Here is a 71634-nt window from a genome sequence, read left to right as displayed (position 1 = left end):
CGTGCTAAATGTTTCACACTCAGCAAAACAACTCACCTCTGATATTGGAGCACGGAGGCTGTCAATCAGCTGATCTGCGGCGGCGACTTCATACGCGTCTGGCGATGGGCAGATCGTACTGTTCTGCACTCAACATTACTTGGCGTGGTGGTATTACTTTGCGTTCAGTGAGCAACAGTTTGTAAATGATACAGTTCCTGCTCTCAAACAGACCACTGCGCTCACAATGCAACATTTGCGGGACGAACTAGCACTCGCTCGTAGGTGTGCGCAGAGACTGGGGTTGAATTGCAGATACGGTTGTCCCACTCGTGAGCGGAGCCATGATATTTCGCGCAACTAACGCTATCGTGGTACAACTGATTATCAAATCACTCGCACACGCCTTACACGAAAATACCAGCTTATGTCGCGGTCCGCGGCCTGCCTGGCCGCCATGAAGGCATGGAGGAGAAGAGGGGTGCCTGATCTGCGGGCCGTGCGCACAACGTCACCTTAACAACAGACGCTTGGCCACGGTTATGGCGGCGCACACACATGGTTGACTGCATGCATACCACACCAATTAATACCTCCTATATATTCCACTTATTTTAGTTTGAATGGGCAGTTGTATACAAACAGCAATGAGACACAAACACTCCCAGTTCTCAAAATTAACGTCACTTTTTCTTGTATACAGTGCCGTTGTGTCGTTTGGTTACTGCTCTAAAAGAACATGATATAAAAAAATGGGGGATCCGAATTTCCACTTTTAATGTATATTTGATAGCATTTTTATGTTATCTTGAATCTGCTTAACCTTACACTTAAAGGAGCCATGAAGAGAAAATACAACTTCATTTAATTTGAAAGAACTAGGATTCAGTATCTCACTCAGCTCCATTAGAGCCACAAAAGATGTTTTTTAACGAAAAAAAAGCAAGAAGTATTTAAAAAACTTTCAAATTTTGCGCCACAGTGACGTGTTACGAGCAAGAATGACGTCATACGGGCCAACAATAAAACATGATTTTCAGTGCGTTAACTGCACGTTAGCATTCAAGTGATGCGGTCAAGTGGAACTAGAGGCCCCATTACAGACGCCCAGTCATGTGTCGTCGCGACAGGTCAGTTAGGCGGCCGCCAATCGCACAAACAAGGTTCCGTGACGTCATAGAAAAGTTGCGGGAAATTGGCTAGGGGGTCGCGACTGCTCCAAACGTTTTCTTTAATATCTCCGTTATTTGTTCGAAGATTGCGATGATATTGGTATCATTGTCATCGGGACTAAGCAGTCTTTCTAATAAACGCAACTTGTATTTTGTCATCATGGCTCCTTTAAGAGGCGAATGGATTAAAGTCGATTAATTCGGGTTATCGGGTTGACTGGGGGTGGATTAGTTAGGTGAGTGAATGAGCAAATGTGAATTAGTGGGACTGGTGTGTTGATTAATTTGGATTACAGGAATTAGCGGGTCAGTTAAGGCGGATTATGGTCGGACCAAACATGATATCTTGGGGGTCCTGGAATTTGGAAATTTCGCAGCGTTCTCCTTCTCGACCAATTAGGAAATTTCGTCACGCACAAAGTAGCCGCAAAATTATGTGATAACCACGTAAATGCTATAAAATGTCTTTATTTATGCCCGGAAAATGTCTTTATTTATGCCAGCTCATACTGCCATCGCCGGCAAACAAGGTCACCAACCTCGTTGCTCGAGATTTGACCCGCTTAGCCCGCGCTGAAGAAGCCGGGCCCGAGTGCATGCATCCTGCAGTCACAGAACAGGAAGTTACTCAGCCCTATAGCCTCTTCCGTAGAACGTATTCCTCTCCGCAGAAATCACTACCGATTAACCAGGAAAGATTACTCCGCGCCCTGAGGGCCTACACGTTCCCACACACCACCAGACTTCACCTCTTTGACGGGACACAACTCTCTCCATTTCGCCGTTTCTGTGGAGAGCCTGGGAGCCTCATACACACTGTAGGCGGCTACGACAAGTGTGCCGTAGATCCATCCAACCTCCACGTTTCCATAGAGAATTGGGAGACAGCCATGGCCAGCTCCGGCCTGGAAGATCAGTTGCTCTTGATGGAAACGGCTGTCGATTCGGCCCCCTCGAATGAGGACGCCTCTCTGAAACATTGCCTCGATTTAATTAAACTTCATTTTCTCTCTCTCTCTCTACAAGTTATCATTACTGCTGCTTGTGACTTCACTTGGCTATCATCTTTCCTAGAGCCCAATCGCTGTCACCGGTCGCTGGAGGGCCATTAGCAAGTTCCTATCTGCGGTGGTTCCCTATCCAATACACGCCGTCCAATGAGCATTTATAGCCGTTCTTTCGTTCTAACAGCTCTGTTAGCAGATAAAAGATGACCAGAAGGAAATTGCTCTAAATGCCACCTGCCACGCTTGGCAGTCGGCAATTGACGCCGACACGGGACTATTTTCTACTTCTAGCACTGCTAATGATTTCGTGTTAAAGCTAAAGCGCCGTTGAAACTTGAGGTAGATGAAAAACGTGCAGACCAACCGATTTATTTACAATGCAAATTTTTTGCCTCATTGTGCGAAAATAGGGGTGCGTGCGTGCATGCGTGCGTGCGTAACATTTGATGGATCCAAAAAAAGATGGCGGGCGCGTAGGCTCTCCTGCCCGCCAAAGAGACCGCCCGCTTGCCAGTAAACTACCTGCCCGCCTACCTGCCTGCCTGTCTGCCAGGCAGAACATTCTGCTGAGGATGCATGATTTGGGGACGAGGGGCGGCCCATCACGAGCCGCCCGGCGGGGGGGGGGGGGGGGGGGGCGGGAGGGGAGACGCAAAATGTACCACTACGGCGACACTCAAGGGTACCAAAAACGATTGTGGCCGGACGGGTCGTCTGCTCAGTAGGACGAGGCAAAATGCAGTCTGCAGGAAGGCTGCCCGTTGCCAGAAGATTCTGGTTAGGATGCACCGATGGGGGAGGCGCCGGAGGCACCGGGGCGCTGCCCGCTGGCCAGGAGGGTACATGTTTGCTTTCTAGAAGACTGTGGCGAGGAGGCATTATTTGGAGACGATGTCACTGGTCGGCGAAGGGAGTGGACCACAGGGCGGCACAGCGGTGGTTATGAAGAGCCTTGCGTTAGAGCGCAGCCCTTAAGCGCCCGCTCTTGTGGTTTCGCGTAGTTTCTCAGCGTCGGCCTCGTTGTAACCGAGAGAACGAAGACGCCACCGAAGACTGAGCGAGCAGGAAATTGCAGGACAAAAGTATGGCGAAAGTGGGAGGGGAGGGCGAAATTTCCAGACAGCGCGAGACGTGCCCCACGGCAGCAACGCCTTACGAGATAATGACAGGGTATACCGCATGCCGTCGTGCATTTGTTGAGGACGCGATCACTTCCTAAGACACAGTAGCTATGCGCCGTAGCAAGAAGACTACAGTTCGCGCCGCACTCAAATTTCGCATTAGCGACTATCGTAATCGTCTCCCATATTTTTTGGTTCTTCAAGAAAACAACTGTGGTGTATACAACTACAGTGGTATACGAGACAAGAGTAAAATAAAATTAAATCATGAATATAAACGAACTTAAATTAATAAAGGTAAACTTGAGGCCATAAAGAGTAATGCTTTCACATTCATACAAATAGGCAGCCTTAAGTGTCCCAACGAACCTTTTGTTTAGCTTCAGTTATTGTTGTAATCGTTGACCTACCTCTAACGATTGGGCCCGCATTCGTGAACGTGGGAGGATCGTAGTACCCTTCACCCGAGTGACGACCCGGAGCGTGCTGGTGGTGACGGTGACTGACCGCGAGCGGCTGTGCTCGTCGGTGTTTATTCGCCAGCCGTGCACAACGTTTCCCACTAAGCCTGGAAGGGCCCCCGAACGCCCGAACTTAGCGGCCAACGAAGATTGGGGAGGAGGGGGGAGGGGCACCACATACTCGTCCCACTACCATAGAAAACATTTTCCAGTAGCTTGTACAGTTAAATGTGCTCTTGAACACTTTAGATAAACCCGCCGCGGTGGCTCAGTGGCTAAGGCGTTGCGCTGCTGAGCACGAGGTCGCGGGTTCGATTCCCGGCCGCGGCGGCCGCTTTTCTGATGGAGGCGAAAAGCAAAAACGCCCGTGTGTACGAGATTTCGGCGCACGTTAAAGATCCCCAGGTGGTCAAAATTAATCCGGAGCCCTCCACTACGGCGCGCCTCATCGCCTGCGTTGCGTCGGCGCGTTAAACCCTACAATCAATCAGCTTTCTTTTTAAAGTGGCTATCGAATGCGTTCTATTCTGCAACTTAAGGAAAGCCGGCAAATAGCCGCAACACCGCTGTAATGACGTCGTTCAGCGGTCGAAGAACGCCAAGACCGGAAGGAGAGAAAAATATTTTAAGCAAGTTTATAAGTTATCTGATGATGAGAGAGCAGTAATTTTTGGCTGAGGCACTTTGCGACCCCCTAATCTAAGTACAGGATGTATTGGTTGACTACTTTCTGCAAGCACTCAAGATTTAGAAAAAAAGTTGAAGAAAGTGTTGCAGGGTCGCTTTAGTTTGGCCAAGACAAAATATTTGCACAAAGAAACCTTCATTATGACTTTTTTTTATGCCTACTTGATAAGGAAACGAAAAACGAGCACAAAAAATTAACAAAAAGAAACACGCCTGCTTTTTTTTTCTTCTCACCCGCTTGAACCCATTTGAACCGGTTCGAACCGGAACAGAATGGTGCTCTGGAACCGAACCCGAACCGAACCCGAAAGGCTTGAACCCGAACCCGAACCGAACCCGAAAAAATTCCGGTTCGACACCCTGGGTTGAAGCGAGGTCGGAAGAGATTGCGCAAGCAGCCGGCCTTGCGGGGACAGCCACACCCCGAGCCCCTTCATGGCTAGGAGCCGCCGCACACTGCCCCTGGTGCCTACAGTGCTGCAGTGCAACGTCAACTCTCTGCGACCGCGTCGTGAGGAGCTGAGTGCGTTTCTGCTGCAGCACGAGCCCCACGTCGTTCGTGGCTCTACAGGAGAGCTATGTGCGGTGGGAAGGGACGGCTCGGGGGGGGGGGGGGGGGGATTCGCCTGCCGGGCTACATCGGCTATCACAGCCCCACGGCGTGTGACAGTGCCCAGTGCTCGGCGGTGGTGTGTGGCGACCCGCCCCACCCCCCAGGAACCTCGCGTGCCTCACTGTTTGTGCGGAACGATGTGCAGCACGCAGAGTTGGATACCAGTGCGGTGACGACAGTGGTGCAGGAGTTCGCGGCAGTGACGTTGCGGCTCAGTGCGGCTGGAGCAGACATTACAGTGTGCAGTGTGTACGTGCGCCCTGGTCAGCCCTGGGACGTTTGCCTCCTGGATCGGCTGGTGTCCCTGTGCGGAGCCCACCATCTCATCTGTGGTGACTTCAACGCATACCACACTGCGTGGGGAGATGGCCGGATGGACGCTGGCGGAGGGCATCTGTGGGACGCCATGCTGCGCCTCAACCTGTCTGCGCTGAACACTGGTGAGAGCACCTTCCGGTGTGGCAATGGCGCAGCCACCGCCATTGATCTCACCCTAGTGTCAGCCGGGGTTGAGGCCACCTGGAGGAGGGAGCCCAGCTCGGGGGGCTCCGACCACTACCCACTGCACATCGCACCACCTGACAGGACAGCCAAGTGAGCCGCACGGCACCACGTCACCCACTGGGACCGGTTCCGGCGCTGTGTTGCCGAGCAGGACATGGGGGAAGGAGCCGAACTGTTCCTGGGCCTGGTTTGCTGCGCGAGGCAAGCCACGTAGAGCTGCACTGTAGCCGAGGGGGCCACCACGCCGAACCTGAAGCTGCTGCAGCTGCGGGCGGTGCGCAGCCGTGCGGAGAGGAAGGCCCAGCGCTCGGGGGAGCGGGCGGACTGGACGGCGTACCGGCGCGTGAACGCAGCTTGCCGCCGTCACGCCAAACGCCTGAGCCGGCAGCGTTGGGCCGAGCTGTGCATCAGCTCGGAGGCCGACTCACGCTGCCGCCGCCTCTGGGGCATCTTCAACTCCATCCTGAAGCCCCAGAGGAACCGCAACCCCCTAGCTGCCATGGCCATCCGCAAGCAGGCCAGCTTTGCGGAGTTGGCCGACCTCTTCGCGGCACACTTCCTGTCGCCACACCAGGCGGAACCAGGGCCCTCTGCTGCTGTTCCTGGGACGGGGGAGGTGCATCACCCACTCAACAACGCCCGCATCACGGAGACAGCTCCGCAGTGCCCTCCGCAGCTGCAAGCGTAAGTCGGCGCCAGGAGCACACGGCCTCACCTACCAGATGATGCGCAATCTGGATGAGGTGGGGTTTGGCCGGCTCCTGGCCGCCTACAAAGTCATATGGGACACGGGCCGGCTGCCACCTGAGTGGCTGCTAGCCATCTTGCGGCCCATCCCAAAGCCAGGCAAGGGCCTTGTGGCAGTGACGGCGTACCGGTCCGTGGCCCTCATATCCTGCGGCTGCAAGCTGCTCGAACGGGTGGCACTGCGGAGGATGGAGGCCATCGCAGCGGACGAAGAGGCCATCCCCGAGCAGCTAACGGGCTTCCGGAGGCACCGAGCAGCCACCGACTCCATCGCCGACGTCGTGGCGGCCCTTGAACACGCCAGGGCCTCCAAGCAGGTGGCGGCCCTGGTGCTGCTGTACGTGAAGGGCGACGTCGACAACCCGCAGCATCATGCCATCTCCCTGGCCATGGAGGAGGCTGGCATTGCGGGCAAGCTGCGGGGCTTCGTCGAGGCGTTCCTGACGGGCCGCACGGCGCAGGAGCAGGTGGGGGACGCATTGTCGACCCCCCGGCCGGTGGACTAGGCACCCCACAGGGCTCCGTCATCAGCCCCTTCCTCTTCAACCTGGTGATGGCAGCCCTGCCAGGCTGCCTGCCCAGAGGAGGGGGCGACCGAGTGTACATTTCGGTGTACGCCGACGAAATCGCCCTGTGGGTGCTGGAGCCCAAGTTAGGGTTTGGTAGGGATTTGAGGATAGCATCGGTGCAGGCCCATGTCTTGGCCCGATCTATTGGTGAGAAGGTTTAGAATACCATAAACTATAACTAACTATGGCTCCGTGTTTTCGGAGCTGATTTTTTGGGAAATTGGAAGGGTGTTTTTCGGAGTTTGTGTTTTAGTCTAAATTAGGTGTTAATCGGAGTTTTTTTTTTCGTAAATCCACAATTCTCCAAAATTGGGAGTTTAGTTTGCTGTATTCTCAATACTGTAAAATCCTAGATAAAATGATCTTGACACCAACATGCCAGAACATTCGAAGCGCATTTTAATTGTCTGGAGCAGGGGTCGGCAACCTGCGGCCCGCGGGGTAGTATTATGCCGCCCCCAGCATGTCGCCAGAACCCACCCCCCTCAACGTGTCAATCCCTGTCGCTTCTGGTCAAGAGGTCCAATGAGTCAAGAGGTCCAACGAGCCAAGATGTCCAATAGTCACGTGACAGCCGAGTCAAGAGGTACAACGAGTGAAAAGGTCCAATTTGGATCAAGAGGTACAACGTGTCAAGAGGTTCAATGCGTCAAGAGGTCCAATTTGTGTCAAAAGGTACAACGCGTCAAGAGGTCCAGCGCATCGAAAGGTCTAACGAGCCTTGCTTTCTTTGTCTTTTGAATTTATAATTTATTTGTCAGCCGTTGGTAATACATAAACCCCTTCTTCCGTTTGGGTTGTCTCGACCCCAGTCAACTTTACGTGGTAGACTGTGGTTGGGAGTGGCCTTCACGAAAGCCTACTCCTTCCTTATCGGGATGGCCAGCAGCGCCCACTGTGACACCTGGGGGCGGAAGAGACTATAGAACTTGTGCTGTGTCGCTGCCCCGAATACTCGTCGGAGAGGAGCGTGCTTGCCACCGCGCTCAGCCGATTGGACATTTGGCCATTTACAGTGGAAACTATTCTAAGTCATCGGTCTTTACCATCGACCTCGCAGAAGGCGACGAAAGCCCTTTTACGTTTCCTGAGTGAAACGAACTTGCGTGAAAGACTATAGTGCCCGAAACGGGGCTAGAGAGCGCGCTTTCCCACTCCTATCTCTTCCTCTTCTCCCGCACTTTTATTCCCTGAGCCCCATTCCCCCAGTGCCCGGTAGCAAACCGGGCTCTACACCTGGTTAACCTCCCGGCCTTTCCTTTCTTTCTTCTTCTCCTTCTTCTTCTTCAGCTCATTTTATAAAATGGCCTAGTAATATTTGGTCGTTTAAGTTATACGGGTCTACATTGCGATTAATGGCTGCTAGTGATGGTTACTGATTGTTCTAGCTTCCGTCTCCCCTTGACCGCCAGACTTTCCGCACGAAAAGCGACCGTGGGGTTGACTTCAGCTACCGCAAAGAGTAACAAAGTGACATGAAAATTCCTCCCACTGTAACTGTAGCGCTGCCTGTCCTTAGGTGTGCTTTCAAAGCTTGTGTTATCGGTTCCTTTGACTGAATTACATAAAACAACGACGTCGGCACGACAGTACGGGGATACATATCAGGAAAAAAACTATTATTTTAACACGTACAGAAACACCACGTCTTCTTCGTCGAGGTCATACGGCAGAGTGTTTCACGGGTGAGGGCGAAACTCTCTCCCGTCTGGGCCGACCCCCGCAGGAGCTCCGCGGTGCGTCTCTGGTTTCGAATTTTTTGGAAATCTTGGTTGCCTGTTCTTGGTTCTTTTACTTTACCCGTGAGGCTTGCGGTGATTTGTTACAGCTTGGACCTCTCGACTAATTGGGCCTTTTGACTCACCTCAGCCGCGTCAAGAGGTTCACGGCGAGTCTAGAGCAGTGTTGCGGAATGGGCGTCCCCATTCCATTCCAATTCCATTCCGGGGAATGACAAGTCGCCTAAATTCCATTCCTTTCCATTCCTCGGAATGCCAAAAGATCGCCCATTCCGGGAATGGCCGCCCAGTTCAATTCCATTCCTCTAATTCCTCCCCGTTTTATCGGGTGATTATCAAGTTACCAATGAACACACCATTAAGCTGATGTTATTACACTCGTTAAGAACTGCTAAAACACGCAAAACACGTCCCCAAGGTCAAGGGATAGGGGCTTTGTGGCTGATCTCGTGCAGTGCGATCACCCCACTAATTCCCACAAGGGCAGTTCCGACAGGGGCTGTCCCGACAGGGGCGGTTAGTTATTATTAGTTATTATAGCTATTATAGTATTATAGTTATTATAGTATTCCCATGGTCAGCATGTCTTTACGAGTTGTGGTGTTTTCATATTGTTTAAGCCTGAATGTGTTAATGCTGAAGTGACGACATGTTCTTTTTGTACTGACAAAAGTATGGTTGAAGAAGACATATTCCTGAAACGCGTATTACACGCGTAGTAGTTTACACTAGTATGGAGCGGTCGTGAGTATGGTTAGAACTATAGTTTTGTTAACGGGGAACAGAACCTCTGGATCTGGTGGTATCAGTTGGAAGAGTTACCGCTCCAGCACCTTGTCCTGCCTTTGCACCAAATACGGATCACGGGCCGCAGAGGTCGTCAGCTCTCACGGATGTCAAGCGCGCGTTGAAAGCATGGATAGGTTGAGAACTTTCTGTGTTTGCGTGTGTGCAGGCTTGCAATGTCGCCCTTGCTGAAAAGCTTAGTTACGTGCGTCAGGTATCATCCACTGCACACGATCGAAAGTTCAGGCTGTGCTTAGAGTATGCGCGACCTTCGTATGGGTGTCTCGGTGGGAACCAATGCGCCGGGACAATTCTATTCTCTCGTTAGTGTATACTGGGATAGTGCACTTGTTCGTATACTAATTTGCGTCTTGTTTTTTTTCTTTTACAACTTGGGAGACTGTTCACACTTTTACACCACGCAACCTTTGAATCTAGCTAAATAAAGAAGGACTTAGAGAATGCGTTGCGACCTTGGGCTCAGCAAAAACTGAGTCCAAGGCCTGTATAACTCATTGTGTAACTGAGGCCTGTATAACTAATTTGATGAGTTGCATGCAGTGGAGTAGCAATGTAGGTTCCCCCAACTGTCCTCTGGTCTGGGCGATCAACAAAAAAAAAGTAAAGAAAAATGATAACTATAATAATAGAAGGACACGTTCGGCAGTCGGCCAGTCTAGTGTTGCGGAAATCCCTACACCAGAAAAAGTGCTTAGGTGCCCTCGTTGATTGATTGTAGGGTTTAACGCACCGACGCAACGCAGGCGATGAGGCGAGCTGTAGTGGAGCGCTCCGTATTAATTTTGACCACCTGGGGATCTTCAACGTGCGGCGAAATCTCGTACACACAGGCGTTTTTGCTTTTCTGCTCCATCATAAAAGCGGCCACCGCGGCCGGGAATCAAACCCGTGACCTCGTGCTCAGCATCACAATTAGATGTCCTCGTGAACTTTATATGCTGCAATAAAGGTCTCAAGCTGCAGTGAAAGGTCGAAAAAAAGCTTTATTTTGGTTTCATTCATCAAATTACGTAACAAAATGGTATGAGCTAAATGGGTGCTTCGCCGTACAGTTCTCAAAACACGAAGTGTAAAAGACGGCTGCTTCAACGATCAGTTCTAAAAACAAAAAAAGCAAAATAAAACAGTTGCCTTCTGCCTATACGTGGCGCTTGACAAACATGAGCTGCTCGAAAGACGTGTTTGAGAGCCAGTTTCGCTTAGCTGTCTTTGTCAGGGATGCCGTAGAAAACACGCGTTCCACGTCAGCTGACGTCGCATTTACACTGAAAACTGCCATTGAGAGTCGGGAAAGCCAGGGAAAGCGGCTAGCGTTCGCTTTCCAATAGGTCGGAACCGTTTCGGAACAAAGCTTGCAGCGTGCAGCTTGTTTTTTAGATGCAACGCATCTCTTGCTCTCGGGTATGTCCCTCCAGCGTCGTCGCGGCGTCCGCAAACCACCTGCGCATGCGCAAACTCTCCTCCGTACTTCTCGCCAACAGCTGTGTGCAACGCGCTCTCTCTGTCTCATTATCATAACAGCTGCGCGCGCTTCGCTGACGCTTCTCTCTCGCATTTGCTCTCGCTGCGCATGCGCAACTCTCCTCCGTTCGTCTCCTCTCCTTCAAGTGCTGAATATAAAGCGGTGAGAGCGCTGCGCCGGTTCAGTCAAGTGCGTTCGCTTGACTGCGCTTGACTTTGCTTGTGCTTCGCTTGACGACGACGACTCCGTTGCTTCTTCCGATATAGTGCGGTGGAAGCAACAGTCCCGTCAGCGAGTGGTTTGACACAATCGAGTACCAGCGTCAATCCAAACGCTGATGGCAACGTTACTTCAACTGAAGACAAGGCTGCGAAGCGGCGGGCACGTGACGCTGAACGTTTCACGCGATTTAGAGAATCAACGCAACGGAAACGCCAATTGAACCCCCCGGTGCGTCGCATCACATCAGGGTTCCCTCGCGGGAAGATGGGCGTAATTTTTCTTCACGGGTAATATAAAAAAAACTGTTTCTAATGTACCATGTTGGCGGACGTATTGTGCGTACGTGAGCCGCTAGGCGCAGGAGCAAGTGTGCGGCAGTGCGCTATGAAATCGGTGTTTATTTCCCATGAAAAGCTAGCAGGAAGAGGGGGGGGGGGGGTATCACAGAAAGTGAAGGGAGAAGCATCGCCCAGCTTGTACAGTATGAGCGTGCTCCTAAATCAATCATCGGGCTTCTTTTGTCTCCCATAGGTGCCAGCGCGATGGCAGTGCCAACAAGAGCCCCCCCCCCCCCCCCCCCCCCCCCCCCCTCCTTCCTTCCTTTCAGGCGCCAGGTGTGCGGTTACTTAAGTCTTACACCCAGCATGGGGAAGCAGAAGTCGTCATCAAAGCTCTACTTGCTGTCTCGAGAATTATTTATTATATTTTTTTCGGTTAATTTCAGTAGCGACTGTTAGTGACGGAGAGCTTCTTCTTTTTAGCTTTCCTCTGTAGCCGTATGGCTGCATTCAGGGGGATGTCAAACTTTCCTTCATAGAAACTTACTCCACCTTGGGCATTTCCCCTAAATCTGGTCGATTAACACCTGTTCTTCACTTCGAGTTGTTGATCAATTCGCTCTCGCGCTACAAACTGCTAGCCTCCTGGTTAGCTCAGTTGGTAGAGCGACTGGTCCGGTTAAGCGGTGGTCCCGGGTACGAATCCTGGACCATTACGAATTTTTCTTCAACTGCGAAGTTTCTGAGAAAGCTGTATAGCTTTCCTTTGATAGCCGTATTGCTGCATTCAGGTGGATATCAAAGTTTCCTTCATAGAAACTTACTCCACCTTGAGGATTTCCCCTAAATCTGGTCGATTAAGAGCTTATTCTATCTGGTGAGAGGTTCGTTTGTGCAACGAGCTGTTCGCTGATTTTACAGACGCTCCCTAGAACAGAGCGAACGCGGCCTTTATTCGGCCGCTAATTGCCGCGTCGGAGCTGGGAGGCGCAGCCGTGGCCGCAGTTCCTATTTCATGGGCTCTCCTGTTTCGGGTGGATCCCCGTACCAATATTTTAGGCCTTCGTCGACGCTTATTCGGGCAAAGGCGTCCAAGTGTCTAGACAGGAGGGACAGTATTGCAAACGTTTCTGGGGGAGAACTGGGGAGCGCGAGGTCAGATGCGGCGTAAGCTGATATGTGGAAGTTTGCAGTGAACGCAAGCACCGCGCCAGCGTCCCGCTGACGGGAAGGTTGGATGCGAGTCGCCGAAGGTTCCACAAGCAAAAAAACAAAAGTCGAGGGGGTGGGGGAGCGGAGACAGCTCACAGCCGGGGCGGATGCGCCGCCAAGGTAAAAAATCACAAGGCCCAGTTAGTGGGAGAGAAGGGGGGAGGGGGGATGCCTCCGCGGTAGTTCCCCACCACGCATACCAACGGCTTAGAGCCGCGGTTATTACGCGGAGAATCGCGACGAATGTCGTAGCAGCGCTGTATATAAGGGCAGAATTGTAGTAGGGTCTCTGCTTATACATATACCGTGCTTGAAACCAGCCAATCGATTTTAACAGGACTGTGTTGTTGTTAAATTCAAGGCTCCGGCTTGCTGATGTTTGAACTTGGGCTGGTGGGTTCTTTTGCGTGTTTATGCATATTTTGACAAAAACCGCGCGTAGAAGGAAAAAGTACATGTGCTTTATTTTGCGAAAATACATTTAATTCCCTTCCCATTCCATTCCTTTAAGTATTGTCGCCATTCCATTCCCATTCCATTCCGGGGTCGCGAAAATGTGGAATGATTCCGAATTCATTCCGATTCCGGACTGGTAACTCCGCAACACTGGTACAACGAGTCAAGAGATCCAACGAGTCAAAAGGAAGGTCCACGTTGAGTCAAGAGGTCCAACGAGACAAGAGATCCCATATTGGACCTTTTGACGCGTTGGATCTTCTGACTCGTTGGACCTCTTGACTCGGAATCGTCTTGACGCACTCCGGCTTGTGCTGTCGCCTCAGAAGCGCCGCATCTTTCTTCTTTTCTCCACGTTCTTAGAAACACAAAAATGACAGAAAATGTCTCTCCCTGTTTAGGCTCCAGCAAGTTCCCATTCAACAACCTTGTTCCTCCCTCTGTCTTTTTTAACACAAAAGTGTTTTATTCCGGGATTCACGAAGATTTCACTTACATAATATCCGTCACGGAAGTGACGCCAGTACAATGAAGCAAGCGGCCTGTAAAGGGTGCACTCCTGCACAGAGGGTCTTCTTGCGGAGAAGCAACTTTTAGTACTAAAGAGTACGTTATACCAGAGTCCTTCAATGCTTTACTGGTCACGAAACTGCTCCGTAACTCAATGGGAGAGCTTCATATGCTGCGTTTGGCCGCCACGTGGTGGCGCCACCATCTCACTGAGGTCACTCTTCGGGTGGCGTTGCATGGCTCGAACGGCGGAGACGCGGCGAGTTGTGTCTGTTTTGTGCGTGAAAAAAAAATGTAACGTGCATCTCGCGCTGTTGTGATGCGACTTAAGTAGTGCGACGACGATGCCGAACACGTGTTGCTTCCCGGGATGTCGTTCCTTGTACAGCGATACAACAGAAAATGTTTTCTTGTTCTGTTTACCGAGCGACGGGGAGCTGCGTGAGAAATGGAGGCGCGCCATTCCAAGGCAAGAAACGGGAGGTTTCAGCTTCGATTATGAGTGTCTGACAGTGTGTGGGAATGCACTGTGTGTGAGAATGAAAAAGCAATGTACCCTTTTGAGAGCATCCCAGACCTAGAATTGTACAAGGCCAACTTAAAGCCGAATTTTCGTCAGATCAGTGAGGTAGTAGCGGTGGTTCATTACCTGTTTGCACACTTGTATTCCTTGCGCCCAGGCTCGCATGTAAAAAAAGCTTTGGGGCGTCCTTGTGCTTTTACTTTTCATATTTCCACGAATTTTCCCTCAGGATCTGTTTTGTTTGTTTTGTAACCGCGCGTGGCCGCTTCCGGTTTTCTTATCTGGCGTTTCAACTGGAGCGCCCGTTTGCTCTTTTTGTCGTACGTCCCGTCGGGCAATATTGTTTGATATGGGAAGGGTGTCACCTTGTCGCTAACTTGATTTTTTGTTTCTTCGACAATGTTCTCGATCCTAATTCTATGGATCTGAAATCAATTTCGTTCGGAGAGTAATGCTTAGCAAACGCCGTGCAACTCACTTTATCGACGTTCATCTGTTCACGTCACACTGCGGACTGCTTCTTCGACGTTTGTGTTTCATTCTAGTCTTTTGTAGAGCAGGAGGTAGCTTTAATAAACTTCATTCAGAAAAGGTTTGCGTCGTTCTTGGCTACGTGGCAATATTCTGTTTCCTCCGTGTGCTGCACATCGCAGCGCAAAAAAATAAATTGTTGTACGCTGGACCGCGCTGTTTTGTCTCCCTTCGTAATATTGAAATTTTTTGTTGCGTGTCATAAAATCAGTTTTATTTTTCTTTTTTCGCATCCTTTTTTTTTTTTGCAAGGATTGCAAAGCGTGGAAGGGCAAAAACAGACTGTGCAACATATATCTCTTCGTGTTTTAAATCCTTCGCGTTTCTGCCGCGTTTTTAGATGTTCTTAAGTATGTACCCACTCATCGAAACGACAATACTATTGGGCGATCTCTTTTAGCGTTCTGTGCATTCAAGAGCAATCAACGGATTCATTAAGCGTAGTCTGAACGACGCGGGTTTCTTTCAGTTTTTTTTTATTGTATTATCGATAGGCCCGCAGCAGTCCGTGACTACGGAGCTACCGTATGTGTGGTATTTACAACTTTTGCTTTAAGAAAAAAAGCAATAGAGATTTAAAAATCCGTGAACACGACGGCGCAGCGCTTGTGCCAGATTACGCAGAAGCCGTTGCCCTTCGCGGTCGAAGTCTACGGTAATTTACTTGTAAAAATAAAACCCCATTTAAGGCGCGTGATATACACAGTGACTGGACTATTCATCGCTAACTACTACGAAAAAAAGCACACTTAATAAGCGCGCAGACACCAAAAGCAGCGAGCGTTTGCACGCCAAGAGCTGGCCAATATGCCGCACGCGCGGCGGCTGGATGCCCTTCGTGCGGCGGTGGCGCCTGTAGAGGCGCCCGCGGCCCCTATATGAAACGAGCGCCGAAGTTTCGTGACCAGTAAAGCATTGAAGGACTCTGGTTATACTTTGGGTTGTTCGTTGTCAGGTTTTATATTTTAACAAGAAAGTGTTTTATGCCGGGATACACCAAGATTTCACTGACGTCATATCCGTCACGGAAATGACGCCAGTACACCTTTGCCGAAGTGACCCGCCAGCAGGACGTCGCTCGCCGAGCACACCCACAAGACAGCCGCCGAATCGCAAATCCTTCTCAGCTGCAGATTTCGCTGCACATTTCCCTTTCGTGTTTTACCAACTCCTGTGACAGAGGAATCAACCACAGTTTTTTTTTTTTTTTCTGAGGGGCGTGGTGATGAGGGCTTTCACGTGAGATGGAAATGGCGGGTCCGTTCGCCATCTGTAAACTTTCTGCCAATTTTGTATACACCTCCTCTTGCACAGGAAAAAAGAAAAATCTAAAGTGACTTTGCAGAATACAGATTTTTCCTTTGGGCCGGTCTTCACTGTCTAGTATGCGCAATCATGCGAACGGCAATAATTTCGCAGTTTGATATCTCGGAGTGCGGAGGCGCTAGAAGAATTCTGCCAAATGAAACAGCGTGGAAACATGATTGCGTCCAACTTTTCAATACAAACATGCCTGCTTACGTCCCACTTTTCAATACAAACATGCCTGCTGCCGCCACTAAAAAGTAATTATCCAATTTTAGTTAATTAAGCCACCGACATCAATATTTACCACCTAATTCTGTGTCCCCCTGGGCGCAAAGCCGCACTGTAGCGGTGGTCTTCACGTAAATCTAAGCACCTAATTTTAAAAAGACCCGTCGACTTAATTTTGATTACCCTGAATTTCGGCCAAGTTTAGCATAGAAAATGTGAGCGCGTCCGGTACCACTGCCCGTCAGTGAACATATAGTGCTGACTTGGTACATCGTGTTCGCCGATTTGTTGTTATTTGAAAATAAAATATTTGCCTGATGAACGGTTTATTTCTTTAGCTAAGCTGCATTACTGTACTCACCTCAAATGCTCCGATATCTGCGGCTCGGATCCAGCGAAGCAGCACTAATCAATATTTTGAACCTCAATAATTTTGCAGCTCGAATTGGACGCGTTTCGTCCACAGCCGAATAAATCCCATCCACCCAACGTCATCTACCGCACATTTTTATTACATGGACACCAGCTCATTCATTTCTGGAAGGGAACGAGGCGGCTAACGGTGCAGCCCGAGCTCACACACACTGGGAATCTTCTGGGACGGCAGCCAGTCCTTCCATGAGTCCAACACGAGAAATTACCCCCAAAAGTTACGCTGACGTCCTGGCACATTACCGCTTGGGATGAAGAACCTTTCCGCCTCCACATATCAACATGTCTCGCGAAGACACGGTCATCTACAGAGAGCTCCAGACGGACACATTTCCACATGGCACATTACTATACTCGATACATCCGACATTATACACATACATTTGTCAATTCTCCGCAGAGCCACGCTCTTTCTACCGCATGGTGTTGGAGTGCCGCCACACACCATCCCTTGCCCCAAGTTTCAACCGCTCATTTGAGCAGTGGCAGGCACGGATGACCAGCTCAAACTCGGATCACCAACGTCTGGTAGACCAAGCGAGACAGGACTCCCAGGCCCAGGTTTTCCTGTTATAAGGGGCTCCCTCACCTGAAAATCAACCAAGCAACTCTGACTGCTGCATTAAACATCGATTCCTCCTCCTGCTCCTCAATAACTCTTGTTTTTCTCCGACATAAGCAATCTTATATTACGCGTCTTCTTTTTCTCTAAGGTTTAGGACTGCCGGTTAACACGTCTTGTAGATGTTGCCGTCGTATTGCGGGAGCGTTAACCCATTCTGAGGGCAGCAGGTGCACGTGAGTTAACGTCGTTGCACGTGAGGTGCACGTCATTTTTGCGCTTAGCGTACGTTCGTGATACGTACGCTCTTTCCGCAAAATAGCGAGCGTACGTTGAGGCGATTGCGTGTCCCGGTGTTTACAACATTGCGGCAGGTACAGCGGAGCACCTCAACGCTTTCGTTACGTCTTTATATAGGTCCCGTGCTTTGCCCTTTGCTCTCGCGGTAAGCGAAACTAACGTGGCATCGCTGACTGCCCGAACAAGGCTCCTGCAGGCTGGCGTCCGATGCCATGTGTGTGCTGTTGACGCGTTCGCCTCACGGGGGAAGTCAACGTGTGCTCCTGCGAGTTCGGAATTAGTTATCACTAGAGACTACTCAACCCAGTGGGCGGTTAAATGCCTTGTCGGCTGCGCCAGAGTGAAGTGACTTGCTATTTGACCCCGCAAATCGCGTGAAGAGAGTGCGATGTTTACGACGAGCAGAAGGCAAGAGATCGCGTTTTTTTTTTTTTACTGTGCTCCCCACTCGCAGTGCAAGCAGTTACGTCGTCACGTCGCGTTTGTTCGAAACATACCGTGAACTCCCGTTAAGACTAACTCGAAGGGACCATGATTGATGATTTGTTCGTCTCTTATGAGAACTTCGTCTTGTCAGAAGTTCTCCCAAAAAAAGAATCGGCAACACACACAGGTGCATGCAAATATCTTGCTTCAAGACGCTGGATGAAGTATATTTACAACGGGGGGAAAAGGTAATAATAAAATTTTTTTGGGTGCGCAATTTTATAGACGGCTGTCTTCAAGTGCTCTTGCCCGGTTTTCAAGTTTCAAGTTTAATTATTTCGAAAAAGTAGTAGCTACAAAATCAAGGGTTTACACTAGGGTCCCAGAACAAAGACTTTAGTGGGACCCTCGGTTCGTAGATACAATTTGACGGTAAAATTTCTTTATTTGACGCTAAAAAATTTGACGGTAAGAAATATAATTTATATAAACTGCGTGCATATTTAAATGTATTTTGTGTGAACAGGGCTTATACAGTCAAAAGTTAAAAAAATGAAATAGAAAATACGGATGACCAATCGCCGCTGGTGCTCCTAGTGCGCTTGTCCTCCTGTGGTAAGGATTTGAAGGAATAAATGGAAAATGTGAAAATAAGCCGTGCACGTCTGCGCGAACACTGATACAGTTAGCCTTTAGCCGCCATAAAATTTTTAAGTTAAAAGGTAGAGGCAATTGAAAAGAATCCTCAACTGGTTATGACACTGGTAATGACACTTTGGCGAGTAGGGGAGCAGGGGTAAGCATCGCCAGAGGGCGGAGGAGGGCGGGGCCCCTGAGAAACACCAAAGGGGGCTTGCGCACCCCAGCCCCCCGTGGTCGGCGCCCATGGCCCACCCCGTTGTCGCAATCTCGCCAAGGCATGCTCCCTTCCTGCGGCTTCGCAACTCATGCGACTCCGTGCTTGCACAGTTCAGCGGAAACGTGCTGCGTCTGGGACCGTTATCTCCCGTCGCAGTGTCGCAACGCTTCTTCGCAGGTGTGCACGAGCGACCCAACTGTCGGAAGTTTTGCCCTATGACTCACGCCGTCTGACTGGCGACCGGCATTGCGGGGTATGCAAAACAAGTGTAAGGCCATCTAGCAGCGATGCTCCACCCGACTTTTGCCGGCGTTGCGGTGCCCTTGAGTGCGAGCGGTAGCACGTCTCCTTGAGAGAGGGCGCCACAAGCGTGCGCGATTTGCTCCAAAATGCGGCGCGCTTAGAACGAAAAAGAGAGGGCATTAAAAAAACAGCGAGAAAGAAGGAGAAGGGAGTGTCCCTGGGCGCTCGGAAACGGCGAACGAAGCGAAGATCATCCCGACAGCAAACGCGGAAAACCATTCGCCGGCCGGCGCGGATTTCTGTGCGGCACGTTGCCAGGAATCGACCGGGGAGTTCCGAACTGACGCCCAACGCTTGGCCTAGCCTTGCCCCAGTAACGTAGACGTTGGTCGTTGGCTCTGGTTTAAATATATTTCGCCTCGTTTCGAGATAAAGATGTCGCACACCGTGACGGTGACGAGAATGACAACCTCGAGCAGCTCGCCCATGGTGATCAACACGGGGTACGCCTGCAATATACAAGGGGCTCTCAAGGTCCTCGAAACCGTGAGTGCTAGAACCTTTTTTAGTTCGCAATTTCCAATGCATCAGTAAGCGGACATGGTGTTTTTCCTGACACACAGCACTTGAACGATAATAGAAACGTTCAACAAACGGTTGAAAGTGTGCGCTTATTGATTGATTCGTTCATTCGTTCTTTTTTGTGTGTTTTTCTGCCCCAATTCCGCTTGTAGTCTTTATTTATGTCAAAATGGATTAATATGGACGGCTGCTAGGGTGACTGAGGCGCTTTTCCGACATGGAAGTTAAGAAAAATATGCGCCGGGGAAGCGTCTGGGTCACGTGTTGGGGCGTGATCCAAGCGCCCCGTCGTCTGCTCGTCAAAGTCGTGTTTGGCGCTGTGTTTGATGGGTTATTTGATGAGCTGACGTGATCAGTTGCTAACATGCTGTAAGCGTATCGCGACAGGACTGCGTGGTCTTCGGCTGCTCAGGGTGGGGCGTAGTACAGATGGAAGACGACAAGCAAATGCTTTGGCATCGCCGGGTGCTCGTCTGCTTCCATTTTTAGCAGACGAAAACTGGACCGCGCAACCTGCGCGCACTCTTCTGGTCTAGACACATTCGGAAAAAGGGACGCCAGCCTCGGACTCAGTGCTGGCGTTGCTTCGGCGGCAGGCACGCGGCTGACCCGGCGCCAGTGCGCTCCGTACTCCTACCTTATTTTTTCTAAATACGTTGCGTTTGTAGCCGTCTTTTTTTTTTTTTGCGATACATTTGATTTGTGACAAGTCTCCCTTGCAGTTGTGAACAGGTATTGCCAAGGACGGGAACTTAAAACATTGTGATATTACCGGTTTGGCTTTCGGTCATGGCGCGAAAATTTGATGATGGCGTTACACAGCAATAATATTAGTCCCGAATAAAGTTGCGTTGTCCGGTAAGGTGGGTTTTGCTTATTCGTTGTTAATCTTTGGGTCCTCGATGAATCTTACTGCTCGATGCACATATGCGTGTTTTTCAGCTACAGTTGTTCTATTGTTCCTGTGTGTGATGATCGGAGTGTTTGAATTACTGAACGAAGTCGAGAGTTATTGGTCGCAAGCCCGTACGGTCGGGAATATACATGATAACGATTGAAATGAACACCGACCATGAAAATTTAATACAATGAATATGTTGTCTAGTGGTCGATAAAAAAACGCTGCGCCCCGCCTCGCTCATTACTTTTCTGTTTCCAACACCGGTGGAGGCAAGCATTTGGTTTGGGCGTGTTTTTTTATCATTTCGTGGAGGTGTGGTGGCGAATTGAGTATGAGTTGGCGGCAGCAAGGCAGGGCAGTTAAAATGCCCGAGGTGTTCGCGCCAAACAGCCCATTCAGCACCTCCTGTATACACAGACTTCACACATTCGCAAGGGGTGGAATTTTTCTAGACCAGTTAATGATGCACTAGCCGAACTCAGTAAACATCATTTTATCTTTATCCTTATATTCATCTTAACCCCGGTTGTGTCCACTCCAGGACGAAGGCCTCTCCCAAAGATCACCAACCACGCCTATCGAATGCCTGGAGGCCGATAGTGTGACTGTATAATCATTGTATAAACATCATTTTAGCCGCGAGTAATTTTGCAGAATAGAAACAATAGAGGCACGTATTGCACAACCGTGCGGTACTTCACCCTTGTGAGACGGTTCTGGTCGCGTGCACTCCCAGTGGTTTTTTTGTTGTTGTTGTTGCTGTTTTTTGCCATTGGCCCAAATTAACCCCGATCCATTCACCGCAGCCCTGTAGAGTACTGCGGAAATTCCTTTGGGGCGTTGTCATTATTGTCTTCACCAGTACCATCATGAATCATTCGCTGTAATTGTCATGTGAGGCCCTCTCACTCTCCCCCCTCTACAAAGGGGCCCATCCAATGTTTCGGAAGCCTCAATTCGTCGCCATTGGAATCCCAATCGCGGCCGCTTCTTTCCCGCGAATCGTTGGCACCCGGCGTGGGCGCGAGCAGCAACCGAAGCGCGGCTCGGCCTCCTTTCGGGACCGACGTCTTCGCGAGCAGCGTCCGGGGCCTCCCACGCGTATTCTCGGCGCGGAGCGAGCGTGGGTGAGGGGCCATCCCTTGCTAAACTCACTTGGGTGCGGCTCCTTCCGCCGCGATTGCACTGCGGCGCGAAGTTCGTCGAGTAAAGCATACACACACTGCAAGAGCTGCATTGCCGCACATTCAGATATGCAAATACAACAGTAACGACAAACACCAAGAGGCCCCGAAAACGGAAGAGCATCACGGCTGAAACGGACGCGACAGGGACATTTTTGAAACGAGCACAACTCAGAATTCCGCCCCTGGGCACCACAGTCGTTCGGAACTATGAACCAACTAACCCAGTAACGCGCTTTGTTTACAAGTTTAAACGATTGCAGTAAGAGAGAGAGAGAGAGAGAGAGAGAGAGAGAGAGAGAGAGAGAGAGAGAGAGAGAGAGAGAGAGAGAGAGAGAGAGAGAGAGAGAGAGAGAGAGAGAGAGAGGTAAAAGACGAGGACAGAAGTAAACAGGCATAAGAGTTACGAAAATTCTACACAAAAAGAAAATATTCCTGGCCATTCGACACAACGCCCGTTAATTAATGTCGAATTGCTACAGTCAAGGGAGAAAATTTGAACCCGCCGCGGTGGCTCAGTGGCTAAGGCGTTGCGCTGCTGAGCACAAGGTCGCGGGTTCGATTCCCGGCCGCGGCGGCCGCTTTTCTGATGGAGGCGAAAAGCAAAAACGCCCGTGTGTACGAGATTTCGGCGCACGATAAAGATCCCCAGGTGGTCAAAATTAATCCGGAGCCCTCCACCACGCGCGCCTCATCGCCTGCGTTGCGTCGGCGCGTTAAAACCCTACAATCAATCAATCAATCAAGAAAATTTGACGAGTAACGAGAACAGACGCACGTTTTGACCATATAATTTGACCGGCGCCCTGTGACATCATGCAATGACATGCTTGCATTCTATGATGTTGCACCTAGCGCAGATTTTACTCTTTTTTTGTCGTTGGGCTCGTGTGCTGGAAATTGAAGGGCACAACGAGAAGTGTTTTTTTGGCAAAGAATGGTGCTTTTTGGAGTGTGCCCACGCGCGCACGCACACACAAATATTGCAGGAACTCCAAAGTGAGAGTTTGGGAATAACGGCTTAAGCCGCTCCGCTACTGACTGGGCCCCTTTACAGTCGGCTTCACTACTATACACTGGTGCATTGCTAAGGAGGCGTCCTCTCGTTGGTCATGTAAGCGCCTTCAGGGGGGCTTCCCTCCGAACGGGGGCTTCCCTACAACGCTCCAGAGCGACAACCACTGTGTCACAAAGCCTGTGCGTGAACTTGGCGAATGAAGAGGCCCAGCATGCCATTAGAGATAGAATCTACGCAGGGACAACAGCACATTCTATGTTTTGCTCCGATCACATGCTGGGCCTCTTCATTCGCCAAGTTCACACATTCTAACACGCTGATTGATCGTTTTGGAGTGCTGTGGGGAAGCCCACTGGGCGATTTCTTAGAATTCCCTTATATTAAATACCTCCATACAACCCCATGTTTTCATACAGAGCGGTATATATCGAGTTTCTTTAGAGTCGTCTTCACTACTATACACAAATACATTGGTGTGAAGGCATTTTTAGGTCCAATATAAGAAGTCTGATATCAGTGTACACATAAAAATGCTGAAGCAGTACTGTGTGGACTGTCGCAAGAAGCGTATCCCACACGCGTAACTGAAGTGTTGCTAACGCTTGCGCTTCTTTTTTCTTTTTTTTTTCCGGTGGTACGCCTCGAAAAGTTGTCGCGCATGCCATGTTCTTGCTTCAGTTCAAAGAACATTTCTTTCAACCGTGATTCCCAACTGCAAACAAAGCAGGGAGCAATGTGCCCACCTGTCTGTTTCTTATTGACAGAAGTGTGTTTCAGCAATACAACGGCTCCGTGGTACATACTTTTTTTTATAGAAGATGTCTTCTCAAGGCTCTGCCTTCTTCGACTTGCATATACCACCCGAACAGAAAACTGTTAGGGCCGGGCTTGTATCACGGTGGGAATTGGTCGCGCCAAACTTTTCTCCAATTCGTGGCATCTTTTTTTCTCAACACATCTGGCTAATGCTCCTTCCATTTTTTTTTTTTGTGTGTAAAAGGTGTATCCTACATTTCGTCTTTGCAGCAGCCCCTGTTGCGGCGTCCTTACGAAGTCTGCGCGCTCCCCCCTCATCCTTCAATCGTATCTTGCTCTGCTGGCATCTCCCTTAGCAGTGGCACGGGCACACGGACACGAGTGCGCATGCATATACCGGCTTTCACTTTCGCGGCAGCGCGCAGCTTCTGGCAGACGCTACCGCGGCCGTCCGTTGTGGGTCGGATCACATACAGCTACTGCTGGTCATTTTAAGCTCGCCCTGTGCGCCGTTTTTAGAAGTCGATGCCACCAACGTTCAGGGCTCGGCTAAACAAACTCCAAGCGCACTGTAAATGGCACCGCTAAACGACGCCTGAAACGGCCAAACCTCGTTTACGATCGCATGAACCTGAACGCAAAAAAAGGAAAAAAAAAAAAAAAAAAAACAAGAACAAGCTCATGAGTTCGTTCGCGTCATCTGCTGACCCAGAGCAACTGATTCAGGATCATCTGTCGAAGACAACAAAGACGGCACGGCAGCGTCAAGCAATAGCGAGTAAATAGAAAAATAAGTGTGTATTGAGCCTATTGAGCAGGGCCGGACGGAACGGCATTTTTATTGTAAAAATAGGCTTCTACCAGTTCCGCAGGAAATCAGAATACCAGGTTATAAATTCACCCTGAAGTTTGGTTTTGAGACGCTTAGCGGCGTGTCATTTGCAATAAGAAAGAAAGGACTGTAATAAGTACCTGTCTAGAATCTCTTGAGGTAACAGGTCAATTAATCGGGCATGTTGGGTTTTTCAGGAGTAAAATTTGTAAAGTCTCTTTAGAGTAAGCGCGCCTGTGTCACAGAGTCATAAGAAATGAATAAGTTGCGCGTTGCTGCCTCTCCGGCAGTGTGCGTGTGCGTGTGTGTGTGTACACAGGCACGCACGCACTTGCATGTACTGTTGGTTCAGCAGTGTTAGCTTAGAAGCCACTGGCCACACATTCGATACTTTTTAATCACATTACCAATTGAGCGCATGCTCACGTACCCTTATTTAACAATTTCTTTAGGAGTGTTTTGCAGGTAATTAAAACCTTTGCTGTTAGCTGAAACGGCTCTTTTTTGTGCTTTTTGTAAGCACGAGCTTTTTTGGGGCCAGGAAGTCCTGCAATGCGTCAGTGTCTGGATACGCCTCATACACACAGAAAAATCTGGGGTGAAATGCTTCACTGTGCTTCAACAAAGTCGCTGGGCAATGTTCGTCAAATGAACGAATAGTTGTTATTGATGCGGAGCAGTATATGTCTAACCCCCTGGTTTTCATTCCGGTGAAGCCACTTTACTCGACGCCGCTCCGGAGCTCCTCCTCACCACCGCTGACCCCTTTATCACAGCTGTTATTCACCGCGCCAACACCCATGTCTATTTCTCAAATTGCGCAATCGGTCGACAACGGCGAAAGCGCCGTTATCAGGTGACTGCGGATATACACAGACGCGCGAATGGGCGTAAAAACTATACCGAAAGACGGCGTCGCCGCAGCCGCCTGGAATTCCACCTCGCACAGTAGGTGCAAATACGTCCCGCATGAAGAGCCACTTGCCCGGTTGGAATGCCGGCGTGACTTCAGCTTGAAAGGCTTTCCGAGCGACATTTTCGCCGGTGTATTTTACGGCTAAGTGCGCGCCCATCACTGGTTGTGGGTTTATGCGTGCACGGGTTGGGGGTGGAAGGAGTGCAGCGTGAACGCACAGCTGCGCTTCACGTCACTACCGATGACATGCCCGTTGTGTTGGTGGGGGATTTAAACGTGGAAGACAAATAACTGCATGCGCCTGTCAGATGTCCTCCGTAATTGAGCGGTTTGGGTCTGAGTTGGTGTGTTACGCAGACAGTAAGGAGGAGGAGGAGGAGAAAAGCGAAAGGAAAGGCCGAGAGGTTATCCAGGCTGAGAGCCCGGATTGCTACTCGGCACTGGGGAAGGGGTGTTCAGGGGATAAAAGAGATGGCAGGCGAAAAGGGGGGGATAGGAGAAGGGTCGCGCACACACTTTAGTCCCTTCGTGGGCACTAGAGCCTCTCAGCTAAACCTGTGTCCTTCATAAAACGCAGAAGGGCTTTTGTTGCCTTCTGCGAAGTCGATTGTAGGGATCTTTGTCCTAGAATAGTCTCTAGCTTGAACTCTTGATTGTCCAATCTTCTGAGCTCGGCTGCCAAAACGCGTCTTTCCGATGAATACTCGGGGCAACAACAAAGCACATGGTCGATTGTCTCTTCAACCTCGCAGGCGTCGCAGTGAGCACTACTGGCCATCCCGATGAGGAAGGAGTAGGCTTTCGTGAAGGCCACTCCCAACCACAGCCTACAAAGTAAAGTAGACTGTGATCGAGACAGCCCACACGGAAGACGACGCTGGAGTAGAGGGTCCTGGTTGTGGAGGCGCGGGTGCACAAAGCCCGGTGTATTCCATTGAATAATGGAAGTCCTCCGCGCGAACTGACGAAGCAGCCTAGCGGCATCAGTCCTTGCAAGCGGAAGCAAGATGGTCCTTTCACTGTCATGGCCTGTCCGGGCAGCTGCATCAGCCGAGACATTGCCGGTGATTCCACAGTGTCATAAAGGGCCATAACATTGTACACAGACAGTAAGATGCCTACGACGGGGAGGACAAAGGACAGTCGCGTTTGTCCCCTAGAATAAGGCTTGAGGCCTTCCAGGCTTAACTCGCTATGGGACGGACGCATGTCGTTCGCTTGGAGGAAGAGTGGAAATTGAAAAAGCGTTGGCCCAAACAGAAGCGCGAATAAGCGCGATAACATCAAGAAGCCGCTGCCGCCGCCGCTGCCGCGGCGGTGGCTACACGAGCTGCAACTTGAGACTCGTCGAGTAGCTGCGGTTTCAGCGCTCGTCCTTTAACATGTGGGGCTGGGGTGGTGTTACTGCTGACCTGTCTTGCGTACGAGCATTTCCTCCGTGTTCCAATTTTGTGTGCGTGTGGGTGGGTGTTGAAATCTGTGGTGTGCGGTGTGCGCGCGCGCGTATGTGTGTGTGCGTGTGTGGGCGTGTGTGTGTGTGGGTAAAACGTTCACCTCACAAAAACACATTTCATATCGTAAACTTGTATCCTTTCATTATCCCTACTTAGCTCAATTACCCGAGTAGAAAATAGAAAACAAAACATGCTACAAAATACACAACAGAGAACTGGTTATCAAATGCACAATACAGTCATTAATACATCCAAATAAACAAAAACTAAACAAAAATATACATGGATAGGGACCTAGTTGGCAAGGTTAAAATAAAGCTAATATATAGGGGATGGGGAACTCACTCCAAACAATATTTAATACTTCGTTCTAAGCTGTATACTCTTAAAAGTCGCTGCCGGTGGGCTTCACCACAACGCTCCAGAACGACCAATCGTCGCGACCAAAAGGTGCAAATTTGGTGAATGACGAGGGCTAGCATGCGATTAGAGCAAAATATAGTATCTGTGCTGTGCGCAGATTCTATTTTTTGCACTAATCACATGCTGGGCCTCGTCATTCGCCAAATTTGCACCTTTTGGTCGCGACGATTGGTCGTTCTGGAGCGTTGTGGTGAAGCCCAGCTGCGGCGATTTTTAATAGTGTATGCACTTTAAGACAATGATTCAGCTTCACCACAGTGCGTTAGTGTGGCCAATTCATGCCACCAACAAATAAATTTGGCTGAATGACAGCAACGTGCTTACATATGACTCAAAAAATGGGTATCTGCGGTGCGGCGTTGCGCAATGCAGAGCGTCATGCTTAGATTGCGCGATGCCACAGCACAGAGCGAACTTTTGAGTCAAATCGAATGCCCGACATCGTCATTCGCAGAACTTTCATTACTGGTTGCATGGGTTGGTCAATAGAGGGCATTGCGGTGAAGCTGAACCACAGGGTTGTATTAGAGTGTATACGTGAGGAGAGATCGGCTGAAGGAGAAGATCAGCTTTGTCGTGGGTGTGGTACCGTCCCCACTAAAAAATACCCGTTAGTGTACTTCACCACAATGCGAATAATGGCAACTAATTGCGATAAAACCGGCAAATTAGTGCAATCTCAAGGCCCAGAATTTAGTGTGAGCCGGAAAACAAGATCTGCGCTGCGAAACTGCAATGAAAGTATACCGCTTTGCCTTGCATGATGTCGCAGAGAAAGCCACATTTTTGCGTCAAATCGTATGGCCGGCTTGTGTATTCGTCAAATGTGTGCCCTTGAACGCTGAAAGCAGTAATTCAAGTGCACAGTGACGCAGGCGACCCAAGGGAACTTTTTGTTATCGAATGCCTTACCAGACGAAGTTTTGGATTGGAACACTATAGGCTGCGAGGCCTTTGGAACGTTCACTCATTGCGCCGTGGTTGTGCATGAGGCGTATACATGCAACTTGTCTCGCACTGTACCCTCGTCGGCCATAATGTATTTCATGGTGTCTGTGACAACTGTATTTTTTAGTCCGTTCATATGTCGTCGAAATCTATTCAGGTAGAGATAGTAATATCGCCAAAGTCATGGTTTCAGGCTGTGAACGCACAGACAATCTTGTTTCTACACCTGTATTCTTGTCGTCATTAGCCAGCGTTAATCGGCCCTTTAAGTGCGGCGCATTACGCTCCCCGTGGTTGAGCTCCGCACTCTGGAAACTCGTGGATTCGGCTACAAGGGCCAGCATGCGGTCTGACTCAAAAACGTTGCCTCCGATGGGACGTCATGCGACGCGAGCATGCAGTCATGCGTTCGGCATTGCTGCACGGAGAATTACGATTTTGACGCGGTACCTCGTCACCCACAAAATTCGCCCCGCTGGTCCCAGCGATTGGTCATTCGGCTGAGTTGCGAAGAATCAGGCCCACGGGACCTGTTCGGAGTGCGCAGCCAACCATCGAAGAACCTTGCAGCGTGGACGAGAAATTTCACTCGAAACCTTGTTATAGCTGCATGCGCGGAGCACGCGCTAAGTATTCTGCATTCGTGTCAGGGACAAACCGCAGCCGATTTTATTAGAGCGCTTCGAACTTTTTCTCGTCGCTGCACTTGCCCGCTGTCATTTCTAGACTACAGGAGCTCAGCTCGGAGATGATCCGGAAACCACGCTGCTCCGTCCGCATCCCGCATAGCATCCTCGCTCAGGCGGCGCTTCGCTTCTCGCAATCCATTTGGTTCGTGATGAAAGCGTTAGGGAACGCGCATGCCACTGTCCTTGAAGACAGAGCGAAAGGTCAGGGGAGAGGGCTGTTCGCGGCACGAACATCGCAGCAGGCCTGCGAGAACCGGAGTGTACGGCGAGGGGCAGGAAACAAAAGTGTCTGCTATCGCTCCGGAACCGTCTTCGGCGGCGGCAGCAGGTGTGGCCGAGAACATGGCGATGGCCGCCTCGCCCACTTCGCGAGTCCCGGACTTGAGCGGAGCACGGACAACAGCCGCTGTTGCTCGATGAAGACGACGACGGTGCGGGACGGGCCGACGCCCCTGGCATCGCGTGTTTCCCTTTTGGGAGCCTCGGTGGTCGATAGACGACGATGGTTGCCATGGGGCCCTGCCAGCGGGTCACCGCAGCGAACCTCTTTCGACGAGTAGCAACAGCGCACCTCCGCCCTCCTTTTTAATATGCCACTGCTCCGAGATACCACAGGCCGGAAGCCGGGCTCCGACGTTGTTAGGAAATTTCTATATACGGCCAAAGTATCGAGTAAGCGGAATTAAATTTATGCGAAAAATAGGAACGGCTTCGGTGCATGGTGAATAAAATGGTATATCTTCCAAAAGCTGCGTGGGCATGCTCACGTCGCTTGGGGGCTGCTCTGACGTATTCTCTGTCAGGGGGCGGTCAAAAAAAAAGGGCAGGATGCGGCGATAGAGTATACACATTTCTCGAGCGAACGGCCGTATACATCCAACACTCGAAGAAATATCCGCAAGTCGGCTTCACCACAATGCTCCTGGACGACAAATTAGCGTGTCGGAATGTGCGAATTCTTCGGATAATGAGGCCCAGCATAGGGTTTGAATAAAAAAGTGGTGTCTGCGCTGGGACATTAGCGCAAACGCGCATGCCGAATTCCCACTATCGGACACGCTAATTTGTCGTTCTGGAGCATTGTGGTGAAGCGAACCCGCGGCTATTTCTACGAATGTGGATTCTTTTTTTGAGGCCAGTGTACGAGTGCGTGTGCGTGTGCGTGTGCGTGCGTACGTGCGTGCGTGCTGGGTTCCACCGGTCGAACAAAGGGAAGCGAGGGAATCGGCCCAAGGACGCGCATATGGGACGCACGTCTCCTCAAACCGCAAGGTCAGGCAAAGCGCGGTGGAGATCAGTGGCATCGCGCGTACGCCTCCATGCATATTACGCACTGGCATACTCCAGCTGAATGGGGATCCTATGAACTGTGCGGTTGACAGGAGTCGACTGGTGAGTTAGATGTGCAAAGTGTTCCGTTGCCACTTTTTCGAGCATTGCTTACTGAGTCCGGCGATTCGGAAAACATGGTGCGTGAAGAGTCGGATCGATTCCGACGAGGATAACTAACTCTGTACCCGGCGTGTTCGTCGGTCCCAAGAGAGAACGACGACGCGCGAACAGCTTCGTTCCCTCCGTCCACTCGGCGTTTCAGTTGGATCAAGGCCGCAGCGGACGCTGCAGTCTGGCGCCTTAGTTCCCGGAAGACATTTGTATCTCTTCTGAGCCTGCATGGCGGCATTTTATGTGAGCTGTACTGAACGTGAGGATTTTGCTCGCCGTATATCGCCCGCCAGCTGTAGATGTAGGTCGTTGTCGCATTGCCGGAATAAAGTGGGTGGGGTGTACAACCTTATGGGCGGACGCAAATATTGCAAAGGATGATTAAAAGTAACTTTATTTCGTCAGTACTGTCACGAAGTCACAAGGAGAGTCAAGGTTGTCTTACTTGGTTTACTGAACTTGTGCTCCGAAATAAGCTGTCCGAAGATCAAACGTGGAGAAGGCAATCGAGCTGATGACGTGCAGTCTGCAAATCTGTTTGAGCAGCTACTTTTGCTCAAGTGCTACAATTCAAGTCGCTTCCTCGTGTGCCAAATAAAATTCTGCATTTTTCTTGGCGATTTACTTTTTATCAGTAATTAAGTTTTCTGCCATGAATTTGGTTTTAAATACATAACGCCGCACAAAAGTATTTTCGGAACACGAAGTTGCTGAAATAACAAGTATTTTAGTATCTGTATCTTCTATCTGTATTTGGGCACACTTTTTTTCTCTATCTGCCGAAGTATCTATAAAATATTCCGTTACACCAAAATTAAATGTAATATAGTACGTCTAATTTATCTTCCCGACACGTGTATCGTGAAACTTGCATTCCGGGATACCCTTTGATGCATCTCTGCTCAGCCCTCGGCAGCAGAAGAATAAAAAAAGAAAAACACCACAGCCACCACACAAACTACCACAGTGTCACTCATCAGTGATCACACGTGTTTGCAATGTGTTTTTACGCTTTATAGCGACTGCAACGTAACAATTTTAACCAATTTCATTGTTAATGTCGACTTTTCGTTCATTAACGCACAGGTTCTACCGGTTGATGCTATATCAATACGCTAAATCTAGCCGTCCGGACTTTACCGTGTGTCATCCAAGTCACCGTCAGCAAATGGCGGAGAGGATGGTGCAAGCAAATTTTCCTAATGAACTTTTCCCGTTAAATCTACCTGCAAACGGACTAAAAGAATTAACAATATGGCCTGAGGAGCCTACACTTCATTCTGGTAAGGTAGGCAAGGCTAACAACCCATTTCAGTGTCGCTTTAAAGCAAGCCACCAATTGATCCAACCTGCTCATGTTCCGCAACCGCTATGGATATCGACACCGCATTGTTAGGCCTTCCCATGAACAATGGGAATAGCGAGTAGTGACGTTCGGTGAACGTAACCGACTGGATAAAGCGGGGTCGAGCTCGAATTACTACAGATGAATTTCCCAGCAAGCGCCAGACCAGGTAAAACCTGGAGGTATTCGCTATTCGCCGCGTCACTTCGTAAGTGTCTCCTTGATTCTCCCGGTAGGGATTAGGGCGATTCCAGATTCTTTGCTGTTTCATTATTTGATCAGACATATTTTTTAAAGCGAAGCTTTGTTTGCTTCTCATCCCTATTTTTCGCGCGCTGATGTTGTGGTCTTGCTCGTTCTCGCCGCTGCGCTTATTACAACACCACCAGATGGGGGTTCCGTAAAGGTTCCGTAAAGGTTATTCAACAATAGACCATATTCACACGATCAATCAGGTGGCAGAGAAGTGCGCTGAGTATTCTGAACCCCTATATATAGCCTTCATAGATTATGAGAAAGCATTCGACTTGGTTGAAACCCTAGCAGTTATTCAGGCATTACGGAACCAGGGAGTAGATTAGCATTGTGTAAAAATACTAGAGAATATCTACAATGGGTCCACAGCTACCATCATCCTCCATAAGGAGAGCAGTAAAATACCTATAAGGAAGGGTGTCAGACAAGGAGACACAATCTCTCCAATGTTATTCACAGCATGTTTACAAGAAGCATTCAGAACGTTGGATTGGGAACAGGTGGGAGTAAGGGTTAGTGGAGAATAGTGGGTTAGTGGAGAAGATGTGCACGGCGTGCGTCTTCTTAGCTGTCACCCGTGCACTCATCGCTGCTCGCTGACCGCGCGTTCGCCAGAGGGATTGATGTTTTGAACGCTTCTCGTTATGCCTTGTATTTCTTGGCGCGCTCGCCATTGCTTCGGTTTACGTCGATCCCCGTCTATGCGCGGGATCAGCCATTTTATTTTGCTAAACTTTCTGCCAGTTGATGCTTCCGTAAAACCATGCTCTTTGTGTGTAACGGAATTTAAGGATGGGAAACGGAATGAACGCACTTACATGCTAAACGATGAAAGTCAAACCGAATGAACTCTTACTTTTGCGCCACATTTTAACAGCCTCTTACGGCTCTCTTCCGACAACGTCCGTGGATCAGTTTAACGGCCGCAGACTATCCAGTTTGACACATTCGATTTATTTTTCTGCAGTCATTGATATCCTCTAAACTTCGCTTTGTCGGTGTCTTACGGACATGCTCGAAGGCGGGGGCGGTACATGGCATGAGCGCTGTAATAGACTAGCACTAGTCATGCCACGCAGATTGGCTTTATCAGAAATTATACGAAGTAACTATCACTCACAGCAGATACTTTTAATCTGCGATACTGGCTTCGCATTCCTTCAGTAAGCGCCGGGGAACCTTGTTCTCGTGAAATTGGCCCTGGTTCTGCTGCCCGTCATCGTTCGTGGCTGGCAACGAGACATTCTAGCCAAACCCAGGCTACCCGCCACAATTTATTGGTAGAGAGCAATGGCGTTTTAGCACCGCAACGCTTATTAGGCTCGCGATTCGGCGCGACGGACTCCGACGAGACAAGGGGTGTGCAAGCAGTCGCCACGTGACCGTCTCTACCGACTCGCTCTGTCGGCGCGCACACGTTGTCACATCCGGAAAAGGTTCGCGGTGTTGAGGATGCCCTGGCTGCGCCAGATGCGCTGCAGATGCAGTTCCTGTCAAGCGCGAGGCCCATGGAAACAGAGAGGACGCGAAACGTAGCAGCGCCACGCGCGCCTTTGAAGCAGAAACAATAAGCGTAGCTCATTCGGCTGGCGGCGGGCGAGGAGGGACGAGCGGGCGTTTCGCAAGACATGAAGCCTCCTCCGACGTTTGACCTTCTTGTGCCGTATACGGAGGGGCCCCTGTTGGGGTGGAAAGTAAAAACGCGCACTCATCCCTTGAATGGTGGCCTGTTGCGAAATGCCCGGAGAGGGCAAGGTATGGGCACCACGCGCTCCTCCGGCCGAGGCGTTGCCGCTCGCCGCCTCCTCGCTTGTCGCCGCTCCATACCGGACCTGCTTGCGGAAGTGGGCGCCACTTCTCTGTTCGCCACTCGCGAGTGTTTTGGTCCCAGGGCGCTCGGTTCGCGCGCGTCGCCTCGCCACCTGTCGTGCAAGCTCCGGCCCGAAAGCTCCCAGCTCCGCATTCAGGGCTTCTCTTCCAGACGCTCGAAACGACCCAGCCGCCAAAATGTCGCACACGCGAACGGTGACCAGAATCAGCGTCAAGAACGAGGACTGCTGCAGCATCCCTGGGCTGCTGCGCGTCTCCGAGACCGTGAGCGCTCGCTTTCTCAACTCCTTGCGCGAAGCCGCCAAGTCATTTCTCTGCTGAGAAGTCGCTTGCCGACTCGGCTTATTACTCATTGGGCGTTACCCGCCTCCGAGAAAGCGCGTGGGGATTTTGTCGCGTTTGAATATACTTCAAGTCAGGGCTATCAGGTTTTTCAGCTGAGCTTCTAGCGCTTTCATTCCGGGCCGTCTCAGTGTTTCCTACTTTACTGGGCTGAGTTTGACCTTTTTGTGAATGGCAATAAAACGCCAGGCACTGCGGTTTGTTTCTCTCCTCTCTAAGGCAATCCCGTGGTTCAGCTTCACCGCAACGCTCGCGATCCACCATTGCATGCAGCCAACAATCGAACAATTGCCGAATGACGCTTTTGAGCATAAGATGCGACTCTAAAGTTTGGTCAGCGCTGTGGCATCACGCATTTCCACACTGCGCAGTGCCACAGCGCAGATATCAATTTTTGGGTCTGATTCGCCTGATTTGCTTTATTTTTTTTTATTTTTTTTTTTGCGCCATGGGTTGGTCTCTCAAGTGCAATGTGGTGAAGATGAGCCACGGGATTGCCTTTAAAAAAATTCTTTTAAAAAAATACCGCTGATTGCCTCCCCTCCCTTGGCTTGGTTTCGCGTGATAGACCTCTCTTCTTTCTTTTTTTCCTGTCTCTTAAAAACTCTTACTTCGGTCCAGTTTATTTGTTTTTAATTAGCGTCACCCGTGATACGTATGTGGTACGGGTTGGGCTTTTATTTTACTTTATAGCCCTTTATTTTGTCAGTCAGTCCCTTGCATCACTTCGAGCAATAGGTTCAGCAGAGTTCTGAAAGCATTATTTGCCGGTAATTTTCATCAAAACGCAGCCGCAATGAGGGGCAAAATAATGCGCAGGTTGCAGTTTCAGGGAGCGGGAGCAAAACGCTGAGCGACCCACGTTGTTTGGCAAATTAGGGATAGAAAAAATTTTCACGCCCCGGCAAGGTCGGAGAGTGCATGTTTCATGCACGGACGCACGCACAAAACAAAGAAAAAATATCGAGTTTATAAGTGTTTTTGCTCTTGTTCTAACTTAATTAGGTTGAACTGAGGCACACAGACACAGACAAAAATGATGCTTTGCTAAAAGAAAGTTCAAGTTTTATTTCTTGCAAGCAACGTCAGGCAAGCTCTGAGTAACCGACAATACCAATGCCCCCCCCCCCCCCCAAAAAAAAAAAAAAAAAAAAAAAAGAAAAAAGAAAAACTTCGGTTGTAGGCTTGTCTGCATGCTTGCTGGCGTCCTTGGGCGCTTGGTTTCCGAACTTCGTGCACTCGACAACTTTCTCGGAGTAAGGTCAGCTGCCTTTTCCTTTGTTCTTCCCCGTCCTTGTGGGCAGAAGAGGTCCTTCAGTTCAAGCGGATCAACCCTAATGATCCTCCTCCCTTCTAACGACTGCGACGTGCCAGTACCGTTCGGCCCTGTCGCAGCCGCCGGTTGGGTGGTTTCTGCCGCTTTTCTCCCCGCTGACTCCGCGTTGTGCGGAGGCGGGTAGCAGCCGCGATGGAACGGAAGGCCAAGCAAAGGAATGGCGTGCACCTCGCTGAGCGTGCCTCTTGCTCCCCCTTTTCAGCTAGCACAATTTTCGCTTTCTTTTTTGGTAGCATAGCCCCGTTGCTGACACGAGATACAGCCAGCGAACTCCGTTAAACCGCTCGTCAGGTTAGGATAATTCTTGTCACTGGGAAAAGTTATTTGATTACCGTTGCAGTCGCTTCACATAATGATGTGATTGCTTGAGCTCACAAACTTAATGTTCTACAAAGTAAACGGGAGGTTTCATGGAAGTGATGGATTACTTTTCGTTCTAGTTTTATTTTACGATTTTTCATCGTTAAAGCTTAAATGTGCGCGGGGTAGGGCAAGATATCGTAGTATTTATTGCGACAGCATTAGTTAACCGGTGGGTGGAAAATCCTGCGTCGGGTCGAAGAGATAACGCAAAATGGCCTACGGACGGCACACAAAATGCATCGACGGCTTGAAGAATAAAGAACAGGGGAGAAAATGCTCTGATTAAGGACAAATTCCTCAGGCAAGCCCCTGTAAACAAAGTGAAACAAATGAGTTCAAAAGAAAACTGGGGAAATTTTGGTCTGGGTGGAAATCGAACCCGGAGCCTCCGTACACGCACCCCCAATGCCCCCAAAAGTCCGTGAATCAAACTGACTAAAGGTGGACACAGTGACTGCGCTGTTGCCTTCGACTTATAAACGTGTGTTGGAGGCACGTACGGAGGCCTATCATGGGTAGTTTGGGCACGCGAATTAGAGAGTTCGCAATTAGGGAGTTGCATGTGGTTATGCCAGCTTTTGGAGTACTGGCAAAAAAAATAAAATTAGGCCTCTCGTTTTTGAACCTTCCAACTACAAATTAGGAAGACAGTGCATTGGGAGAACATTTGTGTTATTTGTCCCTTTCATGTAGCGGCTAATAAAAGTCGGTGAGTCAAGTTGGTCGATATAGTGGTAGAGGTGAGAGGCCTGTTTTTCTGCGGAGCTAGTAAATAAAACCGCCTTGCCTATTTCAGTGAATTGTGTGTTAGCTGTGCCTTTTTTGTGTGTGTTTGTTGTCTCTGTCGTCCACTCAGCGAGTACTGAAGAAGGTGTAAGCTGCCGGCAACCGCGCCCTAACAGCAGTGGTCAATGTTTTTTTTTTTTTTTTGTAATTTTGAAAGTTACGGTCATTTTATCAGCCCTAATCTGTTCCCTGCCCCTTTTCTCTCTCGCAATCCGAACCTTCTTTTAGTCACCGCCATAGCTCTTTTCCACCGGTTATTGGGACGCTTTCCTCATCTTGGATTGGAGGAGAAGGAGGGGATTCTTTGCACTCTGCCCCAATATGCCTAACAGTTAAAGTTCTGGGTGTTGGACCAGTTAGTGAAGCATTGTCGAGAAGTGTTGAACCAGCGGAATAGACACGAGTGAACTTTTTTTACTGAACACAGTACAGCGTCCGTCCCGTCTACTGCATGTCTCTTGGATTCCGCTGGGTCAACACTTTTGAATAACTCCTAACAGATCCTTTAGAGTTCTGGTATTGATACTCACATTATCCCATGAAGTCATTTGTCTCTAGTCAACCCGCCCAGGTCTCGAAAACCAAAGCACTGCCTTTTTGTGCTCTGTAGGTACTCAGGAAGTTCTCAATTTTCTTATGCCCAGCTTCGCTTCGTTAGTTGTTTCTCACTTCTTGCTTTCTAACTACGCAAACATGCGCGCAGTCCGGTGCACTTGCTGCTTAATTCTTGTCATCCACTGCATTTGTACGCCTTTTCTGAAACTATATTTTGCTCGTTGATTCTCTGGCCTCTCAAGATGGCCAGCCAATGCACGCACCTTTAAACAATCAATAGAAAAGCGGCAACAAGAAATCTGCATGGGTTGGCCAATATATCCTTCGCATATAAATACTCAAGGGCTGCTGCGATGATCAGCAAAAGGTAGACCAACCGCTACTTACATACCAAAATATCTCCCAACAATATTCGACTCTGCCGCACGGCGTACCCATCAGGCCGCAATTTCCTTACGGGAGAGCAGGAGACGCTGCTCAGACAGGTTCAAACCAACATTTTTCCACACTCCACCCGCTTACACGCCATTTTCCCTACCCTTCGCACTTTCACGTGCCCACAGCGTGGAGAGCCTGCCAGGCCTTCCAACGGAACACATCGACTGACACTGTCCCCAACCCCGGGTACGAGCATTGGGGGGAGAGCTGACCAGCTCACGCCTTGAGGTCCAGCTATGCGGCTGGTCAATTGGGTGACGACGCCAGCAAGGTCAAACCGGGGTCCTGGACTAAGAAGGACTCCGCCCATAGTGCGCAGTGCTGCTACAATATATTCCTCCCCACCTCCTCGTCTCCATTTAGATCACACGTCCGCTCCAGCCGACGCCTCCCAAGGCCGTGCGTTGGCAGCGCCCTCCTTTTTCCAAACTGCCTGCCGTCCGGTGCTTACTCAAACCAAGCCGTTCGTGTTCAAACCTGGAGGCTGCGGCGAGCACCCAAATACAGCAGCGTATCCGGCGCCTTCTGCAGAACAAACAGGACTGGGAGGGGTGCACAGTGCTGAGTATTGCAGCTCAAGGGAGAAAGAACTGGCGCTGCGCCCAACAACTGGACTCTCGCCGCTTAGCTCTCCTCTCTCTCTCTCTCTCTCTCTCTCTCTCTCTCTCTCTCTCTCTCTCTCTCTCTCTCTCTCTCTCTCTCTCTCTCTCTCTCTCTCTCTCTCTCTCTCTCTCTCTCTCTCTCTCTCTCTCTCCCCCTCACCCCCCGTTTTTACCGTCGCCTCCAACAGCCGTCTTTTATATGCTGGCCATGCTTGCCACTTCTGTCTCGACTCAAATAGGCTTTCCACGCGAGCGAACGAATGCTGTTCAACCTAGTGGTATCAGAACCCCAAAATGTTTCACTACTTGGGCTGCCCGCGCTATTTATGCAGGAGTACATATACTAGGCGTGGTGCATTCGATATCCATTCACATGAGTCCAACTGTTTATGAATACAAAACGACGAGTTTCTAGTATACGGTCGTGGGTATATTTAAATTTTTGACTAGATTACTAATATTTGGACAAAATGGCGTTGTATATCGAATTTGACATGGCTTATTTTCTGGTAGAAACGCTTACTTCCTGAAAGAAACAAATGACAAGAAGTTGCAGAATAACGTGGCAGAAATGAAGACAGGTTAAATACGGTTCAAGGCCGTCCAGTCCTTCTGGTGGTCGTTTTTATATGCACCTTTCCGTTGCTTATAGACGGGATCGATCACGGAGGTTTTCAAATGATTCATGTCGTGACTTTTGCCTTCTGCGCTCTCCTGCGACCGAATTACGGTGTCTTGGAAGATTTTATTGAAAACACGTAGAAAGGAGGCCACTCCAGATGACTTGGTATGTTTCGTACCCGCACTCCAAGAACTTCCCGCAGGGCGTCTTCACCACAATGCTTTGGAATGAGCACTAAAAGTGACCAAGTGTGCTAATTCGTCTAATGACGAAGCCCAGCTAATTATTTGACTGAAAAAAAGTGTATGCGCGCAGGGACAACACGCAAGGCGTGAATGGCGTTTTGCATTGCGCAATGTACCAGCGCAGATGCCCTTTTTCACCGAAACCGAATGCTCAGCGACGTCGTTCGCCGAATCTGCACACTAGGACATTTCGATTGGTCATTCTGGAGCATTGTAGTGAAGATGCACTATGTGGAATTCTTAAGGGACCCTGCAACTTTTTTTTCAAGTGCATGTTGCTGTCATTCGCCACGTTTGCTTTGTTGGCAACGTGGATTGGTCACTCTGGTGCATTGCGGTGAAGCTTAACGACGGGATTGCTTTGATTGTTGATATATGCGTACACTCTAAAAAACTTCCGCGAGTCTGCTTCCTAACAGTGCACAGAGAAGGCCAATAACTGCGATGAAAGCTGTGAAATAGTCCAATGACGACACCCAGCATAATATTCGACTCGAAAAATGTTGGCTGACCTACGACATCGCGCAATGCAAGCATGATGATGATGATGATGATTATGATTATGATGAATATTACCTCGGGGTTCTTAATTTGCCAAATTTGTTGCCGTGGGCGCAGTGGTTGGTCTTTCAATTGCATTGTGGAAAAGCCGAGGCACGGACATTATTAGAGTCTCGAGGACATCGCATTGCAAAGGGAATCTGAAGGTTTCCGGTCACTCTCGCTAAGTGGAATACACCTGAGTTCTCAAACGCTCGTCTTTACTCGCTCGACCCAGATTTGCAGCGCCACCTACCTAATAACGTGCCACGCTCGGACGTCACCTTACTTTGTCGCCTGTGGATAGTTGTTGCCTTCACCGGTGCTTACTCCTACACCATTGGAATGGCCAACAGCCCTGCTTGTGTTGCGTGCGGAACGGACGAGACGATTGAACACCTTCTGTGCCATTGTGACCGCTTCATAACGCCGAGGCAACAGCTCTCCACCACACTTCGCCGACTCGACGACCACCCCTTTACAGCGCAGACAATTTTGTGTCATAGGCGTTGTCCGTCACAGGCCGAAAAGGCTATAAAAGCCTTACTGCTCTTTTTGAAGGACACGGGCCTGCCTGAACGATTGTATTCATTACTATAGTGCAGTGCCCTTAGTTCGCCAACTTTACCAGTGGACCGTATTAGTTTTGTGCATTTTCTGGTTGTGTGCGTTGTTTGTACCGCCTTTCTAGTTGCCTGGTCACGCCTTGTGTTTTTTCTACTTTTCTTTCTCTCATTTTCTCCTTTAATATGTACCGCTGTCCTTTCTTTCCCTTTAATTTCCCGTATCTCCTCCCACCTGAGTAGGGTAGCCAACCGGACAGTATTCTGGTTAACCTCCCTGCCTTTCCTGTACTATTCCTTCCTTCCTTCCGGCGAAGATGCCTTATGATTTTAACAGCAGTGCTGGTTAAACTTTCAGTTTTGCCGTCCAGCATTACCAGAAAAAAAAATACGAAGAAAACATACGGAGCGCACGTGAGCGTGCGTCTCGTGAGGAGCGCCCGGCGTCGGCCACCTCGACCTTCGAGAACAAAATGGCGCTCTTTGTGCCCAGAGTTCGTGGGCACGAACTCGTGCCCAGAGTTCGTGGCGTGATCTCTCGCGTGCTGTTCTCCTCGCCAGTTCACGTGCGTCCGCGCCTCAAATGCGGAGCACAGGACAGCTCGCGCTACAAACTCCCAGTTTGCGAATCCGGTTGCTGCGGGTTCTAGCGCGTGCTAACGCGGTCCACTCTGGGAGAGATGTGAAAGTCTGCGGACAAACTGACCCGCGCTTGCCAGTCATGAAGAACTTTCAAAGGCAAGTTCGGAAATACATGTGAGGTGCAACAGCAGGGTCTCCGACGAAGGGAGAAGGGGCCGCCAGCTCTGCTGTTCCTCCAGCCTTGGACCACTAGTGCAAGCTGCACCATTTTTTTATGTGGAAAGCTTGCAGTAAGATTAGACATAAACACACAAGAAATAAACTAATGTCAAGCGGCCACCTTGGAAACAGCCCTTTGGCGTAGGCAAAGAATTATTTGAAGTGGGTGAGTACAATAACTCCGGAGAATAATTCGGGTGCAGGTCAAGTTGCGAGAAAGAAACCTGACGAAGAAATCACAACGTCTGGAGTTAATTTTGGAAGCAATCACAAATATGAATAGTTGACCTCCTTCCTGAAAATGAAAGCCTAGAACCAGTAGATGCAGCCGTGCAGTTCACTTATGGAGCAGAAGAAGTTGCCTGAAAAAAAAAAAAAAAAACTATGATCAGCCCAAGAAAAAAGAAGGAAGCATCACGTGTAATCAGAGCGGGAATTAGACAGCAAAGTAAGGGTTTAACAGTTGTCAAATGAAGACAAAGAAGTGGAGTTGGGAAATTTCCCACCAAGAACACCACTTCCCTTAATTCATGAACCGCCGTTACCTCCTTTAGCCTTTTCGCTTCTCTCCCTTTTCCGGCTGCAGGCTGACTTTACTGTAATAAATAAATAAATAAATAAATAAATAAATAAATAAATAAATAAATAAATAAATAAATAAATAAATAAATAAATAAATAAATAAATAAATAAATAAATAAATAAATAAATAAATAAATAAATAAATAAATAAATAAATAAATAAATAAATAAATAAATAAATAAATAAATAAATAAATAAATAAATAAATAAATAAATAAAAATAAATAAATAAATAAATAAATAAATAAATAAATAAATAAATACGTAATTACCCGATTCTAACGCGCACCTTTTTTTCGGAAAAATAGGCCGAAAAATCGCATGCGCGTTAGAATCGGATACGAAACCAAAACTGGCGAAACAGCTGAAATTTTGTTCCACCCATCGCCATCTCAAGATGGCGCCAAAGCTTTTAGCAACAATTTTTCGGGTCTAGGCGCCTAGGCTTTTATATCGGCGTTCACACAAATCGTTAAATTATTCCACTTGCGCGCTTGATAACAGCAATGGCAGCAGCAGCAACGAAGGTGCGCCGCTTTCACGGCTTACGAGCGACTCCCACGTGTTCACAACGAGCGGTTGGCTGAAGCGTACGCCTCTGGAGAAGCTCGTGGGATGGGCGTGCGAGGCGTGGGCCACGATCCCATCGAACATGTTTGAACGTTCGTTCAGAAGTGTGGCATCGCGAACGCGCTTTATGGCACCGATGACAAGATGTTGCGGACAGCAGAAGACGACAAGGAGCTCTCGGAGAGCGACGAGGTGTGAGATGAGTGAGATTACTTCGGTAAATAAATCGCCCGTTTCTCTCGCATTCGTTTTTCTTGCTCACAAAGTTCCTTGCGCGTTACAATGGGAGGTGCAAGTTTTTCAGTTTTTTGCCTGGAAAATCGGGTGCGCGTTAGAATCGGGTAATTACGATAAATTAATTAATTAATCAGTTAATAATTAATTGATTAATAAATAAGTAAATAAATAAATAAATAAATAAATAAATAAATAAATAAATAAATAAATAAATAAATTAAATGAATGAATGAATAAATAAATAATAAATAAATAAATAAATAAATAAATAAATAAATAAATAAATCCTGCCCGTTGATGAAAATAGAAGCCGGAGGATGGGAAGCTCTGATATGACTATTTTGTGTTGAGTGATCTGAGTGGTTAAACACACGTGGTCCGCGTGGGATACCTTGACAGCCAATATAGAATGAAACTTCACGGGTGGTATCTTTGACGCTTTTCGTGAGTAGTGTCAGGCAGATTCCTGAGGTGCACCTCCACTCCACTCATAGGTCTCCGTCCGCATAACAAACCATCCTTGGTGCCTGTCACGTCGATACTTCAATTTCGGTTAGTGTGCTGAGCGCTGCATAATGCCCCAGCACGTGACCTACGAAACGAGCCCCAATTCTGAAGGCCCCGTATCCGAGTTTTTCACCGGCAATTTCGGCCACAGAAGCGCGCCCATGCACGACGTCGACAGGAACCCGACTTGCCTGCGGGCATCGAACGACCGCTTCGGAGCTGGTCCGAACACGTCGGTCCCTCAAGCAGCGCGAGCGCCTTGTCACCAGTAATGAATTATTTGGGAAACTCGAGTGCGTTGAATGTTCCGCGATCACGAGAGCAATTGGTGTCAGGGAGTGCCCGAAGGGGAGAGGCTGAGTAACTGACCCCAATGACTCAACCCTGTGCTCCAGTAGGACAGCCCTCTCACTCGCGGGACATGCCCCGGGGGAGGGCCCACACTCTTGGCCTGCTCCGAATAATGCGCCCCGTCTTAATTGCCGTCTCATCGGGCGCTCAAAACGGGGCGACAGCGCCGCAGCCACGAGGAGCGGCCGAGTATGTTACCAAGCCAGACTGGCCGTGGTCGGGGCATGCAGCTATATACTATACTGATGGAGCATGCTTGTCCCTCGGAGAAAAAAGATAGCAAGAGCATGTGGTTTCTGAATTGTCAACGCTTTTGCGTAACGGTAGTTCTTTCGCAAACAAAGCTGCCAAGAATGCCGGCGAAGAATGAGAGAGGCCTGGAATACTATTGGCGCTACTGATTTTTTAACAGCGATGCTCTATATTGCTAAGGTTCCATCCATTTTTCTGATCAGCCAACAAAAACACAGAGCGCCATCAATTTGTCCGCGTTCCAATCGCGGGCGTGGCTAGTTAAATTCCTCCGGATCCCCAGGGCGGACACCGCACATGTCTTTGAACCGCGAGAAGTTCAATAGCTTGAGACATTCGTATGCGTTTGTTTGTTTGTTTGTTTGTTTGTGTGCGTGCTCGTTTGTTTTTACTTTGGCCCGCTGGAAAGGTTTCCCAAACATCTGCCGCCGCGTGGCCGGCGTCGGCCGTGGGCATACGCTCGCACCCGCTCTCTTTGTCGTCGTTCCAATTGAGCGCTTGTATATAAAAGCACAAAGACGAGACAATAAATGTGTGGGCGTACCTTTCGTCACGATGAGCAAGGATCAAGACGGTGAATTCTGTGTCACCTTACCTTCACTGGTCATCTGCCTCCACAGAGTGGAATGGCTGATGATTCTTTTTATTGACTGCATCGAGAGTCATGCACTCGCAACAACTATTGAAGTCAGCAGCATTTCTATGGTCATGTGCTCGCGCCGTCATGGCAAATGTGAAATGTTATCCAGAGCTTTTCATAGCGTCCCCAGTGGTGTAGGAAAAATAAGAAAAATGCGCCGGGCCTTGCTGATGTGAACCACACAATATTTCCACGAGGTGATTCCCGATGTGCTAAGCTGAAAATATGCTTTATACTATGCAGGGGTTCTCAAGCATGTTGGTCCCAGGGAACCCTGCTAGGTTCCGTTAAGTGCCAAGGAACCCCCCCTTCCCCCCTCCCGCCATTTTTCATTCCGTTCATGCTACATTACGTGCAATAAATTCAAAAGCAAGCAAGGGTATCGTTTTTTCCCCGTTGACTTTACGCGAATGCGTACGCTAGCGGCACCTATCTCCAAACAGGAGAAATGCGCATGGGGGTAATATAAGGCCGAGGTTCAAGTGCAATAGTTTAACCACGTGGCCCGTTTTCGGAGTCTGGCTGGCTACAAGCTGCTGGCGAGATTTATTGCGCAGCTCGCGCGTTTCTGTTATGCGCCGAGATGTGCTTACTGACATTCGGGCGTGAGTAATGGAGGTTCCTTGGATCGATCGCACCTCAAGTTCACCATATAAGACTTTGCGACTGCGGAACCAGGGAAAATTTATCAGTGGCTCGCAGAACCCTCAGGAGGGTCCTGCGGAACCCCAAGGTTCCGCGGAACCCACTTTGAGAAACCATGCTTTATAGGCTCGTTGCACTGATGCCTGCCGCCCGACCAGCAGCGGCGGCACCGTTTTCATTGTGCGGGACGTAATTCTTTGTAGGGAAGATCGCGTGAGCGTCGCTGCCTCCGTTCATAAAATTTAATCAACAGAAGCGTCACCGCATTGCGCCTATCACGTGTCAAATCACCGACCCCCCCCCCCCCCCCTCCAAGATAAAAGCATCTATATATGGTAAAAGCTGGGGGAAAATGGATTGTTTAAGTGGCGAAGATCGCGAGACGTCAGGCGACGATTTTGTAGCCGGCCAATCAGGTTGTAAATTAAAAACGAAAAGGAGACACCGATCACCCGTTACAAAGGCACTGGGTGATGAGTGACCAGATTTCCATTCGTTTACCGAAACCCTGTAACGTGCACTGCAGGCAGATTTGATGAAAAATGGTACGTCACACCACAGCGACCTCTATACAATGCAGGATGTCCGGGGTGTTGAGCAGCAATTGCACTTATTCCTTCTAAGCTTGCAAGGCCCATAACTAGTTTATCTTTGTTCTTCCAGTTTGCCGTAGCGCGAGTGCGTTATTATGCCGTGCAGACATGTTTTGTCAGTCTGACGAGCTGTAAATCACCGTAGAACGAAACACAGCAATAAACCCACGTTAAGGCCGGCTTGATACCGATTCGATCGGTTTTCTGGTGGTGCAGTAAAACAAACAAAAAATATTTAGAGCACCGTGAAAGAAAATTTGAAGGCAACTTGGGTTTTGCTAAAGGACGTCGTATGAAATGCGTCTAATACGGGCGGTTTTAGCAAGCGCGTTCTGTGACCACTTAAAGCGCGCCCACCTTTGACCAACGTCCTGGGGACATAAACCGGGGAACGGTCTCCCAACTCTTTTCCCAGCCAGGTACGAATATTCACCCTGATGGTTGTACTTCCCTTCTCATTTTTTATATATATATTTTGTCACCTTTGCCAAATGTTACCGGCTCCGTATAAAGACATCAGTGGTCCCCACACAGGCAACCTTGGTACACGTAATGTCGCAGCCATACATAGCATAATAAATAATTACATACGAGCCATTCTAAAATAGATCCGGCTTCGATGGGATATTGTTGTATACATCGGTGAAACCGGACAGGCCCACTATAAAACATAGCAGGGTTGGAGGGGCTATGGAGGTTTCGCTTTCATCTCAATTAGGACATGTATTTTGTTGGGGCCGATCGTCCACCCAAAAAAAGCTGTCCGTCCACTTAACACACACCCACACACACGCACACACACACGCAGCTAGACGTGCCAGAAAAGCACATTGACGAAGCGAAAAATTGTTTTCTGCGTATCCGAGGTTCTATTTTTAAAGCTCCGTCCGCGTTGGTCGGGACAACTTGCGTACTTAGTGAGCAGCGAAGCTAAGTTTCCCCTGCGGCTGGACAATGCAGTGCAGCAAACTTCTTTTATTCAGAATACTTGCATTTGGTTCTTTACACTGGCGGCCTTTTCCTCGTATAGCAGCAGCTGCTGGAGCAAAGTGGCCCGTCGGCGTCCGGAGCGGGATACGTGCGGCACGGATGTGCCCATTGTCCGCGGCTCTGTTTGTGCAGGCAGCTAGCTCACCGGTTTGGCAGCGTAAAAGAACCATTCGTGGTGGGCACACGTCCATCTGGTTCCGCATTCTTGGCGGCCACCGGCCGCGTGACTCGGCCATCGGAGCGCGCCCCTATTTGTCGTCCGCTGCCGAGCGCGCCTCGGGTTGTCCTCTGACCTGGCCTCGAGGGATCGATGCCGCGCACGCGCATACTGTGGCACCGGACACGGACCCCCTTGAAGGCCAAGTGAGCGACTGTCACCGCCGCCGCAACTCAGTTAAAAAAAATCGCCCACTCTTGGACTCTGCTCTCGTGACCGCTTTCTTCGGTGCAAAGCTCCCTGCTTCTTTCGCCGCTGTGCAGCGATCGACCCGCAAGCCTGTCTGATGTGCGTGTGGAGCGTTGTTAGATTCGCGGGACAACGTTTTTAGGTCAGCCTAAACAGCAGAACGACTAATTTTGCCTGTGTCTTTTCTTTCAGTTTTATTACTTAATGAATGAAGGACACACTGATACAACTGTGATTGCAAAAAAAAAGAACTAACAATGTTTTCATTCAAAAGTTTTATACGACGTTCAACACAGTACCTGAGAAAATAACGTAAACGAAATACAAACACAAACACAAATCGCTGCGGTAATGTTTGTTTTTGTAAACACAAAAACAAACATCACCGCAGAACCTTGAATCAAAAACTATGGCCAAAAGTTACGCTGCTCCTTTTTATATCATGGGTGCGGCCAACCTTGCGGCAAAGCCAACTTTGCCAACTTTCCCGCTCAACAGGAAACGGCTGTGGCTATTGTTTTATCACAACTTTTCCAACAAAAATCACATGACAATTGTCCGCTACGACGACTCTATTATTACACGAAGTTTCATTCACTTGTCATGATTAGTTGACAGAAAAGATGTGAACGTTACAGAACTCCCGTCGGCTGTCAATGGTTAGTGAAAACGGCTATAGTTCTTGTTTACCCAGCAAAAATCATACGATAACTGGTCGCTAAGATGACACTACGATTAAGCCGCGTTTCATTTAGTCGTCATAATTATTTGTTACACAAACTGATTCGTGCTTTTGTTAAAAATTCGGTACCACCTCTGTGTCTAAACAGTGTGCTAAACCGCTTCGCTGGTCATGCACCTTCACAGAAGGGAATGGCTCACGATTTTTTTTTTAATTTTCCTTCAGATTGCTCATTTGTTATTGTTCGCGCCTGAAGCGAATTTTCTCTCAGCTATTCGTGTCGCTCATTTATGTTATCCTCTTTCATCTCCTCACGTTCTCTTCGCCTGTAATTATGCGCCGGTTATATTTTTCGCGGCCTCTGCTCGCTAAAATTCTCATCTTATACGACACTTCGCTTTACCGATAAATGCAGTTATAGTGTGGTCGAGAGGCCAGAACCTTGTTTTCTTTTCGCAATCTATGCATGACGTCCGTATTTGTCTTGTGATGGTATGCTTGTGGTGACAGCAATGGCTTATACCTACTGTGAATTTACTACCCCATCCCATTAACACGCACGTTCGTTTATGGCCGTCCACTTCACCCGACAGCCGAAAGGGAGGGGTTTATCTCCTGCCTCCTTTCTTGAAGTCCTTCTACGTGATAGTTGGACGACGCACACACCAGAAAACGGAAATGCCAAGTTGTTGTAGCTGAGATTGGCATCTCATGGGGAAAGGTGTCGGGGAAAGGTGACCTTTCGCCGACGATGTCCTCGAGTACATGAGACGAACTACCTGAATAAACGAGCAAGTTAGCAAGCATTCATTCATAGCCCATCGCGCGACTGTCTTGACCAATCTATTGCGGGAATGTGCGATATTTGGTGGTACAGAGCAGTTTTGTTTCCTTGATGCTAGACGGCCCTCCAGAACTGGTATGTAGCAACTGCGTTTCGGGAGAACGTCCGGCATGACCTTGTGTTGTGAGTGGTTGTCGGCTTGGCGGGATTGATTAAAAAATGTGAATTTATTAAGCATGAAAATGGGTGGCTTTCTTGGCCCAGAAAGGCGCTAGCCCGCGCAGCAGCTGGGTGCGAGCTATGAGGCGTTCGTGGTGCTCGCATCGCGAGCTGGCCGCTCAGGGAGTTGTTGCGGTCACACGATGCTAAGGAGCTGCCCTCGGCTAGTTCTAAGACGGCCGGGAAAGGACGAATCTAGCATAAAGAAGGAAACGAACTTGCAGACAGTAAGCATCGGGGGCAGGAGTCCTACAGCGAGCATAGGACACTTGAGTCCGCGCAACGTAGAAGGATGTGCAGTCCGAATGAAGGCCCATCGCCACAGGATACCATATCCTTGTGAGGAGCAAAGCGGGCCCACACTTCGCACAGAAGTCCAAAAAAAGTCTAGGAATTTTTTCTTCTTGTCCTTCATCATACCGCCTTTTTTCCATGGTAACGTCACTGGCGTCGACAAGATACCAAGATTACCTAATCGTCAGCGGTCTCGCTTCTGCCTTTGCTATGCCTGGCTGCCCAGGACGGTGGTTGCGTTTCGCCCTAAGCGGATATACCGTTGTTGGGCCCGAGCGCGGCCTCGTTGTTGCTACGGCAACTTTAAATCGAAAGCGCTATGGCAACGCGATTAGTCACGTCTATTGTCGGGGCCGCTTGTCACGGGCGGGGCTGGCGTGCTGTTGACAACCTTGAATGCCGCTGCGTCCCCGTGCGCCGGCGCGGAAGAAGCGCTCCGGTTGCGCATCGCGCGTCCGTGGGCGGCCGGACGGAGATGCGATCGTCCGTGGCCGGCGCTACTCGAGCGCGCCCGTTCGCGATGGGTGAAATCATGCTCCCCCCGATATGAGCGCTGACTCCTGCCGTGTCGTTGATTCACTCACCCATGTCCGCGCGCTAAGCTCGTAGGATCGTCCTTTCCAAAGGCGGATTTCCTGTCTGCTCCGTGGAATCACTCCTGAGTGTCAGGTTCCGTTATCGTTATGCGTTGATGCGGCTGGTGGACACCCATATTGAGCTGCGCTTTCTTTATCCGGTGCCTTTCCAAGCGGATCGCCTCTTGTTCAACACACACATTCTTGAAGAATAATCTCTTTGCAGCTTTTTTTTTTTTTTTTTTGTAGGCTCAAGAGAGCAAATCTAAGTAGAATGCATATATTGCGTCGAGTCTACATGAGCTGAGCTGTCAGGCGTATATCGTTCCCGATTAGTTTAAACCAGCTAAAGTGCTCTACCTGCGCCGCTAGTCCTGTGTTCTTCTTTCCTATGTGTCCCGTACTTTTTTGTGCTGTGAAGATGAACATTTATAAGCCAGCCCGGTTTACTACAGTTCCAAAGAGATGTATACCGCTGCTTTCGCACTTCACCCTCGCGAGAAATAGACCCAAACGCGTGCGGCAATCGAGTCGAAGACCTCGTGCTCAAACACAACGCCTCAACCACCACAGCGGGTCTCAACATGGAAGTTTTTTAAAGCTAAGCTTTTTACCTCTACACACCAAGGGTTCTGTCGCGACCGTTGGTGTCAACAGAAAACTCCCGCGAACGAATAAAAGAGGCTACAAGCCCACGCGGAGACGGGGCAGACAGATGGTGCACTCACCGAGCACATCTGCGGGTTTACCCCCTGCGTTCTCGCTGACCTCTCGGCCGCTGTGCGCTCCGCCCACGGCACGTGTAGCGGCCGTGTGCGCGCCTAACGCATGGGCTAGAAGTTCAAAAATTAAAGGAAGCTCACACCAATGCATGGCATCGCACTTCTCCGTCTCTGCCGCCAATCTCGTCGCCTCCGTGAGCGGCGGCAGAGATGGAGGAGAAGCGTGATCGTCTAACACCGAGTTTGTGTTTCCTTAAATTTTAAATAAAAAGAGTTTCCACTCATGTGCTTCACCAATACAACTCCACCAACCGCCGTTCATGAATCATGCATTGATTTAACCTTAGCCAAGAATATCAATTTGAAGCAATAAAGGGCGTGGTTAAGTGGATTTCATTTGTCTCTGGTTTCACGTTTTGTAGAGCCACGTGTGTGAATTAAAGTGATGTCGCATGGGTCATGGGTACTCGTTGTAGGTGTCGTTTACAGCTTAGCTTTCCAACCACCTTCACAGGGTGTATTGGCTCGCATCTTTTGTAGCGTGAGCTACACTTACCGAGGTTGAGCAGTTTCGCATGGCTCCCGGAGAGCCGTGCTGCGAATGCGCGAGGAGCAGTGACGTCACATGGCGCACAGAACGTTGCTCGCTGCCCGGCGTCTCTCACACACCCCACGCGCCCAGCGTCTTCGCCGACCTCCGTTCCGCACGTGGCGGCCCGGTCGACTTGATCACGCGAGGGGTGGCCGGATGTGGAACTGATGGCTCGTGCGTCGCAGCAACACCGGCGTGCGCCTGTGGAACCAGCTGAGCTCTGGGGCGTTGCACCCGGCGGTTGCACCGCACATTTATTTCCGAACTTGCCGCCAAAAGTTCTCCATTACTGGCAGGCCCGGATAGTTTCGTCCGTAAGCTTTCACATCTCTCCCAAAGTGGACCGCGTTAGCCCACGCTAGAACTCGCCGCCAAGTCCAAAACTAACGCCCTCGCTATACGAACCCAAAGGAGATGATGTGCGCCGGGAATGCAGTAATAGCTCCTTTTTTCTTTAAAAAAAAAAAGTAATAATAGCTCAGTCGGATAAACGGCTTTTTCATAACGTGAGGAACGCAGGTTTGATTCCGACCATGGAAAGCGTTTTTTTTCTTCTTTTTTTCAGTTGGCTGCAGATGTGTTCAAAACCGCTGTTAACCCTTCGGGCCTCTGGGGTGGCCCAGTGGTTAGGTTACCGAAATCACGGCAGAATGTCCCGGGTTCGATTCCCGAGACCCCATAACCACGTTTTTTTTCTTGGGCCTTCGAGGCTTTTGGTGCGGCGGACGGACAAATCTCGTCCTACACAGCTCTGCTGTTGAAACAGACGGTTCACAGACGCCGCCGGCTCCATCACTTAGGTGTGTATTCGGTGCGTTTAATTCTGAAACAGCAACAACAAACAAAAAAATCAGTGGGACTCTACAGGCTGCGTAACTTTGACTTTTAACAAAAAGATCGTAGCTCTTGCAAAGACAAACGGTGCTTTGTTTGTCAAGAAATAAATGTTTAAATCTAGCATTTCTCTCCGATTTCCCCCTAACTTTCATGATGTAAGCGAGCGTGCCTCAAAGTGCGCTTATTTCCTTCATGAAACCAAGCAAATTTGGAGCCAGCGTCTGCGAGTGCCGGGCCAACGCCGCAAGCGCCAGCATGGCCTGCGCGGTGCTGGCACTTAAAAAAAGGTGTTGAAAACACCTAACATGGGAAACCGAAAAGCTGACAGCCAGCTTGGTCCCGGGGGCGGTGGCAATAAGCATATCTGACTTTTGTCGCAGACTGTGGTATATTGTGCACTGTCACTAGAAGAAACTACAGGTCTCGCGTTCACCCGCGTGAGTCACTTGACCGCGCACGTGCATCACCGCGTAAGATTTGTCCGAGATCGAAAATTTAACACGGCTTTCAATATGACCTGTTTGTCGTTGTGATTTGTGTATTTGCTAGTTCTATTCGCGGGAGATGGGAAGAGTGAACCCTGCATTGGGCTGCAGTCATTTATCGAGACTCCTTGTGACTCCACAAGAGGCGTTGAAAATTTTCCCGTGTCCTCCAGCGCTCAACTTGGATGCTTAGCCCTCCGCCGTCGTCTCTAAGAATTAATCTTTTGCTCCAGCTTCACCGATTTTTTTAAAGTCCTTCTAACGGGTATTTTCGCTCCTGTTCCCCCGTTGAATTTTAAACAGCCTCGTTAAGCACGCGGAAGCCCACAGTGATACAGTCTGAGGAAATCCCGTGGCTCACCGCAGTGTAACGGGCGACTAATCCATGCAACCAACAAAGCAAATTCGACGAGTGACATTTCTGTGCGCACGCACCTTTCGACTCAGAAATAACATCGACGCTGTGGAATTGACCAACGCGGAATGTCATGCTTGCACTACGTGATGTCACAATGGAATCCCTAAATTTCTCATTGAGAGAAGCAGCCAGCTTAGGCATTGGCGCCTGTAAAGCGGAATGGTTCTTAGGCCACGCGCCTTTGAAGCGTTCCATAGCGCGGGGCGTTCCGTAGCACGCGCTTCAACTAGGCAGTAGCGAGAGTTGGCCGTCCATGCCAGAACACCGCACATGGAGTGAGGGAGCAGAAGAACGCGGACAAGCGAGCGACCGGACAGGCAGCAAAATCCGCTTGCGCAACGCATAGGAGACATATCGAAGCCATTCGAAAGCGCAAAGCGGAAGTGGATCGCGAAGCAAATCGTCTCAAGTGGTAAGAGGACGAGGCCCTTGCAGAACACGAGGAGGATGCAAAGCTTCTCTGGGCGTTCAATTGGACGTTGAACTGCGTTGGCGTTCAGAACCCTTAGCAGGTACCGAGGTGTCCGCAGGCTTTTTTCGTGTGCTTTTAGTGTGGAATTTCTCGTTTTTGACTGGACATAATTTCGTGTAATCGCTTTTATTTAAAGAACTGTCCCTGTGCGTTTTTGAACTTCAAAATACTTTGAAAATATTCCAAGTTTTCGAATAGTGTTACTGGATTTGAAGCCGAATCAAACATCTCGTTATTCGCTTCGATATTCGAAAGTTGCGAATATTCGTACACCACTATATTTACCAGTAACCTACTTGCAGCGCGTTACTGCCAATACTCGACTACATGAGCAGGCAAGTGCCGTTGCCGATATTGGGGCTAAACGAAGGCTATAAAATTTGGGCGCCTTCGGCACACACGCAATAACGTGGAAATAGCAAATAACGGACATCTAGGCGCACACTCTAAAAATTGTGGTTGGTATCCTGATCTCAGAAAATAATTTCCGGAGGTAAGGACCAACCGACGCGGGAGATCGTTGAAGCCTACGAGATTTATTCCAACAAAGAAACGTGTGTCAGCTACCCTTCTGTACTTTTAACAGACAAAGAAATGGCTTATATATCTGGTGATCACACGTGAACTGCAGTGACGGCTCGAAATGTATATGTGTTTCTACCCTCTACCTTCATTCCCTCCTTTGGTGCAACGGAATTTTGCATAGAAGTATTTTTCGTGCTATAAATGGTGTGTCCGTCTACGTGACGTCCACGTCCCTTTTGCAGTGTTCCACGGATGAAAATATGTTTACATTGTAGGTACGATAGCAGCTACATGAAGATTTTGTGAAGTCGTTCAGAGCACACAGCTATTAAGTATTTGCAGTTTTTCGCGAACAGTTATAGAGGATTAAGAAGCAGTTGCTGACATGAATGTTCCAGTTAAAAATTTTGCCGGAAATAATGTCAAAACGGTTCTGTGCGCGCGACTAAAGAAACGGGTTCACATTAGGTAAAACTGCCAGAGCTTTGAGGACAAGGAGACTGATGTAGAGCATTGGTCTCTGCTAATCAGACATTACTTATTGCGGCAAACATGAACACGAGTGGCCCAAAACTTCAATCAAAATTACAACTGGTCATTTTAGTAATTCATTTGTTAGATACAGGCATAACCCTGGAAAGAAAAAAAAATTGAGGTTGGCGTTTTCAAAGCAGACCAATTTGCCATAAGTTCCGCAGCCACTGCACAGTTGGGAATACGCGTCGCCAATGTTTTCTGGCTGATACCGCAACCGGGGTGACAAAGCGTGATCCTTAGGTGCACTGCCAGTTCGAGCAGTAAGGTATTCTTGACTGGCAGCCCAGTATCAACGAGGAGTGTTTCCGCGTCGGTGCGCAGGTGTTCGGGACGATCTGCCTGGGCCTGATGCTGCACTACACGAAGCACAGCCAGGTGGACCTGTTCGCCATGCCGGGCCACGAGCTGTACTTCATCCTGACCGCCTTCGGGTGCCTGCTGTGCACCTTCATGCTGCTCGTCTCCTCCTGCTGGTCCTTCACCTCGTCCTCGCTCCTCTCGCGCACCTCCTTCGTGAGTGGCTCTCGCAGCGTCCTCCACTGGCGCACGCACAGTGCGGCCCAGTCGAATAGAGCCACGCTTTAAAGTGCGACTGAGCACCCCGTGTTTAATTTGTGTACGACTGAGCCACAGGAAAGCTCAATTTACTGCAACTGAATGCCAGCAGTTACTCGTAGCGCAGTTTTTCCCAGGTGAGCTCTTTGTAGAGGGAACCTTAATGTAACACTGTGGCAACTGAACCTTGTGCCTCCAGAAATTCCGCCGTTCTCTCCGGTGGCGCCCTAATCCGAGGTTCTCCTCTGTTGGCGAGGGCACGGTCAACATTTGTCTACACACCTGGCAACAATGAGTGGTTTAAAAAAAAGTTGTCAAGCCCCTTTGCAAACAAAAAATACGTGTTGTATAAAGGCGACTCTGGCTCTAGCACTGACGGGCAACTCCTGTTTGAACAAAAAAGGTATAGAAATTCACGAGGCCAGAAATAAAACCATCTTGCTAGGGTGACGCTAGAACTTAACAGAGCAATTATAAAAAAGAGATGGTCTTTCTCGGGCTACGTTGTTCGTTCGTAAATAATTTAACGCAAAAAATTTTTTTTCTGGGTTTCCCTCGATTCAGCCAGAAATGTTACGGATGAGTTCACGAGTGGGTTTGTGACCAACTGGGATTTTATCGGTTCGTCGGTATGTGATTGGTGAGGGAAAATGAATGTACAGGGGAGAAGTAGCGAGAGAAATAAGCTAAGTGCATGCTGAATGTTTATCCTAAGCGTATATAGGGGCTCTCCAATACTGAGCGTCGCCTTGAGCTAAAGCTTGAAGTCGTCATTCTCTGCGCAGCAGCCAGGGATTGCGGATTACCGCGTCGTCAATAAATCTACTACATGCGCGATGGCAACATTTCGTGGAGCAGCGGCGACGGAGAAATAGGGAAGGGATAGAGGAGGGTGGGCGCGTACCCTTTCGGAGACCGTAAAAAATATCCGCAGAACAAGACTGAATGGGCCCGTAAGTAAAAAAGGGGAGCTCAAATGTTTGGACTTCTTCAAACAAAATTTAATTAGTATGGCTTAATTATAACTAAACATGAATCAAGAATCATTATTTTTCACCTATCAACTCCTATAGAGCGGGAGAAAAGTCAACGGGCTCTTATCGGAGTGAGAACCGTGAGGACATGTATACATTTTGTCGCGAAACTCCCGTAGTGAACCCAAAAAGGTGAGCGTGCAGGCGGGAACAGTACACTGAACGCCGTTTAGTAGTTCTGCTACGCCACGCATAAACCTTCGGTCTTTAATATTGGCTCATGAAGTCCAAGCTCGCCGTTTTGCGGACTTCTGTAACTGGAAGACGCCTTCGCGTAGCAGACGACGCCAACGTGCGTTTCAGTTCACCTCCGCTTCAAACAGCAGTTCGCATCGGCATGGCCATCGAAAAACCTGGGAAGTTGGCGCCCCCACGGTGAACGGGCTGCTCCAAAGAATTTCGGGGCTACAGAGCAGGCATAGTCAGTTATACAGGAGGCTATGGCTGGACACTCGTCCTGTATCGGAGTGAATGGCTTCGGGCACTAGAGCTGCAGCCGTTGGACAAAAGCAGCAGTTTGGCCTAAAAATGTGGCACTGTTTTTGTATACCGCAGGCTGTAGATACAGGGTAGCTTGTGCCTAAGTGCACTATAAGCGGCATTTTTTTTCTTTTTCGGAAAGCTTAAGCTTTTGTATTTCCTTCTGCCACGCTGTAATCGTGTGGGCTGGGATGTGGCGAGAGTCTCATCACAACTCACATAAAGTTTGTTTCATTTCCTTGATGTGCAGCTTTACCATCATTTCTCTCATTGTCAGCCCTCATCTTTTCCCTTAATTTACCCTGCTTTCTTTTTTCTTTTGCTCCCAACCTGTCCAAGTGTAGCCTAGCAGGCCAGGCACTATGTTCTTACACGCTGACCTCTGCACCTTCCAATAAACCTTTCTCTCTGTCCTTCCTCTTTTTGTAACAATTACATGTCACGCCCTGCTTTTCTTGTTTCAAGCTCAGCAATTAAAATACCTACATTCTCGCGAATCACGTTCTTGTAAAGCGAAAAAGAGGTGCATCTAGTGCTTCAGTTTTCAGGATGTCACCGTGATCACTGAAATTATTTTTCCACTCCTCCAAGGGGCGGCACGAGGTGCATGTGAGACCCAAAACTGTGGTTTCAAAGTCCGCTCACAATGATTGAGCTTGCAGACACAGCAGCTACTTTGTAGTGGGAGCTTCAAGGCAAGAAGTCAGCTGGTGACCTCACTATATTAAAGCACGTCCTAATCGGGCACTCGGGCAATTTTAACTTGGCGTATTTCTGTCAACGTGCCTCACCCGTGGTACTGACTGCCTCCATGAAAGCTTCTAACTCTCCAAACACTACAAAATTACACAAGTTCCCTTCTCTCTTGGGCTGCAGGAGATCCTGTTCCACCTGGTGGCGTGCGCGCTGTACCTGGCGGCGGGCATCACGCTTCTCACCAAGACGCTCGACTACGACCGCCGCTTCCGTGGGGAGCACTACGACGCCCGCATAGCAGCCGCCGTAAGTGTTCTACCTCCGCCAGGGCTCATAAGAAACGGGGACAGGCATTGCTGCATCTGTCATAGAAAGAGGGTGCACTGGGAGCTGTGGTGTCAGGGGGCCGGCCCCCGCCACGTGACATATATGTATGCCTCGGGTTGCTGGTTGGGCGTGTTCAATTCCTGTACAACTACCTGTGCGAGGGAGACAAGAACCAGGGGATGCTGCGATTGCACTGGGTTGAAAGCTTAGACACTGTAAAAAAAGTTACAAAAAGGACACGGTATCATAAAGGAATGTGCAGCTGATAGTGCGCTCACGGCATTGTTTCTGGCTTGAAATCTTAACGCTGAGCTCCGTTTGTGACTGCCACACACATTCTTCCATGTAGCCCCTGTCATGTGGCCCCAGTTGACGCCATTGCCAGCCAGCAGTGCTGTCACCTCAGAAGCGGCAACTACCTTCTGAGAATTAGTTTAAGTACTTGCTAGTAAGAAGTTGTCGAGTTATATCCCGTGTCAATAAGGAGTCATATCAATGACGTTTTATCATGGACTAATGCAAACACATTGGCTGAGCCGGAAATGATCTGGCGCCTAGCAATCCGCTGCTCTCGAAATTTGCGCTGGGACCAATGCAACCAACCTGATGGCTTTCCCCAATCTGTATAACTGTCCTCCTGTAAAGATTCGCCTTCCCGAAATACTGTCGTTAGATGGATCCCAGGTGAGGGCGATATCAAACATGTCCTTGTCACGGGGACATTGCGAAATTCCTCTAGGTGTGGGACCTGCGTTTTGAGTGTTTATGATGCTCAAACCATTTTAAATATCTTCTAAGGGTCTCATTTCGGAGATTTTTGTTTTTTTTTACTGCTGAAACTTTTCAGCTTTTCCGGGACAGCTGTCTGGGTATCCATTGTGGATGGGCAGCGGGATAAACGTCCAATTCCTCACATTTGTGACATGACAGATATATGAAACGCCACCACAACAAAGAACACTGCCCCTTCCCTACCCAAATTCTCGTGCAGTGGTCCAGAATTCTGTATTGATATCGCTTCCAATGGTGTTGCGGCATTAAATCTTTTTCTGACAGATTTATTGCCGCAACGGCCAGTAATATGGTTTCAACGCGGTGGACCATCGCAGGCAGTGTATCCAAAATCATTTTCAACCAACTGCTATAACCCATTTTGTAATATTCCGGGCTGTTCATTTTTTTGCACTGTTTGCTCCCATGAATGGACCTGATTTTGTGTTTAGAGGACCTCTTATCTTCCGCACTCCATCCAACTGGTGAGCTCGATTGCTTCAGCAACATTGTGCCTCCTCCTCGCACCCACGCGCAGAGAGAATCGATGTAACGATCGCAAAGACTAAACTTTGAGACCGTTTGCATGGCAAAATTTGTGGGCCAAAACTGTTAAAGTTACCTCCCTGCCTGCCACTTTAAAAAAAATTGTGGGACACTCGCACTCAGTAAGCGGTCAGTGACCAGCAAAGCTGTTGATTCTGAAGTGCATCATTTGTGCTTTCCCTACACGTTGAGAATTATCATTTCGGTATCCTGCTTTTGATAAGGGACCCCGGCGGGTCATCCCGGCCCTCAGTAACTTGAAGAGGGAGACGCCTGAATTAACCTGGCAACGGCGTACACGGAATATTTTTGCCGAGATATAGTGCTTCGAAGAAATGTGACCAATCCCTTCACTTTTCCCTTGCAGGCCGCATGAAAAATTAAAACAGTCATGGTGGACTTATGAGCTAATAAATTGTTGTCCTTGTTTATTCTGAACAGAATGCCAATGGAAAGGCTGGCTCGCAGTGAGCCGGTTGTGCCAACTGAAACAGCTTAAGAAAAAAAGAGGCTACAGAAACATACACGCACCCCGCGAAAGGGTGTTAACAATTTTTTGTCAGAACTAAAATTGCGGTAATTCAAGCACGGAAACAGCTTTTAGGCCAGCTCTGGCAACCTATTTGAACTTTCTTGCTACTTTGGGGGACACCCAACGCAAATTTAGAGAACCGGTACAGCCCCCGGCACACCGGCGCACCGACATGCGGGCACCTCGTTAACTACCCCAATAGGTCACATCGGTTGCAATGCCACTTGGCACTAGCTCAGTGTTTAAATCTTTCATTTTCATCTATTTCATGGCTTACACGTGCGGTTTCTTTGTTCACGCACAGTTCGCAGTGTGTTGAATTCTGTCACTTGATAGGTGTCATCAAAGTCAGTGAGGGTATGATGTGATATTGAAAAAGAAATCTTCTAAAATGACAGAAAAAAGAAAGAAAAACTTCCAATCTTGCTTACAGGTTCGAAACTTTAACCTAATATTTTACTCAGACAATATCAGTTACTCCATTCAGTGTCCCTTTAAATACAGTATCGGCACTATCAGGCCCATTATGAGATGCATACCGTGTCGGCGCAATAAATGGGCTGTACAGAAGAGTGGACAATTTTTAATCGTCCCGCAAAAATAAGGGGTGTTTCTTTGTTGGTAGCTGTAGCGTATTTTAGCTCACCTTCCTTCCCCACCCGCCTCACGGAGTGTCCAGTGATCCATGTGCGGCCAGCTGCTGTGCACATGGTGTTGCAGGCTGGTGTGATTTTCTCCGCAGGTGTTCGGCATCATGAACGGGGCGCTGTACCTGATTGGCGCCATCCTGTCCTTCCGGATCTTCCGGCAGGGCTGACCGCGCTCCTCAGACCGGGGCCTGGCCCGAATGCAACTTGCTTGTGTTGGCTTTGATGTTAAACGCACTAGCTGCTCTCTGTTCACTCATACTCATCTCAGCATCATTGTTGCTCTGTTCCCGACCAGGGTGGAATCCTCTCGGTGTACGTCTTACGTATCGTTCGTGCTTACATAACATTTTAAGCGCACGTGTTTGTGTTGCACTGTGTATACTTTAGCGCTCCCATCAGGCGGGACGTTTTTTGTACTGAATTGAGGGGTCCTGTCGAGCGCCCTGTTCATAGGCGTTCAGTGGCGCGCAGGCAATCTGCTTTTTTGGTGTTCACTGCCAGTTCTCAGTTGGAAATTTTTTGTACAAAGTGAAATTCAAGGAAAGGCGGAAAGGCGGTACGTGAAAAAAAGGCTTGATTTGAATGCGACCACGCTTAGTTTCACCGTCGCCGGAAGACGAGCAGAAGAAGGTATTTCGATTTTCGTGGAGAATCATTGTGCCAAATTTGCCTTTGCCAGTGGGATCTGCTGAATTAGGTAGGAGTCATCACAGGTGCAGACACAGTGTCAGTTTCACCATTCATAGGAATTAAAAAAAAAAAAAAACATGGCGTAAAAGAGGCGCGGTGGCAGTAAGCTAAAATGAGCGCCGCTATATATTCACCGCTTATGCTTCATTGCAATTTGCAGTCAACATATGCATAGTCCTGTCAATGAGCATTCGAATATTGTCGAAAAAGTTGTCACTATTTCACGCAAATAAAATTGGTACTGTCTTCGAAGTCTCAATAATCGTGTTATGTATATTGTGTAATAAGTGCCCGAAGCTGGCAAAACACTCCCCGTACAATATTCCGTGTACACTGTGATCATGATAACTTCACATCTGTTTTTATTGTTTCTTTCTTGTTGGAATTCTTTGTGCGGCTTGGTTACTTTGGCGTGTACCCCATTCACAGATAAGTTGCAAGTTAAACTTGCTTTGAATGCCTCGCAGTGCTTCTTTCTTCCAGGTGGTCACCTGTTCTCCTCGGAGATGAATCGTGGAACTTATGCGTTGGGAGCCGATAGATTCACGGCACTGTTCAGGCAGTGCATTCAGGCCTGAAGTGTTACATCGTGTACCACAAAACAGACTCAATTATCTTCAATAAATAACTATGGCAAGCTGTTGAACTGTGAAAATTTATAAATATAGGCTCTGACATAACTGTCAGGTTTGAATTTGGTTATAGGCAGCAACTTTCAAGCTCGGGTGCCGTCACCAACCAAGACGCCCAAGGAAGCGCCGCCTTCTGCTCTGTTATAATAGTACGATCGATGACTGAATGGAACCCTAAGTGTGATCAGCCAAAATGTCTGCGGAAACCCAAAGGGGCCCCAAAACACAGGCTAATCACCTTGAAGTATAAGGGAAGCTATATTTTGCAGGCTTTCTTTGACAGGCCAGGCTGTTCGAAGACATGCGCAACCCTTTCCATCCGGTCAATCCTACCCTGTTTGTTTGTTTAAAAACGTGAAATACCAAAGCCTGTACCATCCGTACTTACATTTAGCCAAGATGAGCAGGTAGCCCCTATTCAGTGTTCATTTTAGTATGGCTGCCCAAATGCTGTTCACTGTCTTCGTTACCTAGTTTGGACGAACTTGAAGCATTCTGCCTCGTGTAAGACAGGAATGTCGAAATCCGTCCAGATTACAACCTACTGCGCTATTGGCGGCAACTTTCACTATTCCTCTCCAGCAACATCCTTTCCGGACATTTGACTTTTTGTTCGCTAGAGAACAAAACTCCTCGACTATGTGAGGAAGTATCTGCGTACCTGTGTTTTGAACCTAATATTCACCCAATACGATACACTGCTCTGCCAAAACAACTTCGAGAATTTTACCGATGCCTTTGGCGTATTTTTAGCGCATTGTACTGAGACGGATAGCTAAGTTTTTGGTCACTTCGAACATCTATAGGCTCTTCCTCACTGAAGGAGTTCTCCCACTTTGATTCTGTAATTCCGAAAAGGCCTTTGAGAACGCTGCCATGTAGAAATTTTAGGGCTTACTATCATTCTAGTCGGTGAGCTTAAGGAAAAAGAGTGTGGGCGTCTTTTGAAATGACATATGTGCACATTGCCAAAGGTGGGAATTCGATGGAAAATATCTTTAAAGAAAATGTAGACGGTGAAACAAAACTGAAACAATATTTTGTGTGTGGGTACGCTCACTACTGTGTACAGAAACGTAATCTGGCACAAATCATACAGATATTAGGTACAGCGCTCACAACGTAAAATAAAATTGGAAGATGCATTCACAAGTTTCATGTATATTGAAGAGAAAAAAAAAGCATTGTGTTGTACAGGAACGGCTTATTGCATTTAATGAACGGTGCATGAGGGTGTTGGTGCTGTATTTTGTCTGTTCTCAAAAGCAAGCAGTAAAATAACAGTAAAAAAGAGCGGTTGCTTGGACAATCATACTAGCCGTCCGTTAGGAGCAATTTTTCAGAAATGTGCCCTGTGCCTGGGTGCGGAATTTCAGGCCAAGTAAAACTGGCAAGGCCGATTTTCCAGCGTGCAATTAGGGGTGTACTGCAGTTGCTGCCTCTTAAGCCTCGCCTCCCTCTCTTTCTCTTCCTTTATTTCTCACTACCAAGACTCTGAAAAAGAAATAAACAGCACGCACACATTGAATGCGTTGGCCTTTTATATGAGCATATATGTCTAGTTTGGTCGTGTAGCAAAGAATAACCGACGTGTTCACGGATGTTGTCACGCGTTGGATGTGAACGATGTATGAGCTTTCGTGAACTTTTCATGTATTGCCAATGTGCCTAATAAACTCTGACGTGTTATCTGGTGATTTACTTCTTTCCTGGTATTTTTTAATGTTTGGTGCGATATTTGCAAAAGAAAAATTCAGTGCCCTTCCACTCTGCGAAGAAGCATGACCAGTGAACCCGGGCGCACTGCAAGAAGTGCACGAAACAAAACATGTTTTTTTAGGGGCCAAGTCCCTAAGGGGCTGGGGCTGTTGGCGTCTCCTGTCGTCTTCGTCGTCGTAATCGTCGTTTCATGTAGTCACGGTACTAAAACACCGGGAAACTCGTGCGCTCATGCTTCCAGCTTTATTACAAAACGCCACGTCGTTAAATGTGATCAAGGTTACACGATGGATCACCGATGAAGCGCGTTTTAATCGCCTGAAGCTTCTATTTCTTTCAGGGCAATACTGTCGTGATTTGTGCTGTACTCTAAATATTTATTTATTTATTTATTTATTTATTTATTTATTTATTTATTTATTTATTTATTTATTTATTTATTTATTTATTTATTTATTTATTTATTTGTTTGTTTGTTTGAGCATACGGCAGCCCTTGTGGGGCTATAGCAGGAGTGGGAGAGAATGTACAACGTTTCTGTGCGTGCACGGGTGTACAGCAGTCGTACACAAAAATAAGGTAAACAAAAAAGTACAAAAAAGTACACAAACATATGCTCGCATAACAATACACAAGGTATGCGTATTTACACATTTTCACGTATGTTTTACACCATTGACTAAGTACCCTGCACACGGGCACATCAAAGAGCACACACATTAAATATAGACCAAGCAGAAATAACTGAAAATACAATATGCGTGTTAAAGAAAATTAAAAAAAAAGGCATTGGTTAGTTCTCTTGAAGTGCAGTCGAAAATTTATTCGATGGGAGGGAACGTACGTGTCCTGGCAAATAATTCCAAAGTTCTATCGTGCGCGGAAACTAAATTGAAATGTGTCAGTGCGTGGGTGGTAAGGGGAAACGTTCCAGTGATGATTGCTTGTTATTGTTGACGGCTTAGCTAGTGTTATATAGTCGGCAGATGACAAGCGATACGAAGAGTGAATGATGCGGTGGAAAAAATTTAGTGATTCTATGCGTCGGCGCGGAGAAAGTTCGGTTAGTTTCAGGGACGAAAGGGCTGAGGTAGGTGAAAAGTTGCGGTCATACTGGCGACACATAAATCGGACGGCTTTCTTTTGTATGGCTTCAATACGGTTTATGTCATATTGTTTGTGCGGGTTCCGTACGACAGAAGCGTATTCAAGAATCGAGCGTATTAGTGTTTGGTACACGAGTACCTTTGTGTTTTGTGGGGCTTGGGTCAGTGTACGTTTCAGATAACCAAGTTATTTTAGCTTTAGCCGAGATGTAATCGATATGTTTAGACCAAGATAAGCTACCTGTAAGGTCAACACCAAGATATTTAAATTGCGGAACCTTTGATTGTGAAATATTACCTGAAGAATAGGGGAAATCGAACGGGGATGCACTATTGGTAACAGACATCACTACCGTTTTGCTGAAATTAATAGTCATCTGCCGTGATTCGCACCACGCGCAAAATGCAGAAAATTACTCGTTTAGACGATGGTGATCTTCATTCGATGTAATTGCATCGTACAGGGCGCAATCATCCGCGTAAAAGCGAATCTTTGAGTTGATGTCGTTAGGTAAGTCATTTATGTATAGTAAGAATAGTAATGGTCCCAGCACTGACCCCTGACAAACACTGGACAACACACTGGATAATGGTGATGCTGCCCCATCAAATTCGACAAACTGCGAGCGGTTGGATAAGTTTGAGATCCAGTTAACGACTTTTGTGTTATTCATAATGGCTTGTAATTTGCAGATGAGTTTTGCGTGGGGCACTGTATCGAAAGCTTTCGAAAAGTCAATAAATATAGCATCGGTTTGGGTTCCAAGATTAAGATAGTGAGTGATGTCGTGCACAAATTCGGTTAATTGAGTGATGGTACTGAAACCTCGCCTGAGCCCGGGTTGAACATTAGACAATAAGTTATTCATTTCTAGATGCTGCATTATGTGTTTGAAGATTATATGCCTCAGCATTTTACACGACTAAGGTGCTAGCGATATAGGCCTGTAGTTAATAATAGTTGCTCATCGCCAGATTTATATAGTAATGCCAACACTTTAGCTATTTTCAATGAACTAGAGACTGCGTTTGTTACAAGTAATTTATTGATGATAGTTAGATAGCGACATGTCCAAAAGAGTAGCGAACTAAAAACATGTTAGGAAGCCCATCAGGTCCTTGGCATTTCTTCGTGTTAAGGTTGAGTATAAGATTTAGGACACCTTCATCACCGACCGTGACATCAGTCATGGCTAGAGAAGGTTTAAAAGTCCAGAACTGTGGAGAGTGGCCGTTGTCTCGGCTGAACACTGAATGAAAGATAATATTGAATGCGCTTGATATTTTTACTGGATCATTTGTAGTTTCATTGTTTATATTAAATGAGTTAGATGCTGCGTCTTTAAGCAATATAGATGACCAAAATTTGCGGGGGTTACTAGTTAGCAAGCTATGTAGCTCCACGCCTTAGTCTACGCACACGGCGTGACAACGGAAGAATTTCACGATTTATCCAATGGGAATTCGCATTTTAGGTACGGAGTACCTTAGGACCGCACAATGTCCGTCCGCGTCCGTGCGCATACAATTTACAATCGCAAAACATCAGGCAGGCACAGGCATGATTCGAGCCTACAAGTGTCTGGTAGACCAGACAGAGAGTCGTCTTAGTCCCCGCCAGTTAGTCCCCGAGTCAGTGTCAGTTAGTCCCCGAGAGTCAAACGGTTTACTGCCTCGCCTGTAACGGTGCGGAGTACCTTATGACCTCCCAATGACCGTCCGCGTCCATCCGTGCGCACACCACCATCAAGCGAAAATCAAGCGAAGTTCGATTTCATCCGTGAGTTGCAGTTTCATTTAGACAATAATCAAGGTGCAACTCACGGCTCAAATCAAATGACGGTGGTGGCGCAGATCAAATGTCACTCGGGGCGCAACTTGGATGTCGTTTCGAGTCCCCGTACTCCGCACCCTCGCCATTATCCACGGAGTGGAGATGCTGCCATTTTTTTCCCTTTTTGTTTCGGTGGGATCGAAACGTTGCATACAAGATGTAACCAGGCTTTCGAAGGTGCTAACCAGCGAGTCAATATCGCTATTGATGCTAAACTCCGAAAAAGATTCAAAGGCTTCTGCTAAGGCGTCAATAATTGAATATATTTGAATAATTGAATATAATTGTCAATAATTCACGCTCGTGATAACAAAATGCCCTCGATATTATAGTTGTCGCCGCCAAAAAAATGGCGCTACAATTACGCGTGGAAAAAGGAGAAAGAACGACGTATTGATGCGACAGAATACAAAACAGCTACAGAAATAATGAGAATTGTTGACTAATGCAAGCGAAAGCGTTGCTATGGCGCGTCCTTGTTTCACCACCCTTACGTTTCCTTCGTGGCGTTAAGAGGGAACCTCAACCAAGATAGCGTATTTTTTTTTTTAAGGCGATAGTCTTTTTTGGGCAACCTAAGCGCGAAAATTCTGATCTGTCTGTCACTCGATTCAGCCGCCCCGCCATAGTGAAACAATGCTCGAATACAAAGAATATATAGTCAAGATCGTTGCAAGCACTAAAAACTGCTGGCGAAGTTAATAAATGTCAACATTATTCAGCGTAAAGGAAACCTCGGGGATATTTGAGGCAAAATGTAAGTGCATAATTGAGGGTAGCGTTCTTTCAATACAGCATACATAAACCGTCTCGGAGAATAGCGAGGTAAGAGCAAACACGCACAAAATAAGATTTCGGCTCGTGCTGTTCCAAGCAGAACAAAGAACAAAAGATAAAGACCAAAGAGCAGTGATTCGCTATAGGGGCTGTGGCACCGCTCTATGCTCTTTGCTGCTACCACTCACGCTCTTCCCCTTTCTGAGTTACTCCTGTCTTGGTGAATGGAGCAGAGTTTTGTTCAATGCAATTAAAAAAAAATTAGCAGTTGCTTAGCTCGGCTATGCCAGGATATACGTAGCGTGAGCTAAGGTTCAGTTGGTTATTCTTAGCTGTCCTGGTTGTCTAGGATTAGCTTGATTATCATGCTTACTGCTGCTTCAATGACACACACACGGTATACGCATTATGTGACACATGTATATTTATAAAGCGGCTCCGGCGCAACGTCACCACTCGCCCCAGATCTAAGCTGGTTCCACAGGCGAACGCCCGTGTTGCTGCGACGCACGAGCCATCGTTTCCACATCCGGCCACCCCTGTCATGATCACCAAGTGCACCGGGCTGCCACGTGCCGCGCTTGCGCAGCATGGTGCTGCTGCGACGCACGAGCCATCGGTTCCACACCCGGCCACCCCTCGCTAGGGGATCAAGTGGACCGGGTCGCCACGTGCCGCGCTTGCGGAGCACGGCAGTCCGGGAGCCACGCGAAACTGTTCAACCTCGGCCAGTGTAGCTCACGCTACAATAAAGTTTATTCAATCCAATCAATTTTCCCGCATTCGCAGTGCTCGCGCACCTTCTCCTGGGGCAGTTCACATCATTTTCTTTATCGCTTGTTTCTTGTTCTGCCTGGAACCGCACGAGCGCGTGTTCTGTTCTTTTTGTGCTTGCGTTCATCTGGAGCCTTTCTGTGCCATTTTGAACGCGTCGTTATTTTTCTTCCATGGCACCGCCACTTTTTTACAGCAAAGCTGTCTATGGCTAGGATCCAGCAGATCAACAGAGCGATGTAGACAAGAATCGCTAGCGAGCGTAGCGCCACGGTAAATCCCCCGGATCGTAAAACTGCGCGCCACGCCCCCGGTGCGCGGAATAAATCATGTAAAATTAAAAAAGTCCTAGGGCCATCATATTTTAAACAAGACGGCTTATATTTCCTTTAAAAAATTGGCTGGCGATTACGATACTCCTTAATGCGATATTTGGGCGCAGCTGTTCGGGCAGCTCGTTTAGCAGCAGCGGCAGACGACGCGGTTCCACCAGTTGCGTCGCTCATTGCTCAGTAAGAACTGGCTGAGAGCGCATGTGCGCGTTCCACAACAGCCGCTGCTGATGCGCACGACATGTTGCGTCACTCGCAGTTCAGCACTCACTCCTGATGGCTGCAGTGCGCTGGTGCAGCACTCACACGTGGGTTCTCTCGACGGTGAGCCTCTGCGGCGGGCCGCGAAGTGCTTTTCAGGAAGGGACCGCGAACTGCGTCTTAGGCGGGGTTCAGACTGTGGTCGCAACTGTCGTAATATCTTTAAATAATGACTTCATTTGACGTCCAGCCAACCGAACTGGGTGAAAGGCCATTTTGTTACGTCCACAGCGCACGATACGGCTGTTACGTCCGTAGTCTGAACATAGCATTTAGCGAACGCACGTCATTGTCACGCGAACGCCCCCCTCACGTTTTCGCCAAGCGTCGAGCGCCTCGTGCGGGCACAGCGTACTGCCCCTTCCCTTCCCCCACCGCACACTTTCGGAGAGCGCTGGCTCGCGCCGCCACGGCGAATCGCCCTCCCCTCCCCATTTTGCGACATTCTCCTCCTTTGCTTTCTTTCATTCGTCGGTCTTCCCATCGTTCACTCGGTCACGATGACGCCGACGCGGCTGAGCCCAGAGACGGACGCCAAAGGGCTGCGCCCTAAAATGTCTTCCCAGCAATTCCTTTGTGTTAGGAGATTAAGCAGACTTTAACGGGATCGTTGTAAGCTTGATCTTTGTAAGACGGCTCTCCCACATCGAGTGTTGCACAGTGAATCACGTCAATGTATGTATGTATGTATGTATGTATGTATGTATGTATGTATGTATGTATGTATGTATGTATGTATGTATGTATGTATGTATGTATGTATGTATTTATTGAACTATAGAAGGAAAGGAAGGTCCACCAGCAGGAGTAAATTGTCTCGCCTAGGGGCGGACACCGGAACGCCTGCTGGTGTAGGGGAGGTAGGATAGGGAGGAAAGAGTACATAGGAATGGGTGGATAGGGTAGTTGGCTTACATCAATCACATATAACACATAGCCAAGATTAAGAAGAAACATATACACAACGAATAGGTGAAAGATAAAAAATGAAAAAAGAAAAACGAGGAGTTAAACAAGAGCAAAGGACAAATACATATAAACACTAGATATATAAATAAACATCAAGGTACAGGACCAAATGGTGTAGTAGAAAAGACACCTGCGCACATACACACGCACACACACGCACACACACACACACACACACACACATACACACACAGGAAAGCTACGCCTGCAGCTGCACTCCACTACAACCTGGGCGGTTACATGTTGTAGCGGAGTGCGCTGTGGAGCCCCGAGGCACCCAGGTATGCACCCAGGGCCTCGAGAACTTTGTCCCGCTTCCTGCCACTGCCTGGGGGCCAAAGCAGTTGCTCGATCGGCCGCGCTCCTCGTAGCACGGCCAGCAGCTCTGCCCGCCCTGCCGCAAACTTGGGGCACTCGTAGTGTACGTGCGGCAGGGACTGCACGGGCGCTCGGCAGTGAGTGCAGGCGGGGCTGGCCACCCACCCTAGTCGGTGTTTTCGCTCTGCCGTCCACGCGTCCCCCACGCGGAGGCGCAGGACGGCCGAGCGCAGTCGGTGAGGCAGGCTCTCTCCGACTCACAGCCGCGGGTCTGGATGACTTGTCCGGAGGTGCCGTTGGATGAGCAGGCGGGCGTCCGCCGCTGCCGCCTCGGCTACCATGTCCGAGGGAGGCAGCGCGTGTGCCCCGGCGGCCAGCTCGTCCGCCCGCTCATTTCCATCCAGCCCGATGTGGGCGGGGACCCACTGCAGGCACAGCCGTGTGCCCCGGTCCGCCAGCTGCGCTGCTTTCTCCCGGATGCCCCGCACCAACAGGAAGTGCGAGTCACCATCCCGGAGACGCGCCAGGGCCACCCGGGAGTCGCACAGCAGGGCACAGCGCTCGGGCTAGGGCTGGGCTCCATCTCCAGCAGCAGGTCCAGGCCCAGTCCGACACCCAACAGCTCAGCTGTGGCCGAAGAAGAGGCATAGGGCAGCCGCGCTTGTCGGGTGGCCTCTCCCAGCACGGCGGCCGCTGCGGCCGACCCCTGCTGCTGCCGCACCGAGCCGTCCGTGTAAACAAGGGCGTGGCTGTCTAAGTCGCCCCAGACGATGCCCCGAGCCAGCTGCAGTTGTCCGCAGGGGGCTTTCCGCCTCTTGCTGCACAGACCTGGGATGTCCAGCCTACGTCAGCTGCCAGAGCAGGAGCCGGGCAACCAGGTCCCGCATCCACGGGGGCCACCACCTCTTCGTAGAGCACGAGCATGCGCCCCACGCGCGAGTGGCGGTGGCCCCTCAATCGCTGCAGCAGCGGGCCGCCCCCCTCGGCGCGCCGCAGCCGGTCAATTTGGCCAAGCGCCCGCTGGTCAGCCGTTATCTCGAGGGTCCACGCCCCGCCTCGGCCAGTGTCTTCTCGCACGGCGAGCTCTGGGGCAGGCCGAGGCAAGCGCGGACCCTCTTGCGGTGATCTCTTTCCAGCTGCCGCCAGGTTGGTTTCCACAGGCTCACCAGCGGCAGCGCATACATGAGGAGACCCACAGCGGAGGCACTATACAGCCGGAAAGCCGGCCGCTGTGAGCAGCCACTGTGCCGTGCCACCATCTTGTGCACTGCCGTGGTGGCCAGCTGCGCCCTGGCTCAGAGCTCCTTGGCTACCGGCCGGAAGTTCAGCCGGTGGTCCAGGGTGAGCTCCAGGTAGCGTACCCTGGTCCTCCACTGGAGCTCCTCGCCATCGATGATCAGGTGTCGAGTCCATCCACGGGTGGCGGCGTCCGGATGCACCAGCATGGCGTCTGTCTTTGTCACCGACAGCTGTAGGCCGGCCGACGCCCGCCAGCTTGTCCTGGGCTGCATCCATTTCCGCCTGCAGTTGCCGCACAATGGCTCTCCCCTGACCGTTGGGCCCCAGAACCCACAGGGCGATGTCGTCGGCGTACACCGAAATGTACACTCGGTCGCCCCCTCCTCTGGGCAGGAAGCCTGGCAGGGCTGCCGTAACCAGGTTGAAGAGGGAGGGGCTGATGACGGAGCCCTGTGGCGTGGCCACGTCCACCGGTCGGGGGGCCGACAGGGCGTCCCCCACCGGCACCTGCGCCGTGCGGCCCGTCAGGAACGCCTCGACGAAGCCACGCAGCTTGCCCGAAATGCCAGCTTTCTCCATGGCCAGGGAAATGGCATGACGCTGCAGGTTGTGGAAGGTGCCCTTCACGTCCAGCAGCACCAGGGCCGCCACCATCTTGGAGCCCCTGGCGTGTTCAAGGGCCGCCACGACGTCGGCGATGGGGTCGGTGGCGGCTCGGTGCCTCCAGAAGCCCGTTAGCTGCTCGGGGATGGCCTCTTCCTCCGCTGCGATGGCCCCCGTTCGAGCAGCTTGTAGCCGCAGGATGTGAGGGCCACGGGCCGGTGCGCCGTGACTGCCACAAGGCCCTTGCGTGGCTTTGGGATGGGCCGCAAGATGGCTAGCAGCCACTCAGGTGGCAGCCGGCCCGTGTCCCATATGACATTGTATGCGGCCAGGAGCCGGCCGAACCCCACCTAATCCAGATTGCGCATCATCTGGTAGGTGAGGCCGTCCACTCCTGGCGCCGACTCAGCCCTCATTCACACAGCCGTCACCTTCTCCGTCACGGCACCGTCACGTCAACAAAAAGCGACGTTGACGGAACGAAGAAGTGTTCAGACTGATCTACACGGGAGCTTTCCGTCAGATTACAGGGTCGTCTGCCTAGTGATCAGTTTAGCCTAGAAGAGCGTTTTTAATCCGAAAAGTAAAGAAAATGGTTTGTGCTCCTTTTTCGCTAAATTTAGCCGTAAAAATTTGTTTTCTGATTAGCTGGTTTAGCGCGGGGCATGGTCCCGTCCCGTTGACGTGACGGAAACGTAGAGCTCGGCCTCCCGTCACCGTCGCACCGTTTTCGGCGAGAAATCGGTCGAAAAACGGCGCCCATGACGGAAGACGGTGACGTGACGGTGACGTGACGGGGTGAAAAACGGCTGTGGGAATGAGGGCTTACGCTTGCAGCTGCGGAGGGCACTGCGGAGCTCAGTCTCCGTGATTGGGGCGTTGTTGAGGAAGTGATCGGAGGGAATACCCACAGAAAGTGGCTCTAACGGTTGTTTTATTGAAACTATACCGAAACAAATTATATGACAATTAGCCGCCAAGACGACTCTAACACAACGCCGGGTTTTATAAAGTTTTCAAAATTGCATGGTTCACAGTGAAGTTGTAAGTATTGTGGAATTCGCGTCCGCTGTCAATACATATGGGATTCTACGGGAGCCCCATGTTTGTCCACCGGAACAAAACTCTAGTTCTACAAAAGTTCAT

General features: G+C 49.2%; 1 protein-coding gene across 2 annotated transcripts; it reads left to right on the top strand.

Annotated features, from left to right (window-relative positions):
• The first annotated feature begins 19130 nt into the window (after positions 1 to 19130).
• On the top strand, positions 19131 to 59627 carry LOC144147063 (uncharacterized). Of its 2 annotated transcripts, none has more exons than XM_077679110.1 (4): positions 19131 to 19504; positions 53965 to 54156; positions 56589 to 56714; positions 59327 to 59627. In XM_077679110.1, exons 1-4 carry the CDS (start codon positions 19394 to 19396, stop codon positions 59399 to 59401), a joined length of 504 nt encoding a protein of 167 aa, XP_077535236.1. In that variant the 5' UTR covers positions 19131 to 19393; the 3' UTR covers positions 59402 to 59627. The 2 variants fall into 2 exon arrangements, with proteins under 2 accessions (XP_077535236.1, XP_077535229.1); XM_077679103.1 differs by lacking the exon at positions 19131 to 19504 and adding an exon at positions 33515 to 33798.
• The last annotated feature ends 12007 nt before the right edge of the window (positions 59628 to 71634 follow it).

Source organism: Haemaphysalis longicornis, unplaced genomic scaffold (assembly GCF_048455015.1).
Source record: "Haemaphysalis longicornis isolate Haplotype H1 unplaced genomic scaffold, Haemaphysalis longicornis Haplotype H1 scaffold_1, whole genome shotgun sequence".
In the NCBI taxonomy this organism is placed as follows: Eukaryota; Metazoa; Arthropoda; class Arachnida; order Ixodida; family Ixodidae; genus Haemaphysalis; species Haemaphysalis longicornis.
The sequence above is the reverse complement of the archived record's forward strand: the minus strand, read 5'-3'. Positions and strand labels throughout refer to the sequence as shown.

Excerpts from the sequence above, each read along its gene's own strand:
- LOC144147063 (XM_077679110.1), top strand. The coding sequence starts at position 19,394 with ATGTCGCACACCGTGACGGTGACGAGAATGACAACCTCGAGCAGCTCG. Across the intron at positions 19,505-53,964 it reads CTCTCAAGGTCCTCGAAACC|GTGTTCGGGACGATCTGCCT; the intron begins GTGAGTGCTAGA and ends GTCGGTGCGCAG. Across the intron at positions 56,715-59,326 it reads ACGCCCGCATAGCAGCCGCC|GTGTTCGGCATCATGAACGG; the intron begins GTAAGTGTTCTA and ends TTTTCTCCGCAG.